This window comes from Coturnix japonica, unplaced genomic scaffold (genome assembly GCF_054131305.1).
Source record: "Coturnix japonica strain WE unplaced genomic scaffold, WE-NBRP24 Scf039, whole genome shotgun sequence".
NCBI classification, from domain to species: domain Eukaryota; kingdom Metazoa; phylum Chordata; class Aves; order Galliformes; family Phasianidae; genus Coturnix; species Coturnix japonica.
This window is the reverse complement of record NW_028188942.1, coordinates 1,522,801-1,592,024: the sequence shown is the minus strand read 5'-3', so window position 1 is coordinate 1,592,024 and position 69,224 is coordinate 1,522,801. Positions and strand designations below refer to the sequence as shown.

Here is a 69,224-nt window from a genome sequence, read left to right as displayed (position 1 = left end):
TGCCAACCTGTGCCAAATACAAGAATTTTGGATGCTTCCTTAGCATTGGGAGGAAAGGAATGAAGGTGGCCAAGTTCCACCTTAAGTGGGTGATTGCAGTCTGCTAAACCCACAACAAATAACCGAGTCTCAAACACAATCCAAACACAGGGCATGTTTTAAAATTGCTTGCAACGAGACACTAGTAGATATGAGCATGAGAGGTTTTGCTGCTTCTGAGCAGACTTTGGTGCAAAACGCATGTTTTTCCCTAAAAGAAGCAGAAGGTTTAAACAGTTTTAAATTGGGTAATACTACAAGAAGGCTCAGACTGTTTTGAAATGATGAGCTGGTAAGAAAACCCTTCTTTGAATCAGGATTATTACAATGATATTAGAGGATTAGCACAGGTCTGGGAGCAGGATTCAAGCAAACCTGCCAATTCTGGACATTGGACATTTTGACTGCCTTTGAACCCTTTAGCTATTCTGACAGTTAAAACTGTGCTGCCATGGCACAGCCCTGCTCCCAGCACTTACACCCACAGCTCTCCCTAAGCCACAGGTGAGATCTGTTTGTATTTCCTTTAGCACAGAAGGGCCAGGCTGGCACACACTCACCTTTATGGCTCGTTGCTACTCTGCCAGGAGCAGGACCCACAGGCCAAGCCTTCCAGGAGCCTTATAAGTCAAACACACTGTCCTGTTCCAAGTGGAGTTAAACAGGCCCAGTAAAAAGTAACAGCACTTCAGCTTTTAGCCAAAAGCCTCCATTCACGGCCCTTTAAAGTTAAATTTACTGCCTCCATTTAGCAACATCCCTGTGAAACTCCCTCCTGGTTCAGAACAAAACCTCTGTGCAGTTCAGCTGCGCTGTGGCAAACAAAACATTTCATCCTAGGGATCCAGCCATGCATCTGTCTGCCTTTATTCAGATCTCTGTGTCTCTTTATTCCCTTCGGTTTTCAACAGCTCCAAGCAACCAGATAGCACAGCTCGTCCTGCTCCCCACTGCTCACCTTTCTGCTATGGCTGAAGAGCTGATCACAAGGAGGAAAGCCACCAACATGTCTTTTTCCCCTGTGACAGAAGTGGATGCAGCTTTATTGAGCTTCTTGGGCTGCGTCTTCCACCACAGGCAGATCAAGAAAAACTACACAGGGCAGAGAATGAATAAAATGATCAATGCTCTGCCCTGGAGTATGATAACTCCCATTTTTCAGGAGTCAAGGTTAGCTCAGGGCTTTAGCTGCTCTGCAGGATCAGCCCTGCCCTTTGAAGAACCAATTCATTCCCTTGCACGAGGCTCACTGTGCCCTGACCCCCCACACCACTGCATGTGCCACATGCTTTCTGCACACACACAGCCTTCGTGCTGAAGCCAAAAAGCAAGAAAGCAAGAAAAAAGTTTAGAGCATTTCCTAACAAAAGAGAAAATAAGGGAAAACATTCTGTTGAAAAATACCAGGTCAAATGGAGAAGGGAGTCCTTTCATCTTCCATGCTCTGGGTTGGTTTTATTACACTGCGAAGCCATTTTACTGAATTAGTATCGTAATCATGGCAGGATAATGGGGGTATGGAGCACTGCAGCACAAGCCAGATCCCTCAGCTGGTACAAACCAGCATGGCTCCATTAACTTCAGTGGAGCCAATTTATATCAGCTGAGGATCTGCCCTTTAGTTTTTACTACAGGAAAGCCAGACTACAAATGGGAGAAACCTATATTAAAAACAAATATCTTCAATCACAGCAGCAAGAATGTAGAAAATATTGGCTGAGTCAACTTTTATAGCAATGTTTTCTTTCTCTCCCAAGTGCTCAATTTTGAACACTCCCCTATAAAATTTTCCAAGCCTGGAGCAACTTTCCTCTTTCCTTTGGTTAAAGCCCACCTCACCTGATGGAGGCAACAAGGCTCTGGAGATGCTCAAGTCCTTTCCAGAGCAAAGTAGGGCTTAGGGAACTGGTAGCATCCCTGCACTGAGCCATCTCAGAGCTCCAGCCTGCCAGCAGGGCAGTTGTGAAAATGGAGATTGGGCCACAAACATCTGCTCTTCTTGGGAAGCGTGACCCCTTCCCACAAGGAGAAGGTTACTCCAACAGCCCCCTTTAGGAATGCCACTGGGTCCCTCAAATGAAAGCGCACAGAAGAGCTCAGGGCCCCTCAGCAGCCTTGCAGCAAGCACCTTTTGTTCAAAGCCCAGAGCTGTTAATTAAAGGCTGGTGATTAATGATTAAACTCCACGTGGTTCCCATCTCAGGCTTAAAAAGTCCTCAGGATGCTGACTTTGCTGAAGGTTTCATTGTGAAGTTCTGGGATGTGAGGGGCTATTTATAGAGAAGTCCATCAGAGCTCTGAAAGGAGGTGCTCCTTCCACATAATTTAAGAAGAAAAAGAAAAAAAATACAATTTCCAAAAAGCATAAAGGTCAAATATTTAGATGAGGTAAATAAGCGATCTGCCTGTATGAGCAGCAGCCAGAAACAAGAGACTATTTCTGTGTGTGCTTTCCCCAGCTGGGCACGTTCAGTTCTTGGACTCGGGTTTCTACAGGCAAATATTCTCCTCTCCCAGGGAGTTCAGAATTCATTGTCCATAAAGATCATGGATCCTCATGCCATATTGCATTCATGAATAACGAATACAAAGGATTTCTACATGCAGGATCTGATGCGTGGATAAGGGCAGCATTTATCCATCCTGCTCACACCCTGGCCTCTCTGCACCCAGCTCAGCCTGAGTGGCACAGGCTGTGGAAATGAAAGCTGGAGATCTCTGAGTTCTACATTGTTGTGGATTAATGTTTTTGGAAGCTTTGAAAACTGACTGAAGTTTAAATTATTTTAAGACACTGGTAATATAAATAATCTGGGTTCCTAGCTTTTGGTCCTTGCTGACCCATGACAGGCCAGGTTTCTTTCCTGATTATAAACTTTCTCTGACCGCATTCAAGTAAAGAAGGTTGGTTTTTCCTATGAATGTTTGCAACAAACCTCTCTTCTTACAGAAATGTATATACTAGAACTCTTCCCAAAGCTAATAGCTCCTCATGGCACTGAATAGCTGAGTACCATACCAAGTCATACAAATGTTTTCACAGCTCCTCGTTTGCTTCAGCTCAGCAACCCACAAAATCTAGGAAATGATGGTTGGAAGGGCCCTCTGATCCCACCTGCTGCTCCATACTGTTGCCAACATTAGGCTATGGTTATATTTCCACAAATAAGATGGGCCGCTTTGTCCTGTGCTATACCCATACAGTTATTTCTTAACCAAAGGCAGCTGTGCTGCTCAAGCATGATTTGCCCTTCATAAACCCATGCTGATTTTTCAGATTCTCACCTTGTTCCTTCAAACCCACAGGTCTGAAATTCACCTTTGGGTGGATTCTCTCGGACCCATACATTCAAATACATCTGACTTCTCTGACAAGCCCCTGAACGCCCATTCCTCCACTTTTGGCTGCCCTTTTCCTTCCCATGATGGTTTTGACAAGAACTTCATGTACGTTTTCTTTGGTTTCACAACAAATGCATCAACAATAAACCTCTGCTGAAACACCGTATTTTCAAAACACAAGCTGAAACAAATCAATGTCTCCTCACATAAATACTGCCAAGTCTGAGCCCCACTGCCACCATTTTACATCTTCCAGTCTTCCCGTGGTGCAAAAATGTTTAATTGTGGTTTGGGGTTTTATCTCTCTCCAGCCTTCAATTGTACTTATGGGATGCATGTTAGACGTATTTACATTGAAAACTTAGATAGGAGATCTCAGAGCTTAGTTATGCCCTGTCACAGTGCTGTATATCCTAGATAGCTTGCATAGGTTTCAAGAGATTGCAGATTATTTTTATCCCCTTTTGTCCTCAGTAGTTAGCAAAAAATTTGGGTACTTGCAAGTTTTCCTCTTGTGTAAGGGGAAAAGGACAAACAGCGGAGTCAATGAGCAGATCCTGTCTGTTCACAAAGGACACTGAATGTCCCTTGTTCCCTTCCATGGCATTAAATATGAGAAGAGATTGCTGTGCAGAATTGCCCACACTGTGGCTCTTCTGATCAACACTCAGATCCAAATCCTCCCTCTAGTTTTTCTGACAAAACTATATTCGCAGTATATTTTGCAATGCTATCACTTTCCAATTTCATGGTCTTTCTACAAATATAGTTTATAAACCAGTCCGTAGCTTTTCCATGTATTCCACATGTGCCTGTTTCATATGCAGAAATATTTTGGGGTTTTGGCTGGTGGCTGCTATCATTTGAGCTATGTGGTTTCAAAAATGTCTTCTTACAACTATCCTAGTAAAGGAGTGGCACTTCTGCTTAGTCCATAATGTTACATGACTGGAATTCATTATATGGTTTTCTCCGCTTTGCTTTATCTTGTGAAAGAATGCATTTGCAACACAGTGCCCCAGGCAGTTCATCAGCACCAGGGCTCAATCCCAGCATGACAGACATTACAGAGTCATGGAATATTCAGAGATTATATTCAGGTTACCGACACTGTGTGTATATCCTTATCCATCCTAGTGATGGTTCTCCTGGCTCCATGATTAAGATAAAAACTGCTTCCAGGGAAAAGAAAGAAAGGAAAAGGAATGGAAGATGCCTTTCGTGGTTAATTAATGCAAGCCTTGAACACTAAAATGGGGTGAGTAACATGTCTTTTGAAGTTTGGCTACGTGGAGGGAGAAAAATCTCACATGTAGGTTTGACCTGGTTCAAAGCTTTAACTGACAAAAGGCCTAAAAAGACATGAAATAAAATTCCTGCTCTAGATAAAAGTAGTCATTTATGTTTAATGTAAGATGTCATAGGTACAAAACTAGGCACAGGAAGATTCCCTCTCTCTTTCCAGTCCTCCAGGACGTGCAGAAACCAAAGTCCTCACTGTATGGTAGAAAAGAGAAGAGTGAAAATGCAATTAAGCTGCTCATTTTTCAGAATAGATTTGACTTGAATTACTCCTGTTTCCAAAAAATAGCTCTGCACTGTCAACAGGGTGATCTATGACCATCCTTTCTGTGGACCCTACAAAAGGACAGCAGGTTTCCAAAGAGTGAGGAGGAAGGTATGGCTCTAAACCAATGTTTCACCCAGACTGGCTGTTTTTGAGTAAGGTCCAAAAAGGTCAAAAGGAAGGTAACCCACAAGAACACAGCATCTTAATGAGCAAGTCTGTAACATTTTGGCAGAGAAAACTATCATCTGCTACTAGTAGTGCAAAGATTCAAAGCTCTGCATGACCCGCGGAGCCAAAGAAAGCAAGCATAGGTTACATTAAAGACTTTAAACTGAATGTAAAAGAATAACACTTCAAATCAGACATATTCCAGTGGACTGCCTTCCTGAAGTAAATCCAGCAGCTCTTTGGACATCAGTGGGTTACTCCTTGTTGAACTGGAAGAAAAGTTTTGCCTGATGCTCTTAACAGTTGTAGCAGAACACAAACATCTGGGTCCAATTCCCCACTGATAGGAGCCCTTCGTTACCACAACTGTAAAATACCTATTGCACAAGAAAGTTAGAAAGCCAGCATGAAGTGCCTTTTTGTGCTGACAAATGTCATGAATGACATTAGGTGATTATTAGGTGATTATTAGGTGATACAATGAAGTATCACCTAAACTCAAGTCTCGCCAATTCCCTTTGTTTCCAATTTTCACACACACCAAAGACTTAAGCAAAACAAGTCAGTAATGTGACAATGGAAAATAAATGTATAATTCATGAACACCAGAGGAAGAGAGTTAGAAAGCAATTGCAAGTACAACGAATAGGTCCGTTCCAGAATGGGAATAATTAGCCCTTTAATTAAACTTATCTTGCTGCTAGACAAGAGCAATGCTCAGCAACACCTGGCCCGGAATGTTCCCGTCTCTGCAGGCAGCAGATGGAGCACACAGACATGATCCACCTCCCTCCTACCAGGGACACGGTTGCCTGTGCCAGCAATTAAGGTCTGGGACAATGTCTGAATTATTGTGAACTCTGCCAGATATTTCCTAGTCCGATTTGTTCTCGGTAGGTAAAGCAGGACTTTTCTTGCTGCTGACAGTCCCCTCTTCCTTACCTTCCTCTCTGCCATTCTGAGACATGCTCCCCTTTTCATCCTTGGCAATGCAGAAATGAACTCAGATTTTGCAGTGACTTGCATGCAAGTATTTCTCAAAGACCTCAGTGGGGCTTTGCTGGAACAAACTCATCCAGGTGGCAGCAAGTGCAGTCCTGAAGGTGTTAACCTCCAAGATAACTGCTTCTTGGACCCTTTGGTACACTGATGGGGAAATCAATGAGATGTCAGGCCTTGGGGGATCCTTTTCACATCCCTCCTGGAATCATTACAATTAATGACAGAAATGGGGCAGCTAAAAGCCCATCTGATTCTGTGACCTTCCTCCAACCAGCAGCCAGCCTGGGAAAAACAAAAAGTAGGAGCAAGTCAAGCAGCCTTAGCAAGATACGTAACAACATATCTATTGTTAACATATCTAGTGATAACATTATTCCCATGTATCAGGATACCGGAACCCAGGCAAACTTCCATCTCCCATTACTGCATGGCAAACAGCTCCTTAATGTAACCATATGTCATATGAAAAAGTATCATCTTTTGTTTATATTAAATTTGCAACCTGATAAATCATTATGATGTCTTTCATTTTCTCTTGTGAGAAACGCAATGATCAGGTTCTCCCTACGTGTTTCCTCCTGGCAGCTCAGGCTTTTATTCACTTCTATCACAGCAGAGATTCCTTTTCCAAGCTGAAGAATCCAAAGTTCGCATCTCCATAGAGTGTGACTAATTATTTTGTATTTTTACATCACCTTTGTTCCCCTTTGCTCTACCCTTCCGATTCCCAACATGTATTTGAGATAAGAGGACAAAAACATCAATCACTGTCTATTCAAACTGTATACACACCAAAGGGCAAAACCAATGCATGTTTCACTCCCTAAAACATTCAACTCGGAAAGGCTTCCTGGTTGGTTTGCAGCGAAAATGTGCATGAATTTTCCACCCAACAGATTCAGTTTTAATGAGTAATGTTCTTTATCTGAGCATTTAAGAACCAAATAAAAGATTCATCCAGCGCTCTTAGTGTAATTATTTTGCCTATCCTGCATATCTACATTAAGATTAAATGGCACAAGGAAAGCAGTTTCTGCCATAGCACCATCAGCACAAAGGGGACTGTTAAAAGTCCTGAAAAGCCAAAAGTTACTGCCTTTAAAATCTGGATTGCAAAACCAATGAGAAGAAAAAAAGTTCTGTAAGGATAAGGATAGAAACACTGGGAAATGTAAGGCTCACACTGAGGCATTAGAGTTGGTTGAATAATAATAAAACTAGACTCATTAATATGTTCACAAATAAGCATGCCAGATTTCTGGGGTGACATTAATCATGGCTCGCAATTATTCACTTGAAAAATCAGCATGAGAAAATGAAACATGATGTTTCATCCATTTTAGTACGCTTTCATTCTGTGAAAATTCACACCAGAATTTAGTGACTATTATTCTCTTGTTAGGAAAGGTTCTCTCATCCTATGCAGTAACATTGATTTGGAGTCTATTAGAACTAAATGAAAGAGAAAAACAGTGTTCTTAGGTGAGCTCATCCAATTCCAAGAAGGAAAAAAAAGGCATTTTATTAATAAATTAGAATATTTACCACTAGGCAGAACGAAGCGACTGAGTTTCTAACTGATTCTTCACAGGAAGCATTTTATTTGGAGCACTACTTATTTTTCAAGCGTAAGACAATCATTGACCATAAACAAGAGCATAATGGCTAATAAAGTGATCTTTAAGTCAGCTGTATCCATTTGTTGGAATATTCTGCTTTGTTTCATCCCCTGTTTAAAAGGAGGAGGAGACAGATAAAGTAAAAGTAGAGAAAGGCTCTACACACAAACCAGGCAGCTGGAGGGAGGTGGCTGATTGCTTTACTGAACTATATTCACCATTTTGTTATTGGGATGGAGATATTTGCAGTTCAGTTAACATCTGTGCATCAGCAGCTGCTAATATTGCACCCCAAAGCTCACAGTCCCCAATACTTTCAACTCTCCAACACAAACATCTGCAAACACAGTGTAGTTGAGGTCAGAAGATGTCAAAACCTACATCTTTCTTCCAAGTATTTCTGGCAACTTCCTTGAACCATGATCCCTGTCAATGTATGACCAGCGTTCCTTAGGGCACAAAAGGAGAGGCAGCTCCATACTCCAGAAGTATTACATCCAAAATGCCAGTTGTGCTTCTGGATAGCCAGGAGACGAAAGCTGATTCTGATCACCAAGCAATAAGGAGACCATGGGGTGGAGGTAAGCAGACAGTCCTATCTGAGAAAAGGACACAGCCTCACAAAAGCATCTGTTGGATCATGGATCCATTCGCAGCTCAGACCTTGCTTCTAACCCCTGTCCCCTTGCCACATCTCCCTTCCTTTGGCTGCAAAAGCCTGCAGCAGAACCCAGCAGCCCAAGGAGACACTCTGCTCATAGCATACTCAGTCTGAGCACAATTAGAAACACAAATTGACCATTATGTCCTTTATTAATCTACTCTAATTTTTATGGTGTGAAAACACCCAATTCCACTGCTTTGGCTACTGGTCCCGAACATAACAAGTTACATGGGGCTTGTCTCATCAAAATATCATCATGTCTAAATAGAGGATCTGTCTGAACCACAGTGAAAATGAGTAATGATCACAATTATGGGCCGTATAACAGTCCAAAAAAATCTAATTAAAATGATCCACATCCCATCTGCCAACAGCACATAAGCAACACCATCCATTGGGGGGGACAAAGGGGGAAGTAAATAACACTGTCTTCTTTTTTAAAATACCAAATATTTCAAGATGAAAAAGCTATGTGTATTTTATCACCAGCACCAAACTGTGCTGCCGAAGAGCTTCTGTGATGACTTAGAGCAATTCCTTGCCCTAAAATTATGAGATATTTTGGGGGTTGCTCCATGAGAGAGCATCCCACGAAGAAGTTCCCTCAAAACAAACTTCTCAGCAAGTCTGTGCAGTTTGAGTCCCTAGGCATATTTTCAATTGAATTTAAGCACTGAAAATCCAGGCTTTTAGTAGATCTTAACAACATAAGTACATCTGTACCAGAAATGACTTTGGGGCATCATTCCACTGGTTGTTCTATTCTCAGGACAGCAGGCAAATAAAAATAGCATCATGTCTTACTTTCCATCTCCAAATTTGGAACCTTCCTGGGCTTTCTACAGCCGGTAATAAAAACAGTTCAAGTGACTTTCCACCTCCCTTTCTCAGGCATCTGTTCTCTGCTTTGAGTCTGTGAAGCTAATACTATGCTTTCTGATTACACAAACTATGAGGTTACCAATAAGAAAAGTTGTCAGTGGGCAAAACTGTATCACCTTACTACCCAAGAGCAGAAAACATTTAGACTGACAACATGTTCCACTTATCTTCCTATATGTTTAAGGGAACCCAAGAACCAAAACAGAAAAAAACTGAAGTTTAGGGGGAAAAAAAGGGTGATGAAGTCAGATTTAGGATGGAAGCTAGAATACATTTTCTCACTCGGAGGTGCTATGAAGTGCAGTACAAGGCCATGACTGGAGAGAAGCCAGGATGAGAGTAAAGAGGGAGCAAGCTGGAGACCAGGAAGTGTAGGTGCTTCAATGCACTTGAGATGTCTTTAGGAATGGTGAAGATTAACCTCAAAGCAACACTCAGAGTTTGAATACTTTTCCATATATTAAAGAGAAGTGAAACTGGAGACAGCCCACCCCAAACTGCAGGCAGCAAAGCTCATACTAGGTTTCAATACGTTTGTCTGACTGTAGCTTGAGCTTTGTTACAAGGAACCAACCAGTTTTGGATCCAGATGCTGTCTAGAACCCACCTCGCGGCAAACCTACGTAATAACAGCAAATGTGCACTGCTTTAGCTGAGCTATTTACCAATGCCAAAAGTTAGGATCACTCTTTTAATACTTACTTTAATTGCATTTGTGTTCTGTAACCGATAGCTTGATGAAAGGATGAAAACTCCTCCTTTTCTCCATAGCGCAGCTGTTCTTTATGGTTGGCTTTGGCCTTGCAGAGTAGATGGTTGCTGGTGATTTGATCCGCATCCTTGACCAGCATTCATCCAAGCATGGATAACAGTCTGCAGCATTGGTTCCTTGATGTTAAACCATTCTGAGCAGTTCTTTCTGCATTTACAAAAACAGATGCAAAGAAATAGATGTAATTCAGTCTAGAAGCTGTGGGACCCATTCCTTAGTTCAGTGGGAACTCAGCTTTCACTTCAGCTCTGGTGTTTTCATTCAAAAGAAATGTTCCTTGTTTGCATGATATCATCCTAAATGTATCTTGCAACCTCATCCTGTTATCACTGACCTGAGAACCACAGCCTTGGCGAGCTCCTTGAGTGCTTGTCCCAGGAGCACACATGCTGCTGCCCATCCTCTGTTCTTCCTTCACATCAACTACAACTGCACTCTGTGTGCTAAGTCCAAAAATATTGCTTTTATACTTGAAGTTTAGAATGCTATCTCTTGAAATTTTATTCAACAATCAATTTGTATATAAAATCCTATGAATGTCTCTATGTCAAGATACCAAAGCCATCAGCGAAAATGAATTTTCTTCTACCTGAATACCCCGAAGATGGAGTCTGTTTTGGCATGATCTACTATTATTCACCATCCATCTGCAAAATGTTTCTGTCACAGCTGCTCTACTACTGCAGACTTTCAGCACCTTACTGCTTATTTACATAATTTTGGGCCAAGCTGAAGTAGTGCAATTCTCTTTTAAAGGATGCTGAAGCCTTCACAGCTTTGCTTTTACTGTGCTTGCTCAAACCTCTATAACCCCTAATTGACAAAGAAGTTCAGGAATGCAGAGACACAGCAGTGGTCTCCAGCATAAGTGTTTTGATAAAATGAAAGAGGAAAAGTACATATTATACACATCACCTCTGGGAAAGAGTAATCACAAAAGTTATTAAGCATTCTGCCAAAGGCTCTGCAGACTCCTTTTCTCTTTTGGTTTTGTTAGCAATAAAGGCAGCTTGCTAATATTTGTCACTTTCAAATTCATAATTTACTACTCAAAAGGCAGCAAAGATACATTATATTTTCATAAAAGACTATGAAGTTGTCCAATTTTCCAGAGCTGCAGGAGGACTGAAACACTGTGCGGTGGCACAGGTCCTTTCATGCATTATGAATAGGGTGATTTTACAATTCAAAACAACAGTTCTCACCTTTCCCACTGCCTGGCACAGCTGGGCAGTGCTTTAGGAGACACTGCATCTTTCAGGATCAAGAAATGCACACCCCTTCTGAAGGCAAAGGGATTGATAAGAGACTGAAGGAGGCACTCAAAATACAATTACTGTGTTTGGGGATGGGATTTGGTGCTTTTGTCCACAAATCTCCTCGAGTAGGAATAATAGTACTTCAATGGTCTGAAAAACTGTGCTGGAAATTACTGGGATCCAAGTTTTCATTGTTTCCTCTGAGTCGGTAACCTACAGCAGAGGCAGGTGAATTTTAGAACCTCTCTTGGTGTATATTGATGGCATTGATGTAGAGGATTTGGCTACCCTAATTCCCATGGCCACGGCATATTATCTTCAAGTTGCTCCATTAGTTACCATACTTTACAGATTAATATAATATCTTTGGATCTCCTCGTTACAACAGGCTTTAATTGGCTTCTGGTGAGGACATTCCTTTTGGCTTGATCTCATGGAGCCTCTGCTGTAAAACTGGGAGTTGCATTCACAATACAGCTCTTTCTGCAGCTAGAACCCAGAACTCACCAGGCAACCCATTGCCATAAAATTCTTATCAACTTAATATCCTTCAGACCTACACACATCATATGCTTAAAACAAACTGAAAAGGGTTGCTGGTTTGCCTACTGCCTGCAGTCAAGCCTCAGTCTTTTCCAGTTCTTGAAGCAAAATCTCACATCTGCACACTCACTGAAGCCAGCTTTGCCTGACACATCAGAGAAAAATTCCATTTTTTCCAAGCTCCATATAGACACAGAGCACATTTTCTTACTGTACTGTTAGCTCGGATTGGCTTGAGAAAGGTTTATTTAAATTCTTTTGGGGAAATTGGAGCCCATAGACACCGAGTTTGCTATCCGTATACATTCCAAGAGACACGCCAGCCCTCATCGCATCCTGCAAGAAAAGCTCCCATGTGAAAATTAAAGACAGGTTCTGAAAGCTCCCTCTTCCTGAAGCACTGATTTTGCTACACAGTTAATTCTGCAAGATTTGAAACTCTACTCTCTGCTTTAACGTCCTCCTTTTCCTACAGCCTTGAAAATGTCCACTGACAACCATTCGTGATGCACTTTTCCACTACAGATTAAATCCTTTCCCCCGTTTTCTTCCCTCCCATTTTGAGAGAGCTTATTTCCAAACCTGTATTTCGTACACTAAAAAAAGCCCTGAAATAATTCCAGATCTTAAGTCTGCTCAATAGAAATATTTATTGATGAAAAAGTTCACTGTAAATGGGTCCACCTATGGAGAACAACAGCAAGCAAATAGCAAACATATAAAATGGGCCATATGACATACGTGCATAATGGGGGGGAAGAAGGAGCTGTATTTGCAAAACAAACATCTGCATTTCCTATAGCACATGTAGGTCCCCATGTTGCCACAGAGAGGGCAGTGAATTATGCATCCTTCAATGGTCAGAACTATGGGGGGGCTACAACCATATGAAAAGGACTGGAAAGACCAAGCGGGTAAGGGAGAAGGAAGGTTTATTACATCAAATGAGATTCAATACTAACACAGCTCACTGCTATAGATCCTGAATCCAATATCCTACATGAGACGGATAATGATATAGTCAGTGGGAGGTCCTTCTAAGAAGGGGAAATCTGCAGTTATATTTTTATACAAATTTTTTTTTATCCCTTTCTATCTTGAGCCTTTGCAGAAGAAATGGGACGTTTGTCTCATCTCTGCTTTTATCACACACACAAGAGACCAAAGTAGTTTTTGTACTAGATAGCTACTACTATTTAAAGCACACTGTAACAGCATCATTGGGCTGAGATGTAGCTGGATGGAGGGCACCCTGCACATGGCATGGCAGCATTTTGTTGAGCTTCAGGACGGCAGCCTACCCACAGCATGGCAGTTTTGAGTTGAGCTGCAGCTGGAAAGCACCCTGAATATGGCATGGCAACATTGAGTTGAGCTGCAGAAGGGAGGGCACACTGCACATGGTATGGCGGCATTAGACTGACCTGCAGCTTGATGGAAGGCACCCTGCACATGGCATAAAAGCTTTGGTTTGAGCTGCATCTGGATGAAGTTCATGATGTCCATGGCATGGCAACAGTAGGTTGAGCAGCATCTGGAGGGCACCCTGCACATGGCATGGCAGCTTTGGGTTGAGCTGCATGTTGATGGACGGCAACCTGCACATGGCATGACAGCACTGGGTTGAGGTGCAGAAGGCAGGCACCCTGCACACGGCATGGCAGCATTATGACGAGCTGCAGCTGGATGGAGGGTACCCTGCACATGGCATGGCAGCATTGGGTTGAGCTGCGATGGGAGGGCACCCTGCCCATGGCATGGCAGTATTAGGCTGAGTTGCCACTCGAAGGATGGCACCCTACCAATGGCATGGCAGCATTGGATTGAGCTGCATGTGCATGACATCCTGCACTAGTTATGGCAGCATTGGGTTGACCTGCATCTGGAGGGCACCCTGAAAATGGCATGGCAGCATTGGGTTGAGCTGCATGTTGATGGAGGTTACCATGCACATGGCATGGCAGCATTGGGTTGAGCTGCAGCTGGAAGGCACAGTGCCCATCGCATGGCAGCATTGGGTTGAGCTGCATCTGGATGGAGGGCACCCTGCACATGGCATAGCAGCATTGGATTGAGCTGCACCTGGAGGGCACCCTGCCCATCACATGGCAGCATTGGGTTGAGCTTGAGCTGCATCGATGGCACCCTGAACATGGCACGGCAGCTTTAGGAAGAACTGCTGGATGGAGGGCAACTTGCACATGGCATAAAAGCCCTGGTTTGAGCTGCATCTGGGTGGAGTTCATAATGTCCATGGCATGGCAACAGTAGGTTGAGCAACATCCGGAGGGCACCCTGCACATGGCATAGCAGCATTGGATTGAGCTGCAGCTTGATGGCACCATACACATGGCACGGCAGCATTGGGTTGAGCTGCAAAGGGCGGGTACCCTGCACACAGCATGGTAGCATTACGCCGAGCTGCAGCTGGATGGAGGGCACCCTGCGCATGGCATGGCAGCATTGGATTGAGCTGCATGTGCATGGCACCCTGCACTATTTATGGCAGCATTGTGTTGACCTGAATCTGGAGGGCACCCTGAACATGGCATGGCAGCATTGGGTTGAGCTGCATCTGGATGACACCCTGAACAAGGCAAGACAGCATTGGGTCGATCTGCATCTGGAGAGCATCCTGCAAATGGCATGGCAGCATTGGACTGACCTGCAGTTTGATGGAAGGCACCTTGCACATGTCATGGCAGCCTTAGTTTGAGCTGCATCTGGATGGAGTTCACAATGTCCATGGCATGACAATATTGGGTTGAGCAGCATCTGGAGGGCACCCGGCATATGGCATGGCAGCATTGGGTTTTGCTGCATCTGGATGGAGATCACCCTGCACATGACATGGCACTATTGGGTTGATCTGCAGCTGAAAGGAGGGCACCATGCCAATGGCATGGCAGCATTGGTTTGAGCTGCAGCTGGAGTGCACCCTACACATGGCATGGCAGCATTGGGTTGACCTGTATCTGGAGGGTACCCTTCACATGACATGGCACATTTTTGTTGAGCTGCAGCTGCAATGCACCTTGTACATGGCATGGCAGCATTGAGTTGAGCTGCATCTGGAGTGTGCCCTACGCATGGTTTGACAGCATTGGACTGAGATGCAGATGGATGGAGGGCATCCTGCACAAGTCATGGCAGCATTGGGTTCAGCTGCATCTGGATGGTACATTGAATATGGTATGGCAGCATTTGTCTGAGCTGCAGACCGAAGTCACCTTGCACAAGTTATGGCTGCATTCGGTCTAGATGCAGCTGAATGGGGGGCATCCTGCACATGGCATGGCAGCATTGGCTGGGCTGTAGAGGGTGGGAACGTGACAAATGGCAAGGCAGCATTGGGTTGATCTGCAGAATGAGGGCACCCTGCACTAGTCATGGCAGCACTGGGCTGAGCTGCAGCTGGATGGAAGGCACCCTGCACATGGCATGGCAGCATTGTGCTGAGCTGCAGCTGGATGGGTCACGTCACTCCCATATATAAGAAGGGGAGCAGGGAGGACCCAAGGAACTACAGGCTGGTGAGTCTCACCTCTGTGCCTGGGAAGATCATGAAACAGATCCTGCTGGACAACATGCTCAATCACATAAAGAATGAGCATGTGATCCGAGACAGCCAGCACGGCTTCAGCAGGGGAAGGTCATACTTACCTAATATTGTGGCCTTCTATGAAAGAGTGACAATGTTGGTGGACAAAGGGAAGGTGACTGATGTCAGTTACCTGATCTGAGCAAGGCCTTTGACATGGTCTCCCACCACATCCTCATCTCCAAATTGGAGGGAAGTGGATTTGATGGGTGGACAACTCCATGGATAAGCAATTGGTTGAAAGGCCGCAGACAGAGGGTGGTGGTCAATGGCTCTATGTCCAGGTGGAGGCCGGTAACGAGCGGTGTCCCTCAAGGGTCTGTCTTGGGACTGGTGCTCCTTAACATCTTTATTAATGACATCGATGAGGGAATGGAGTGCACCCTCAGCAAGTTTGCTGACGACACCAAGCTGAGTGGTGTGGTCGATACGGTGGAGGGAACGGATGCCATTCAGAGGGACCTTGACAGGCTGGAAAGCTGGGCTCGGGTGAACCTAATGAGGTTCAACACGGCAAAGTGCAAGGTTTTGCACTTGGGCCGGAAGAACCCCAGGCACCTGTACAGGCTGGGAGGAGTTGTCCTTGAGAGCAGCTCGGCAGAGAAGGACCTGGGGGTCCTGATGGATGAGAAACTTAACATGAGCCAGCAGTGCGCTCTGGCAGCCCGGAAAGCAAATGGGATCCTGGGCTCCATCAGGAGAGGGGTGGTCAGCAGGGATAGGGAGGCGATTGTCCCTCTCTACTCAGCTCTTGTGAGGCCCCATCTGTTGTACTGTGTCCAGGTGTGGAGCCCTCAGTACAAGAAAGACATGGAGATTTTGGAAAGGATCCAGAGGAGGGACACGAAGATGATCATGGGGCTGGAGCACCTCCCCTATGAGGACAGGCTGAGGGAGTTGGGTTTGTTCAGCCTGGAGAAGAGAAGGTTGCGGGGTGACCTCATTGCAGCCTTTCAATACCTGAAGGGTAATTGTTTAGTTTGTGGAAGATTGTGGAATTTTAGTTTGTGGAAACTGAAAAATTGTACTGTTTGATATGTGGGTTTTGAAGGGAATGGGACAAACTGCTTTGATGGTATAAGAAAGTGTAATTGCTATTGGTATACAGAAAGTATAATTGAGGGTGTGTGGAAGTGTAACTGAAGGTACAAATAGAGAAATCGTGTACAAAGGAAAAAGAGTTAAAGAGAAAGTGAGTTTATGTGTGCTGGTATGAGAGCAACCCCCTGTATTGTTTCCCCCCCCTTGCAAGAACTCTTGGAGTGAGAGAGAGCCGGGTACAGAGACTGTTGCTGTAAGCAGCAAAGGGGGGAGGTGGGGAGGAGGGGGCAATGGAAGTGAGAATAGCCTTCATGTGCAGAGATGTAGGAAACCTGAAATCCCAGTGTTAGCACTGGACACCTGGAGAGAAGGAGGTGAAACTGAAATAGGATGTTAGTAGTTTATGTAATGATGAGAGTTTGGAAAGTGAGAGAGTTTGGGACAGACACAGGCTGGAGGAGTAAGGACTGGCAAGGTATAACAGGGATGTCAGGACTGAAAAGAGGTGAACGATATGAAAACAAAACAAAACTGATTGACAAACAGATAGTAAGGGAATTGGTGATAATAACAGCTGTGACTGTTGTGGTGCCAGAATAGGGCCGTAGGACCCAGAGATCCCCTCAGGGAGAGGTGGGGGGAGTGGGGGCTTGAAGTGCCCAGGGAGGGCTCCGCCCCACTGAAAGGAAAGCAGTGTGCAAACTGCAACGGGAAATTGCATCTAGGGAAGCAGGATAAAGAGATTTATTTTCTGGTGGATATGGGTGCTTCTTACTACTCATAGATGGGTTTGTAACAGTAATAGAAGCTACTGCCCAACAAGAAAAGGTTTACGTTTTTTTTGGATTAATTAAATATAAACTAAGTAGGAATACAGAAATTCTTGTACCTGCCAGGTTGCTCTGGCAAGAAATTTAATAAAACTGGAGCTAAGGGTCCAACAATATTGACTGTTTAAAAACTGTAAGTCTGACATTAGCACAAATGGGGAAAAACAATGTTGTACCCCAGGAGTCACAGCAATATCAAACATGATGCACTTAGGGGTGTGGGCATCAGGGCCAAACATGAAGCCCTGAATAGAAGTTAAAAGCAAGAGATTGCCCAGTCAGGGTAAAGTGGTACCCTATAAGGATACATAACTGTAAAAGGATAGAAGACTTTCTGGAGTTTGGACTCCAATTTTGCAAAAATTTTTGATAGCAAGTGCTGTAGTTTGGTACAACACTTGAAGGCAAGTAATAGAATTGTTGAATGCATACACTCAGTGGTGGCAAATCCATGCACTTTATTAACCCAGTTAAGGAATGAATAGGTGGAGTTTACCTTCTGGATTTGAAGGATGTTTCTTCTGCCTGCTTTCTGTATCACGGCTTTACAAGTCGGTGTGCAAGTTTGGAGGAGCTATCCCCCTTGCACCCGGCGCTGCGCAACGCTGGAATAAACATACCTGCTTTACAACCCATCTCTGGATTATAGAGTTTGATTCCGCAAGTCAGCTAAACATTTGTGGTTGGTTTTTCTTTTCCCTAAACAAAGCAACCTGTTTTCTGCACTTGCTGTGCCTTACAAAAATGCACAGAAATTAGGCAAGCCTGATACTCACCAAACACCACATGTGACATTTTGTAAAAGGTCAGTTTTGCAGCAGAGAACCACATATAATTATACCAAGTGTGCAACTACTTTTCCCATGCAGCAGCAGGCAGCAATGAGGCTGTTCTCATAATAAAAATACCATTTGAAAAGTAGTGTAATTAAGTGTATATCATGATGTACCCAGTAGCAACGAGAGCTCTATTAACAGCTTCTGGAACAAGTAGATCACTCCCATCCCCTGCAATGACTTTGCCTCCAATATCGCATGGCTGATAAATTGCAGTCTTCTGGATATGAAATATTTGCAAGTAATTTGCAAACTGCAGCTAATCAGAACCTTCTTCCATATTGTCACCAACCACTTCAGGCAGCATTGTTCCATTTTGACATCTGGCTATGAGGCATTCATGCACGGCATTCACATACATAGGTCAATAAATAGGAGGGAGGGTGATTTCAAGTACTTATGCTTCCATCAGTTTCTTCTGTGTACCTGTGCAGTAGCTGCCCATCTCACCTGGTAGGTACGAATGCTGTTTTCTACTCCAGGTCAATAAAAACCTCCATGTTGACATCCACATGCAGATTTGTCCAGCTAACACCATGGAGAAAAGCTTCTAAAAGTCAGTTCAAGTTTTTAATCAGATTGCTGAGCATAAAACCACATGATTCCCACGATTTTTCACAGATTGTTTTCTGCAAACCTGGATCTCACAAGCCTACAAGCAAGGAGAAAGCTTATCGGCACAGCAACAAATAGTACGATTGTGGGTTTTTTTAAATACAATCAGTATATTGTTCTATCACCAGCTGCTTTTAAGGCAATTCACTCACATCAAACTCTCAAATATTCACCCAAGTCGGCTTTCATCAATGTTTTTACCTCCTGAGCAATTGAATCTATAGGAACTATTGGACTTGGAGACAACACAAGGACATACTGCCAGCTGAGAACCTTTCAGCTAATTCATCCAACAGCATCTAAAGGTTCGAAGCTCACTGAGGGGGAGAACAGTATTTGGGATATTAGAATTCCCCCCAAATGTATTGGGTTTATTTTTCTAAGTTTATTAATTTAAAGCTGAATTTGCACAAGTGAGGGAAAGCACCTTTCTTCCACACTGAGGAATTGGCACCATCTTCTCTCCAAAGAAAATTCTTTAAAAAGGCCCAAAAATTAAGTATACATAAATATTAATGTGTATTCATGCTCTTCTCTCTTCCAGAGTTCTGCTAAGTACACCAGTCACGTGAAAAAAGCAAGCCAGGCCATCCTGAACAAGTACAGTTATTACTGCACAATGGGTAAATAGCAATCAGTCCTAGAGATACTGTTCCTATACAGGGGAGGCAAGACAAAAATAAATAAACCCTTAACCACAATAAAATCCAAACCCAGTTTAAGAAAGCTTGTATTTATTTCAGCCTCAATGGAGTCAGTTTGAAACTGTCAGAGAGACACTGTACACCTATATACAAATTTAAGAACACAACGGAGTAACTGTTACTGTTTATTAACAACCAGTTTTAATAAGACGATAAAAGTATGTCCTGAGAAAGGGGAACAAACATGCTTCTTCAAGGTTTTTTAGCTGTTCTGGATCTCAGCCGTCGCTTGATGATCAGATGATCACTTTCCTTCTTTTGTTCCTCAGATTCCTGAAGAAAACATTTCAAAAGTTACTCATCTTTTCGCACAAGACTGACAAGCTCTTCTTGACCCACACAAACATATTTCTTCCCCTAAATGGATTTCAGAATGGAATTTGCTTATTATATTTTATTCAGAAAACTATGGGATACCGAGATCATTTTAATGCAGCTTAATCACAAGGAACAAATATGGAGAATGTACAAAATCCTGTTTATCTTAAAAAAGCACACACATCTGAGGAAAGCCTGAAGGCAGCTTTCATCTTGAAATACTTGTTTTCAAAAGAGTATTATAATACTTGTTTTGTGAAACATGAAGCGTTCAGAAAACATTTTTAGCCTCAATCCCTGTAGCTATGACTTGCCCAGAATTTCAGTTCTCGGTTCAGTTCCATGTTCTCAGAACTACAGTGAGAGAAGAAATTGTCTCATCTTCTTCATCCTCTAACAAAAAAAAATAACATTTTGGTTTCTGCCCCTATCATTCGTCAAATCATCAAAAAATTCAGAGGGATATTGCAGTATGGGCAAATGATCACTTTGCTGAACAGAAAAAGGACTCTAATATAATTAAAAGATGCAGTTCCAACAGAGCAAGAATGTTCTTAGCACAATAGCTGCCGACAGAGTCATGAAACTGGCACATCAGATCCTTTGCAAGTTGGCTTAGACAGAAGATCATAGTTTAAGCATACCTAAAAAGCTGTCTAAGTTGTGCTCTAGAAAAGCGTGTAGTAGAATAATCCCACTCCGACACACTGAAATTATCTATGATTCCAAATTAGAAGACGTCTCCGTGATTGCTACATCACCTACTTAGTAAACTGTAAGCCAGCCAAACACAGAGATCTTTGAGGACAAAATAAAACAGAACAGCAGGAAGACCAACAAGAATGACTTGGTAGAATAAAGAAATACATCAGTACTTTCAACCTCCTCTTGCAAACAGATGAAACCTCCAGTCTGTTTGGACTCCTTAGTAGTTTATTTTAAGCCAAGACTACAGTATAATCGCTTACCGAAGAAGCAGGTATATCTAGAGGGCCAGAAACGACAGTGGAATACAGCTTCCTTTTGCATCGTTTTGGCTTGGTCTCTCCTTCTTCGAGACTTTCAGGTTCGTTTGATTTAGGAGAACTTACTGCTGACATCAGCTTCTTGGCTAGAAGAAATTTGTTTTGATACGTAAACCAATCAACTTACTGGTTTTGTGAGTCTTTAAATCACTGAATGCAAAAAAAGCTTCGTAACAAACTTGGTTTATAAATGACACGTAAAATTTAAGTGAAAATACTCAGAAATTGTATTTGTTCATCGAGGTTCTTTATTGCTTCTATAGCTGAAACTGTTTATAGGTTCAGGTACGGCAACTTAAAGCACACATTAAAATGGAGTATGAAAGACAATCATGGCTCAGAAGTCGCTGGAAGTCAGAAACTTCAGCAGGAGTTAAACAACAGGCCTAACTTTCGTGCTGACAGAAGCACAAGACAGAACCAACTTTCTCTGTATACTTGTAGGTTTTCTCAAATGTAATAATGAATCTCTGAAGAGACGAATAAATGCATTTACTTCATAAATCAAAGGACAACTTAACATGGCAGACAAGTTCTCTAAGAACACATACATTAATAGCCTACAGCAGAAACAAGCCATTCTACAATGTCTAGAAAACATGGAATAAAACTTATTGTACACCAACCTTTAGAGTGTATAATAGAAGGAGAGCTTTGAATAAAATCTCCAACTTTTTGCAGTGTTTCATCCTTCTTTTTAGTCAGTCTTGAAGCATGTACTCGCTTTCTCAGGAAGTAGTCTTTTCCGGATTTCTGTTCAACAGAGATGTGAACATGTGAAACAAGAGCATTGTTTAAACTTCATTTTAGTTCAACGTTATTTTAAGTTGACATTTTGAGCTTTACTACTGACACCTCTGTTCATTATGCTGATGATACCACAACGGCAAGTAATGTAGACAATTTTATACCCTTTAGGGAGTTGTCAAAATCTCAGCTATTTCAAGGCATACGTTTCTTAAAGTTTCTTAATAAGGCAGTAGTTTCTTTAAAAGTAGCTCCCAAGCTGCGGAGTTGTTTCTTACATAAGCTGTTCTAATTACATAAAATAAACAAACATACAAAACAGAAGACAACAGATGGGAAAAATCTACTACTCATACTCTGACCATGCCAAGGATACTGCTATCACATGTGAACATCTGTTTTTAATAACTGCCATGCATATTAATGATATAACCTTAGTTTAATACAAGGGCTTCACTTACAAAAGCACACGATAATACACTAAAGCTTCTCTTCCCAACTATTCAGTGTGCAATATCCTTCCCTCCAAATCATTACACAGTACAGCCATTACACGCTCTGGGGACAGACTGACTTGCCCTTTGGTTAGCTTATGGAATTTAATAGGAAGAGCTCATAAGCATGTAAGATTCCCATTCAGGTATACACATAAGGATAAGACACTGCTTCTTTCGTGTGACCACACAATTACAGGAAGTCCCAAGCTAGCTTCAAAACTAGAACAAAAACCAACCATTTTCTCGTCACTTGCAGAGGGTGAATTAAAAGCCATGACACATTTTGTATTTTTCGTGTTCTCACTTTTCACAGAATAAAATAAGACAAGTTTCAGCCATGATTCTTTTGGAAAGAACAACTGATGTCACAAAAGTGAACACTTTAAACACTTTTGCTAATAGTAGGGAAGTATTTGCTAGTGGTAACTATTCCACTGTAAATCAAATAATAAATAAGCATTCAATTATATAAACAGGACATTAAGATATCAGTATTAGACATCTCATGATGTCTAAAAAGCTGATTTATGTCTACAGGTTTCAAAGAAAATACACAATGGAGTTAAGAGAAATTCCCTTCTCTTAAACCATTATCACTGAGCTTGGCTATTAGTTTTGTTCATTAAAGCAGTTCATTGATTAAATTCTTCAACTACTTTACTGAGGTAGAAATAGCATTTTTTTAATGCTTAAATGAGAATGGTAAAAAGGCATCAGATATTTTGTTTTCTGTTGGTTCTAGGTCATACCTCATCCATGTCATCACTTCTTTTCTTTTTTGCCTTAGGCATTTTCACTCCTAAAGGTATCATGCTGCCGTGCTGCTTTATCTCCGTCTTATCAGGTTGCAGAGGTGTCAGTGGGATTTCCAGCTCCGGCTTTGGGAACCGACTAGTTTTGCCATTTTCTGCGGACACTCCAGAAGAGTCGAGGACAGTTTCCAAATGCTCCTGATAGCACAGAAGAATTTTAAGTGCAAGTGTTAAGGTAGCCATGAGATTAAAAAGCTATAAAGCATCTGGAAAAGGATATGTAAGCATTCGATTTTCCTGCTGTAAGAACACTTGTAACAGAAGGAGTCTATTTCAGTGACAGCAGAGTTTTACCCTTCTTTCCTAGAACTTGTTACATTTAAAATTATTTCCAATATATGATCACAAAAAAAGTTCAAAAAGAGAAAAAGAACCAACAAGTACTCATCACTGAATATGTAGTTAAAGGACTATATGCTAAGAAAAATGATTCTAGCTCCAGTATCTCCTAGGAAAACAGAAGAACAAAAAGGGGTTAACAAGATGTTAAGTACTGACTTTCTATAAATATAATCGTACCTTTTCATTTACAGAGTCATTCCTTCTACTTTGTCTTTCTTCAAGTAAAGGTATTTCTGGCAAACACTGAGGGCTACTGTGGTTAATGCGTTGTTTTAATTCCTTTATAAAGTCATCTTTGTCAGCCAGTTCTTTTCTTAACTCTTCTATCACAGTTGCATTATCCTAATAAACAGTAAAAACTGCTGAGTTGTGGGATTGGCAAAAGGAATTAACACACACAAGCAGTATTGCAATTACTTAGTAGCATCAGTTTTAGAATTGCAGGCTAGAACACTTAACTATTCAAGAACAGTAACATTTCACGGATTTGTACGGTCACTGTTACAAGTGCAGTAGTCACCGAATTGCCTGGGAAGTTGTAATACAATATATTTTGATTCTTCTATTTTACTTATGTGCTTCAGCCTTCATCTCCCTTAAGATATAATAACCCGAGCTTTTATTTGTTCCCAAATCCTCGGTACTGTGAGAAAGTCGGCAGTTGTAGGGGAAGTTTTGCTATGAGAACATCTTTCTTCTCAGAGAAAGTGAATCCAAACATTCTCAAAAGAGCACAACTCATTTAGTCGTCTGTTTAGCTTCTGAAATTCTATGCTACGGCTTAGATTGGCTATCCTGATTAAAAGCTGGATGTTGAAATAAGAAATGCAACTTCCAGAGATCATCCCCCCTCTGCTTTTTGATGCTTCCCTTAATCTCTCTCCACGTCCCCTTCTGTCTTTTCATGCCATTGTAGATACTACCTCAGAGAAAGCAAAGAAAGTAAGAAACCTGAGACAGAACTACTGTCTGAGTATTGAGCCTAGCTTGGGATCCAGAAATGCTGTGAATTATCAGAAAAAGCTACAGATGTCCAGTCTGACTGTAGGATCATAAGCATCAAACTGACATCTGCTTATCTGAACTACTGAAAAAATTGAAATTTTAGTAATTAACAGAAATTCTGTTTCTGAAGAACAAAAATAAAAGCTGGTGCTTTTTTTGGTTAGTTGCACATGATGTCAATACGACAGTGTTCAAGAACAGAACCACACCCAGAATACAAAGAGCAGGTACAGGAGTTTTACAGAATTTATGGGTAGCTAATCAGGTAGGAGGAAAGGAGAGCTGACCTTGCTTGAATCCTTTAAGGCAGATTGTCTCAGTTCTGCTATTTCTGCCTCTTTTTGTATGGCATTAGAAGCCAAAGTTTTGAGCTGTTCTTCCAAAGCTTCAACTAACTGATCTCTCTCCTCACGCCACTTTTGAATATTATGGTCCTTTTCCTCCAGCTCCTATATTTCATGTTGAAAGAAAAGAATAGACAGTAGAAACAAGCAGAATCTTTAAGACAGCCTAGAATTAATAAGTTTTTCATATAGCATAAATAAGGACTCAAGCTGATAAAAAGAGTTTATGGTAAGACATTTCAATTAACATATCGTGATGTCACTCAACAAGATCAGGTTACATGCATGTATTACATATGTATTTACTATGCAGATTATTGTATTTAAAGCAATCTGCCAGTGCTCTGTAGTGACTAATTATTTGAATATCTTTCATGGTCTACCACTAATTTCAGTTGGCCACTTTCATTTTGCTCCAATTTTTTTTTTTTTTTTGACCTTTTTCCTGTTGCTTGGAAAACCTGCATCATTCATTTAATAAAAATTAAGAGGAAGAAAAATATCTGTTTAAGTTGTTGGATAGTATAGTCTTTATAATCCAGCTCATCCTTAAACTGGTTATTAATCCTTTCAAGTTCATCCATCCTGTTCCTGAGGGATTCCTCCACAGAACGCATCGTGGACACCTGTAATGTAAGCACAGCTCACGGTTCATTAAAAGACTTCTGTAATCCAACCTGGCCAAATACTTCTTTGTTAAATAAAGAGGAATTCACAAACAAGTGATGAGTAGGAAAACGACAGCAAGTGCAAGGTTACCAAGGAAGACATGAATTCATTTTTAAGCTTCAATTTTCCACCCCAAGCACACCCAATAAACTTTCAGACTAAGATCCTGCAAAATGGGTTTTAAGATATCTTCTTGTTTAATAATTAAATTTTAACTATTAACATCACTGAAGCTGAAATTGAAGAAAAAAAATATACATGCTTATATTAAAGAGCCTCTGGAAATTAGTCTATTTCTCTTCAAGGAAATAGCATTCTTCTTCCCAGTTATCAGCGTTTTTTCACAAGACTTAGGTTTTAGGCTTTGGAGTTACCACGGATACCAATGGCAAGTCACCAGTAACTTAGAGATAATAACAAGTCCCCTCCAGAGCCAGATTAGCTATTCTCTTCACAAACCTTTTTCCAGACTACCAACCAACTTTACTTTCCTCTATTCATTATCTATGCGAAACCATGTTTTAACTTCTGGTCCCCTCTAGAGCTTCAATGGCAACTTTACCTAAGATTTGCTGCTAGCCACACTAGTGTGAAATTTCCAGCTTCATAGTTAAAGTTTGAGAAGTTTTAACAGCAGAAAGCCAAGCATAATCTTACAGAAAAAAATACCTCAGTTGACTACAAACCTCGCTTTGTACTTGCTGAATTTGTTTCTCGGCATCAGAATGTTTGTCTTTTAGATCTGCATACTCTTCTTCTTTCCTCTGCAAATCTTTTTTCAAATTCAGTACAAGGGCAGAACTCTCAGAAAGAATATTTTCTAGCCTTATGTTAAAAATAAAGACACAAAGAACATTACTGTTACACATCTCATGGAAACAGCAATTACAGCTTAATCCATGCCCTGCCTGTTGGTTTCTATTTGTAAATAGACTCTTAAATCTATCTAGACCAGTGACAAGATTTAAACAATTACTTTTGAATTTCAGCTTGCTTCTCATAATCAGATGCTGAAGCAATAAATTATTCAGATGCTATTCTGAGGGATGTACAACAAAACCACCAGAAATCCCCATATTATTCTTTATTTCCTTGCACACTCCTGTTTTCCCTTGGAACTCAAGTAGCATACCAAAGCATCCTAAAGTAGTAGTTTGGCCATTGATAAGCATGCAGATGCATTAAGTCGAAGGGATGTTCCCATTAACTATTTTTAACTCTAGTTCATTCTCAAAGGGCTCTAAGTTAACTCCGTGGTTACTTATGATTCTATACATTGCACTTTCTCCATTTCACTCTTTTCCTTTTCCCAAAGAGAGTGTTTCATCTGCTCCAAGCTGTTTTTCAGCTGCAGAACTTCTTGAATCAGATTTGCTTCATTGCTAATTAACTCTTCAACTTTTTTGTCTGCATTTGCAGACTTCTCCTGCAGAGTTGCTGTAACTGTCTCTAGATTAACAATAATAGATTCTTTTTCTTTAAGTAATTCATTGAGTTTTGACACTTTGTCTTCCACTGTCTTGGAAGCCTCCAGGCGATATTCAAGCTCTCTTATTTTTACCTCACAGTTGGCAACTTCCTCCTGAAATTGTGCAATCACTCTCTGTTCTTCTGCAGTCTTTTCTTCAAACTCCTGAGTTTTCTTTTCTATTTGCTCATGTAACTGATTCACAAGATCATCTTCCTGACTAGTGTGAGTTGTAATCTCACATAGCTTCATTACAAGTTGACGATTATGATTTTCAGCATTATTCAGTCCCGCCTTTAGGTTTTCATTGTCTTGAAGCAGTGCTTTGATGTGCTGACTTTTTTGTGAGGAAACATCAACAATACTTCTGCATACTTCCCAAATCCTTTCAAGACTATAGTTAAAGGAGAGGTCCTGCACAAGATCTGAGATGGAAGAAGTCTGTGACTGAGTGCATGCAGAACTAATTTGAGATGTCCCTGTCTCATCTTTTTCAGAGTCTGAGGAATCCTTTACACTGACAAAGTCAGTACCGATGGCGTGAAACTCTAAGTGACATTTGTATAATTCATCTAATTTGGTCCGCATTTCTTTTACTTGTGACACTTTATCAATTATATATTCTTTGGCAACTTCTATGTTGTTAGTTAGTTGGGCATTTTTGTCTTCTAGTGTCATATTTATAGATTTCTGTTCATCCAGTTCAGAAGCAATTTCCCGATAGTCAGCTTGACCCTGCAGAATTTGTTCATGGAGGGCATCAGCTGTTTCTTCAGAAAAAGAAAGCTCAATACGCAGGCTTGTTACCTGCTTACTGAAATCTTCTTTTTTATTTTTTTCTCTTCTGCATTGTTCTTCAAGCACAGTTAAATGATGTTCCAAGATTTCAGTTCTTTCCCTCAGTGCTAGTACTTCCTTTCGGTACGCGGAGCACTTTTGTTTCATGTGTTCAATTGTCTTTTGCTCTACAGTGCTCTTTTTCTTTCTCTCATTTACAACTACTGAAAAACAAACAAACAAACAAAAAAAAAAAGGGAAAAGGAATGTAGCTCAGATTGATTAAAATCATTATTACATAGCAGTTCACAACACCAAGTAGCAACTTCTAAGTGAAAAACTGTCGTAATATGCAAGCCATACCCTCACATCACATAGTATTTGATACTAGTGAAGGAATTCAAGTCCTCTGAACATGTAATCAGGTGCCTCAGATTTCTATACAGAATTAACAGCAAAAGGTTTTCAGTCTGGAAGAACACTTTTACCATGGCACTACTCAAACCTTCCACTCCACACCAGTAGAAAATCTAATTAGATTTAAGAAACATGGGAACGAGATAGATAATTCACAGCTATATTCTTTCTATCTTCCGTGCTTCAGCAATCCCTATAAGGCAGCCAGGAATCACTCCATCTACATCTAAATGGTAGATAAAAAGTTCTCTAAGAAATTTCATTCCAACTCACAGTCCTCTTACTTTCAAAAGAAAGATAAAACTCTGGAGAAGTTGATCACTTAAGTGTTGATATCTGTCTCTCTTATTCAGTTGATCTCTAAACAAAATATGAGGATTCCTACTTCTGTCCACACTTACTCTTTTGCATATAAAGTTCACTCATAAAGTTGTACAAATTTGCAGATTCAAGTTTCCATAAATATTCCATTAGCTTGGGACTGTTTTTTTCTTTAACTGGTGAGCAATTAGCTAAAATCACATGCATTTTCTTTCTATCAAAAGCGACTTCTGCTGTATTTCATCATTGCTTTAGAATCCAGTTATGTCCATTCCATAATATGCATACTTTAAGTATTAGAAAAATAAATATAAGTCAAGACTTACTAGGGATTGGGTCACCACAACAATATATTCAATGGTGATTCTTGTACAGTCCTTTTATTACTACAACTACAGAAATGCAGAATTTTATAGCACCCACGTGCAGCCTGCATTACATACAGATTCACATGTACTGCATGGAAACAGCCTCTTAACTCATCTAAGAAGTTTTATATACAGCCCTCAACTGATTTAAAAGTCATACTGAAGAAACAGCAGTGGCGTATTCCACCCCAAACCAGGTTTTGTGTTTTGACTGCTGCTCCCAGCAACACTAGTGAGGGGAATATGATTTATAAGTAATCTAAACACTTTATGCTGAAAACAACAAGCAAGCACTAAAGCAAGATAAATAAGACTAGGGAGAAGATGTGTAATGTTCAGTCTAGAAGCTCCTTACACAGGAAGTAGGGAAAAAGCATTATTACAGAGCATAGGAAACAAGACCTAAAAGCTCAGAGAATGGTGTAAATACCCTGAACTTGAAGCTGAGATAACCTAGCATCTCCTAAAACACTTTTGCTCGTGCTACTTATATAACTAATTCTACAAAAGAACCAGCACAACATACCTGTGCTCATTGTTCTACTGTGTATATTTAACATAGCTAAAGAATATATATTAAGCGGTTTTTGAAATTGGACGCTATTAATACTCACAAATAGAAGAAAATTTTAACATGATTGAATACTCAGTACTTCTTAACAGAAAACTTCATGCTGACACTGTGACTATCAGCTACCCATTTTAATTCCTATGTGGAGCATTGCTGTCATTAATTTTTAAATGAGAGCTTTGGTCATATGATTATAACAAACCCACTACTATTCGGAGTATGGAGGAGTCCACATCCCTCCCTCGGTCTCTGGTAAGATGCTTATATGTGATGCCATTCAGTGGTCACATTAGGATTCAATATTTATGCCAAATAAAGGCAGCAGGGACAAATCATCCAAGAACAGCATCTCATCCAAAGAAGGCCTTGACTTTCTCCCTTGCACATATTTTGCAAGAGGAATACAAGAAAGGAAGGGAATACAGCTAAGTTTTAGATTTTTCCCTTCTACATTGTATATGCCTTCCGTAATTCTAGGAACACTGATGCTCAGCTGTGCCCAGAAGTGAAGTTAAATGCATCAGAGCTTATCCAAACCATTTTGCTCAAATATTGCCCATGAGCGAGCAATTAGCAGGTCGTCAACAATTTTGATAGTTGCTTCAGGAAAAACAAAACAAACAAACAAAAAAAAGCACTTGAGCAGCTGATGCTACTCAGAAGATCAGCAACAGCAGTTGAAACAATCCTAAAGAAACTGCTTTAAAACTATTACCAAATCTGCAAGTGCATCAACAGATAAGGAAAAAGCAGCAAAAAGGAAAAAAATAGTGCAAAAAACTTTTATTCTTAAGCATTCAAAAATGAACAGCATAGGACCTTCTGAAAAAGGGATATTTACATAACAGTTACTTCTATTTACAGTTTAACACAGTGGCTTTTCTCCTTATACCATAAGGTACGCGCTTCACAGCCTTTTGCTTCCGATTCGGAATAGGAAGCAATTTATTGTTTTGGAAGACACCCTGTTCAAGGATGGAAGAAACTGTACCTTTCTTTGAAGGTGGCTCTTCCACAGTAGGCTTATCTTCATCAGTACTGTGCTTTCTTCCCACTTCCAACTCAGTTTTCTCTTGTTTCAGTGCTTTAACTGAAAGCACTGAAAATTGGCTGCTTTCAGTTCCTTTATTAGTGTTCTCTTCTGCCGGTTCTGCTTTAATGGTAGTTAAATGGTAGGCAGTCTTTTCCTGTATTGATATAAGATCAGTTACATTGAAGCTTAACAAAAGGAGCACTTAAGTCTCAGTAATCTTCTGTAGGCAAATATTTACACAAAAACATACAGCTAAAATATTTACCTGGTGACTCTATAGACATCAGTTACAAATCTCAATAGCAGACAGAACAAGTACACCTTCAGATAATGACAAGTGCAATACTCGGTAGAGTATACAAGGGAAAGCAAGAGCCTAGCAGGTTACAAAGTAAAAGACTTGCACACAATCGAGAGTTTACCAGTTTATCAAAGAATTTCCTGTTTCCAAGAAGTCAACAAAATTACAAACATGTTCAAAGAGCAAATGGTCAGCTCTCATACAAGTTCATCACATCACACTTCTGCTAAGCTGCTAAAATCACTTTCATCGTGACAGATATAATCCAACCTTAAAGCTTAGTCAGCTCTGTCACGCATATTTTAGATTGTGTCCTTGACCACAAGTGAAGCTTCCTTACTTACAAGATGACGATTGTTAAGCCATGCTGGCACTGCCAAGGACTGATTATTCATCTTTAGTAACTTATGAAAAGAAAAGCCTCAGAAGTGTTCAGGCCACACAATCTCACAGATAGAGTTGGAGCCTTGTTCTTGGAAGAAGTAATAGGTGAGGACATGACTACTCATCACAGTCAGCTTTAATACCATGGAAATACTAAGTTGCAGTGATGCAGACAGTCAAAGACTAAGGAGGGTCAAGTTGCTAAGCTTACAAGGTTAGAGATCCGAGTGACAGAATTAACTATAAATGTTTTCAGAGCTACTTCAGGCTACCAAACATCAAAAAATGAACAAAAACCACCAGAAGTGGTATGCACACATACTTAATCAAGCTAGTCTTCACATATTCAGTACCTCGCAGTACATTAGTCAGGATAAAGTTTTATGGACTGCATAGAACGTGGAGATATCCTGACCATTCATACTCGTACTTCCAACTCTACTCAACATACTTTTACTGTTGCTCTTCCTCTGATGTAGGAGTGTGAGGCAGGAGTTAGTGGAACACACTGATATTTTTGTTGTTTGTGTTAGCAACAACTACCTTCAGATAAATTTGCATTGTTTACAATTTCAAGCGAGTACCAGCTACATACAGAAAATCAGTTTTCCAAAAATGTGTTGATTACAAGCATAGAATTAGTGTTTTTCTTTTTTTGTATAAGGATACGGAGATGTGTAAAACTCACATAATCTTTTACTTTTTCTTCTAAATGAGATTTTAAGTCTTGTAGCTCTGTAATAATGTCATCTTTCTGCACCACGATGTCCATTAGCTCTCGAATCCTTTCATTTTGTGCATTCATTTTCTTGGAAATAAAAAATAAAAAAAATTCAGTCATCAGTTTCTAATGTAGTGTTAAGTAGCTGAATTACACAATGCATTAAAGGCAAATTCAGTTAAGCTAAGCTCGGTAAGAAATCTATTAATGGAGCCTACTGGAATAGCATTTTAAGCTACCACAAGTTGGTATTAAAACAATTTTACACAACATCTTCTTGATAAAGTTACCTCAGTTGCTTCTTTAAGTTGCTCAACAGACTCATCCAATTTAATCACCTGCATTTCAAAGTCTGTAACACACAGAAAAGGTTGTATTACATAAGTAGCCAATAGATAGTTTATTAAGTAATCAATTTTTCCAGATATTCTAACGTTTAGGTAGCTTTTGAACAGATTAATTAATTTGCATGTGGTCTTCACTTATTGGGAGTGATTCAAAAGTTTTCTATATTTCTTGGAACGAAAACATTGCATCAACAAGACATAAAGAAGAGTAGAGATTACAATATAAAAGTAAAAATCAAGATATAGACATTTAACCCCATACTTACGAAAGCGTAAAGCTGCTAGTTGCAGTTTAAAGGAGAGGGGGAAAAAAAGAAAAGAAATAACCAAAAACCGTGGAATTGCTGAACCTGAATATACACAAGGAACAAACTATCACTTATCTACAGGCTATGGTTCCAAGGGTAGAACATCTCCTCTAATTCCTACTCAAACTGGTTATTTCTCTTTTAGATTAATGAACTATTTCTTCTACCTTTCACATCGCATAACTCACCTTTGTTCTTCTGCATCAGCTCTTCTTCAGTTTTAAGTAGTTTGGTGTTTTTCTCTGTTAGCTCTTCTTTGGTCTCCATCAGTTCAAAGTTAGTTTTCTCCAGCTGCTTTTCAAACCAGCCAGTATCTTCCTTCGGGTCCCCCAGGGATACAATGGAACTATGTGCTGCCTCAGCTTGCTCTTTAATATCCATGACATCATAATGCACAGAATCAAGAATGCCCTCAGGATCAACACAGGTGTCAGGCACTATGCTATGTTCTCCACCCTGAAACGTAATTTATAATCAGTTAAAACTGGTGAATAGCTGACTACATAATAGCTGTTATTTCTACAGATAGTCTGGATAGCCACTATGAAGACAGCCATACAAGAAGTTTTTAATTTCAGCTTCAAAACCCACCTCACAAATTCACATACAACATGACAGTGATTCGTATGGGGGGAAGATAAGTGGCATTCTAGTAACAGCTAATATATTTTATAGTATTTGATGTTTGGTCACTACTTAAACCAGTTTTCTAGAAATTATAAAAGAGTTATTGCAGACTCCAATCCTGCTTTTAACCTCAAGAGTTTCACTAGGCAAACAATGTACAAGAACTGCCACTTCATGCAGCCATAGATTTCTGCTTTTTTTATGTTTTGAGTTTCCAGTTGCATTCAATGCAACTGATCATCATCTTTTCAGTTCTTTGTCTTGCAGCGCCACATCACCCTCATAGGCTGCTCCCTCTACTTTCACACTTAACCTCTTTTAGATAAGGCCACAATCCAAGGGCACACATCCATCAATTGTGCTTCAAACACAAACTCTCAGCACTTCAAAGTTTTCCATCAAGACTGTAGCACTGATCTGACAGCTTAACTTCTTCAGTATTATATCATAGCACTCACTCCTACCCATTCCGCTTAACCCCCACTTTCCCACTGAAGCATCTGATGGCCATAACACAGCTTTTCAAACTCTTTACTGCTCCACTTCTTTTGTCAACACTTGAACTGGACAATATTCAAAATTACAACAGCAGCAACATATGGGGTAGCTGGATTTGCTTTCCTACATGGGATCATATTTTGAGAAGAGAGAAAAATTAAGTAAATAGCATAAAATCTCCTCCAGATGTAACAAGTTGCTTCTTGTTAGGTTGAATACTTTTTAGGAATGAGATTCTCAGAAGATGCTTCTGCCCTCACACCCCAAAGAAACACAAAGACCCCAGTAGAGATTTTTAGAAAACTCTGTAGGAAAATTAAGCTCAACTAAAACACTAAATTAAAAAACCTGACTGCTGTATGGAGACAAACACCCAGATTCACTACAGATACTACACAAATAGATTCATATTCTTAGAAGAACAGAATTTTTTCTTTAAATGCAAATCATAAGTACTGATCAACAAAACAGACTACAACATACTCACTTTTTGTGCAATAGCTGAGAATCTTAGCACATTGAGTGTTTCTTCATAGGTTGAAGCACACTGGCTGATGTTTGCTAACATGTGTATCTTCCCTTTTCCACTGAAGAATCCCTGAAGAAAGTGTGTTAACTTACTTTCACAAAACGGTATGTGCTGCTGCACCCTTTGAAGACAAAAACCACAACAAATCCCATTAGCAGAAGTTAACAGCTTCATTTTAATGTGAGAGCTATCCAAGTGGAAGACAACACATTAATAACTGCACTAGTCTTTAAATAATTTTGAGTTGTGGGTTGTTTTGAATTTAATCTTTTTGCTAGTTTGCAGACAGGTTGTATGATTGTTCCAGCTACTATGCAGCCATTATCTTCTTAGACAACCCACGAGAACATTTAAAACAAAAAGTACATTCAACATCCAGCCTAAGATAGGTCATACAGCCTCACGTTAGCTTAAATTCTCTCTCACCTTTCTCTTTCCCTTACCACATCTGGCAAACTGACCTATCTACTTCTAAGAAAACAGTACCCAACAAAATCAGAGATAACCACTCTCTCAGTATATTGTCTCTAGGAAAGGACAATAGTAAATACTTTGGAAATAAAGAAGCATATACTTATCACAACATCTCTGGTGTTTCCTAAACCAAGGTTACGTCACTGAATCAAACAGCTGGTGATGTACAGAACATTAGGAGAGAACTCTTAAAGCGTGACTAAACACACTGTTCTCTAGTGAGGTTACCTGCTGGACTCTTTACAGCTACTGAATTCTGCCAACAGAGCTAAAAGCTTCACATAGCTACGCTCCTGTCACAACACACGTGACCCATAAGTAGCTTTAGTGCAGGAGTGGTAAATGAGTTCTTATTTTAAAGAAAATTACTATCAAAGTCATCACTACATTTCCCCCATATTGTTAAAATTTCAAGTGATCAGGACCAACAAATAAAACAGTTCTGAATAAATCAAAGCACTTTAAGCAGCAGCTAATTTTAAGGAATCCTTCTTCCCTAGAAAGGACAGACAGATAAGAGACTAATCCAGTAGCAAGGCCTATTTTCATCTACTTTTAAGCATAACAGAATTTGAATAGGCTACCAGGCACAGTGTGGCATTTCATGAACACAGAGCTCACCTAATCTTTGGGACAGAAAGACACCTTCAAATGAGAATCAGCAGAGAATTCTGCAATTATATCCAGCTGTGACTGTAAATAAATACTACATTGATTAAAATACAGAAAGCTCTGTCTGCACTCATTTAGAGCACAATCTCAGACAGAAGTAGCAAGCAGGCTTTCTTCTCTCTGAATTTGGTTAGCTAGATCAGCCTAATATCAATACATCAATACTGAAAGTAACTGACAATTTCATCCTAAAAGAAGAAGGGAACTCTGCTCTGAACTTACTCATTGACTCGTGTCACTCGTGGCATTTCAAGGTCTCCGATTCTTAGTACCTTAATTGTAAATATACTGTGGCTAAAAGGAGAAATGAAGCAAGGTCAATAGCCAGAAATACACACATTTTCTAAAATCTATAACATCTGTTCAAAACACTGCTGGATTTATTCCAGATTCAATTAACAATAATTCTACTAGATGCATTAAGCCTTTTAAAGACACATTCTTTCTTACTTTATTTTGCTTTTCTTCCCCCTCATGAACCACCATTACTTACATGGAAGAAGGCTTAGTTGTTTTGTTGAGAGTTTTTGATAAAACACTTAGCTTTTGTATGCACTTATCTGCTTGAAGGACTAATCCTTCTAGTTTAAAGCACTAGAATCACAAACTGTCACAAAATATCACATGGAACACTAGATATCAAGCCTTTTTAAAGCCTCTTCCCCAAAAAAAAGCCATAAACAATATTTTCATTCATCCCTCTTCCCCACACTATGTTACACCCAATGTTAGTGAAAGTTCCCACCTTCAGCTGGAGCAAGTATTTAGCTTTGTGCTTGCAAAACTCTGGTGTTTCTGTCCCAGTTTAAAAAGCCTGAAAGCTTCTTTAGAATCAGAAATCTGAACCCACTGCAAACCTTTCAAAAGAAGGAAAAGTGATTTTTGCAAGCTTCGTTAGCAAAAGAGAAGGTGAACAAGAAATAAGGTATACAAACTAAGAACATTTAGTTAAGACAATAAAATACTTCATTAACTCTGCCTCAAACATACGACAAGCTGATGGCAGATAAGACTAAGATTCTTCCTCCCACAGAAAAGGGCAAGTTATAGTATAGCACAACAGTTTAACCTACCAGTATACTAAAGTATGCTCCATCCAAATTAAGCAAGCAGCCTTAGTACTGAAAGTACAAAAGCTAAGTTCTTAAACTACAGAAGCCCAGAGTTTGTACTCATTGGTGCAGAAGTCAATCTGAGAAGTTTTTTGTTTTAGCTTGTAGTTTTTATTGGGGATGGGTTATCTGGATTTTGTCTGCATTATAACGACTGTATGGCTCTCATTTTCAAGGATGATGAAGGCAGTGGAGTTCACACAGGCTTTATGGGCAAAGTACAGGAATAAGGAGAATACTGTTGAAGATGCAGATACGTACATGTAGCTTGTTGCCTTCGCATTCAAGCAGACACTTCTAGAGCTACACTGAACACATTTAAGAGTTTTCTATCTCAGAAGAAACATGTTACACTATTCCATGACAAGCTTGGCAGTTTGCAAAGTATTCTAGTTACCTTTTACGTAAGAATATCCCTTGATGACTTGAGCAAGGCAAAGTGTCCTTTTTTTTCTGTCATTTGATAAAGGAGCCAGTAAATCATAAAAACATTCATTGTAAATCTCAAAAAATGAAACCCAGAGAACTTCACAAAATCATCTATAGATAATCTGCTAAGTTGGTCTGATCCTTCTGAGAGATTTTCTGCACCTGCAAAGTAGAAAATATTACAAGTCAATGTAGAGACAGTAAAACTAGCTGCATTTAAAAATAAGTAATAGTTAAGCTTACAGCTTAAAACTTTTCCCAGAACATAAACACAGAGAATCCCCACCTCTCATACAAACACCAAGTATCTGGAAGTCAAGACGCTTGCCCTACACATTTGCAAAGACACGCCTGCTATAAAGCTTGCTTTTTCACTTCCAAAACCCAATCTAACATCTATAGTTGGGCTAGAAATATTCAGAACTCTTCAGTCTTTACAATATAGAGAACTGAACTAGTAAGGACACTTCGTTCTGACTTTTTAGGGAAAAAAAAGTATTTAGTGAGTTCTTAAGTGCCCTAAAGGCCTGTCAGAAAACCACTAGGGATCTTATCACAAATCATACTCTTTTTCTTTCTTTTACTTTCACCTCATAAAACCAGGTTATGATAGATGTCCCAGTAGTCTCCAGCCATTTTCTGCCCAGATGTCCTGCCCATTATTCCGTTCTGTTACAAATAAAAGCTAAATAATCCCTTTATTATCAGCATTAGCCAAAAAAGCCAGTCGTTGACCTTACAGAAGCTTTTCTAATTGCTACTGTTTAATATAAAACATACCCTTAGAATCAGCTGGGGATTTGTCATTAGTGCTGTTGTGATGGTCTACCTACGAAAGAAAACAGAGACTTTAGGATTTATTATTGATGTACAGCACCAATACACCACTGGTTGCTTTTATTTATTTATTTATTTATTTATTTATTTAAAAGCAGCTGTATTGCTCTACCACAAAACAATACAGTATAGTTCCAAGGTGCCAACACAAAAATCCTGGCTACACATTTTGACTGGTTTCACCTTACTACTCATTTCTGACAATTCCTTTACTATAAGATCTGATGCACTTCAGCTTCCTGATTCAGAAAGAAAAAGAACAAATAGGGAGAGAATCCCCAACAGGAAAAGGAGTTATTTAATAAGATGATTTTCAATAGCTCATTTATAATCTGCATTTTACCTTTCATGAATCTTGGACTCCTGAAATATTTTTCTTATTGGGATTTTCTTAATTCAGGACTTCCATATCCTATGGCTTATTAGGTCAACTCTCAGAAAAGGAAGTTAAGGTAGAATACTCGATCACTTAATGTAGATAAGCAGCTTATTATTTCTTAACTCAGGCTATCAAAGTGTTACACAAATGAAGTTATGACTAAATTTTGTAAATATAATATTTTTAAGTAGTTTGGTCATAGAAAATACAGAATAGCTCCCAACATGTAGATCTCATGATGTTCATAGATGTATACTCAGTTCCCAGGCTTCAGGTTGTGTTGCTTTTTTATAGAGCACAAAAGTAGAAAGAAATTCTCATCTACTGAAGAGGAGGAATCTCACCTACCAGATACAGTATGCTTAGAAGTAAAACTTCTAACATAGAAGTTTTCATCTACATGACACTCACCCAGATCTGGCTTTGTATAGTCAGCAAAGCTTGTACCTACTTAGCTTATAAGGTCAAGTATTTTACCTAGGAGCACGGTTCTTGAAACTAGAGGAGGCACCTATATAGCACGATCGCATCTTAACTCTCTAATGGAGTAGGATGAGATCAGCATATAGCTGTCCACTGCATTTTCTTTCCACATACTCACTAAACCTAGAACAGTTTTACACATCTTTGGTTCATGTAGAAGACAGGTGTTGTTTTTCCCCGAAATACTTAAAGATCATTGGAGCCGGACTTCATACTCAGCTGTGCTCTTGAAATAATTCAGAAGGAATTTTACTGCCACCTGCCTTTCACACTGTGAAGTCCACACTTAACCAACTCATCAGTAAGATCAAGTTAACATACTCCACAACTAAAATACCCCAGTGCGGTGTAGCACATCACTAATAAGATGTTTCATTCTTTTTCAGCAGGAACAGAAAGACAAATAGAAAACTGTGTGTAAATACAGAACCCTCTTTCATTACAGAATGGAAAGGATAACACTGAACTATCACAAGATGCATGTACTCATCATTTCTTTATAAAGTAGTTTCCTACCTCTTTTGTCAGACGAAGCAACGAATTTTTAAGAGCAATTTCTTCTCTCACTTTGTCATTAGTCAGTTTTACGTAATCTCTCCACCTAATAGGTTTCAGATCCATTTTTGTGTATAGCCTTCTTCCAACAGTTTTAAACCACATATCCATTGTCCTTGGCAAAATACCAACATCATCTTCTGTCCCTGTAAGCAATACACAAAAGAAGGGCCAGGTTACTATTGTAAGCAACATATAAACATAAATGAAGACAAAGATAACTGATTCTAATCTCAAAGTATACACAAAGAATTTAGAGGCCAGTTACAGTCTGAAGCAATGTTTGCAGTGTTACTAGACTGTTCCCTGAAAAATACTGGCTTTAAGCAACAGTTCACATCCCATTCCTTAGACATTACAGGGCATCACTTTAAAACAGCCAGAATATTCTGCATAAGCTTAGCCTTAAGAAGAAAAAATAACCCACAGCAAACTCCCACATTTAACAGACGTGCAGATTTTCAACTGTTTACCAGGCTCCCTTCCCGCTCTGAAACAACCCTGAAATAACAACCAGAGTGATGTCTCTGCTACAACATTCCGTTCATCCCACAAACCCTATTTATAAATATCTACAAGTCTCATAAAACTGTTAAAGTAACTCAGCTCCTTTCCCATTGCCTTTTCTTGGAGCACACAACTACCTCCACATCTTGCCTACTTCACGCCTTAGTTTTTCCACTGTCACTAAATACCAAGCAAGCTTCAGTGTTTTAAAGTCAGTCATGAACACAAGAGAGGACAATACGCAGAAGAATTTCTATAGTGCTGTATGGAAGGTGCATAGAAAGATAATTTTTGAACATACTACCCTGTTGATTCTTAATATTTAAGTCCTAAAAAAGTATTACTGTGGGAAAGTCTTCAGCTCCACGCATATAAAACTATTGGAAATACATAGTAACAGAATGCTAAATAACAGAAATAAGGGGAATTTGTTTCCTGTGAACCCAATCGTTTCATTTGTTATGACGATATTAAACATAAAAAACAACTGCTCCCAGCCAGAAAGGACATTGATGTATTATTTCTGTACTACTAAAGCTCAGGGAACACAATCTTCTATGCTGCTGTTATTACTAAAATCAGAAATTTGAAAAAAGACTGAAATACCTTGATCAAATGTTTCAGAATGTTTAATTTCTGCCTACAATAAATCAAACAAACTCAGACATACTTTGCCTTCAAATAAAGAACAGCATTTAAGATGCATGCATTTATAATAGGAACAAAAACCAAAGTTATTGTAGTGTAGACTGTCTTACACACTTGTAAATTTAGTAATATTTGTTATGGAAGAAGACGACTTTTCAAGGCTACTAATATTCAATAGAAGGCAACGTACAAGGCCTGTTGAGTAACTAGGTAAGAAGTCATAACATCTCTCTCTTCTAGAAGTAGTTCTCACTTTAAGAAATTAATTCAAGGAAAAAGCATTTCTGCTCATACCTTGGAATGTGTAAGTTTTCCCAGCATTTGTAACGCCATACGTAAAAACAAGGCGATTACATCCTTCTAAGAACTCTTTCACTGGTTGCTTCACAGTACCTTCAAAGAATTCTTCTTGAGTTGCTTCAGGTCCAAACACATGAATGTTACCAAGAAGCTGGTTAATCTCTTTATTTTGTTTAAGCAATATTTAGGTACTTGTAAGGAGTCAGATACACGTTGATAATTCTAAAGACAGTTAAGAAAAACTTGTTTGCTTTATATGAAGTAACAGAAGACAAGCAACTTTTTCCACAAATAACTTAATATCATTTAAAGACAATTAATTTACCCGTGAAAAGGTGAACTTCTGTGTTGTCTGTCCTAAAGTTTTATTGCTCATTCTTCCCAATGAGCTCTTAGGGGACTTCAGTATGATGCTTGTTGAGTCCTCAAGTGAAACACATCCCTATTACAAGGAAGCACAAGTAATGCAGGCATGAAAAAAGTTTTAAAAGGTCATCTTACAGGAAAGAAAACATATATACTTTAAGGGTTGTTTTTTTGTTTATGATTAAATAAATGCCTTACCTGCGATCCATTTGCTCTCTCCCGTGCCGTAAAGGGTTTAATACGCAGGCAAACTTGTATGCGTCCCCTAGGCTCCAAACTAGACCTCTAAAATTAAAGAGCTGGAAGTTAGAAATCTGACTAGATCCTCTGTTTGATGATTAGCACATTAAAGCAGTATTATTTTCATCATCCTATTGTAACAGACTCATTTGTTAACACAGGAAGTAATAATATTTTACTGTTTTCACAAGTGCTTTGGACCCCGCTAAACTTCTTTGTCAGAGCCTAGAATTTCAGAACAAGTACTACTGCAACACACTCCTGTACTGCATTCAGGCCAACTATAAACAAAAGTACTCCATTATTGTGCTTCTGAGACAATGTTCGCTTCATCCACTGATACCGGTGCTCCTCATAAGGTATCAAAGCAACACCACACATCTTGGTCTAGTCTATGTACAGTCTAAAAGCATAGTGAAGATGATTTTCATCTCCTCTGTAAGATTCTAATGCTTCTTATAAAGAAAAGAATTAAGTTTATTTATTTTTGGAGAAACAAGCTGCCTTTGTGGTCCTGAGGGCCCCTTTTTGTCACCTGTTGGGCATAGCAAGAGAGCTTTTCTTGTACAAATCTATGCCCTGTGTACCTTTCTCCATCCCAAAACCTAGAGTTGTGGTGCAGACACTGGATGCTGACCAGAGCAGTAAAAGAACAGAAGAGGGGAAAAGCAGATACAGGTAAGACACCTAAAAGAAAGGAAAAGAGCAGAAGAGAAGGAAGGATACGGTTAAGAACAAAGGACAGAAGATGGAAAGTGCTATAGAGGATTGGACTGGACATGAGCAGATCAGAGCTACACCAAGGTGTGGCTTCTCCCTGTGTCCCTGTCCACCACTGGCAACATCCCCCAATGACAGGGATGATGCTGCCCCAGCAGCTGATGGGGTTGTGGTCTGGGGTTACGTTCTATGCAGAGCCTCCAGAACCTGCTACAGACCTCCAGTTCCCTGACACTTCTTTTTTTCAGGTGTCTGCACACAAGGAACAGGTGTTCCCTATGCCCTGCATGCTGGTAATTAGTGTGGGCAATTACTGTGTGGGAATTGGGGGAAGAAAATTCAGGGGTGGGATAGTGAGGAGGAATTGGAGGGGGCTGGGAAATTGTTTGGGTGGGATTGTAGAGATCAGATATGACTGCTAGGATGGGGGATATTTGGTTGGAAATATTGTCATTTCTATTACTCATTGCTTTGTATAAGTTATTAAATGCTTTATGTTCCCTCTGCTACATCTCTGCTTGCAGTCATTTGTGCAGTGACAAAGGTCCTCAGCTCTACATGCCCACCTCCAAGGTAGGATGGAGCACCACAGATGGCAGTGTTCCACAGCTGCCACCAGCAGCCCCAGCTCGTCCCTCCACACCTGAGGTGTGAGTGGCTGTGAGAGGAATGAATGTCTCTGTGGAAGTGCAGCTCATTCCTCCCCTCTGATGGGGGCAGAAGGCATCTGCATTTCCCTCATGGCTCTTATTTCCTGTGTTACTGTGGGAAATGAGCTGAGCCACTGTGCCTCCCTACTATGGCAAGCTCTGCAGCTCTGCCACTGTCTTTATACTCAGCTGTTCCTGTGTGTAATGCTCCACACTTGGACCCTGCAGAGCCCAAAGGCCTCCTTGGCTGCTGTTACTCACCTGGACATTGAGGGTGCTGTGTCTCCAGTTTGTACCTGCTTCCAGGTGGCACTTGCAAGACACTGCGAGTCCACCTGGTTGGAACTGCAGTCAACAAACACAAATGTGAAAGAAATAAGAAAGGATTCTTTCATTTCACAGGCTTTCATCTCCATTGAAAGATGTTCTGCTGTGCAGCACAGCTGGGAGCATTTCATATGTGCAAAAAAGGGGGATAGGCCCTGGCTGTGCCGGGCCCCCTTCCGGCCCAGGCCCCAAAGCAGCCCCGACTGTGCTGGGTTCCCCTCTCACCTGGGCCCTGCAGTGGCCTCAGCTGTGCCTGGTCCCCCTCTGCTCTGGGCCCTGAGCTGGCCCCAGCTGTGCCTGGTCCTCCTCCATCCTGGGCCCCAAGGCCCTGCCTCTGCCTGCTCCCCCTCTGCTCTGGGCCCTGAGCTGGCCCTAACTGTGCCAGGCCCCCCTCTGGCACAGGCCCTGCCTCAAGCCCCGCCCCCTGTGGGCAGCAGTGCTAGTGCCTGTTGGTTTTGCTCTCTTCCCTCTTCTTTCCCTGTTCTCTTCACAAATGCTTTCAGATCCCCCAGGATGACGTGCACTGATGCTGCTGCCTTCTTCCTGCACAAACTTTCTGGGCAGCTCAGCTTTTTCTACAGAGCAGCGTGCCTTTGGAAGTGCTTGGAGGATGTAAACTAACAGCAAGAGAACACTGAGCTCTTCTGGGTCTTTCTAGACATGGCAAAGAGACAGGAGAGTGTGCTCAGCCTCAAGTGGTTGCTTGTATGCAGAAATCACAGTTGTCAACATCTGTGCTGTTTTGCTGTAGGCAGTAGTGTGTGACAAGAAGCCTACAATTATCAATTTAGTGAACGTAATTAATTGTAACAGTTCCCCTTCCTTCTTCCCTTGACACTTGGGTTATGGAGTTCTCCTATGCTATGTGCCGGTGTAATACCTCTGAGCCACAGCACTGTTGCGTTTAGCAAAGCTCATGGCAACAGGCTTTGGCCAACCTCAGAGCTACGTAGATGATGAGAAGATATCCGATGATAGGAGAGAAAATGAACAAGCTCCAAGGTAAGTGTTGTTTTTTCCTTCTAGTCAGCACGCCATCGCTAAATCTTCCATGCTATCACTTTTATCGTGACAGTGATGATCCCTTAACCTCACACCTTTAGCACAGCACTTTCTGTGGAGATTCCCACCAGTGACAAAGTATTAGTGCCGCTTTTCTGCCTGTTTCTTTTTTGTCTGTATTTTCCAGAATGTGGGTATTTCTTTCATTGCCCACAAACACTGCCCAGTGCAGGAGGAGGCAGGGACAAGAGTCAGGAGCAAGGGCAGAATAGTTTCTCTGTTAGTGAATGGAATGCCAATGTTTTCTGCATATGGACTTGCCATAGTGCTTCTTACAAGGCCTAACAGTGGGATGAAATGTGCCCTGAAGCAGGTGTGCTTGCAGGAAGGCAAAAGAGAATTGCAAATAATGCTAAGGGGGGCCAGTAAGATGATCAGAGGGCTGGAGCACCTTTCCTATGAGAACAGGTTGAGGGAACTGGGCTTGTTGTGCTTGGAGATGAGAAGGTTCCAGGGAAACCTCACTGTGGCCTTCTAGTATTTGAAAGGAGTGTATAAACAGGCAGGGGAATGGCTGTTTACAAGGGTGGATAGTGATAGAACAAGGGGGAATGGTTTTAAAGTTATACGGGGATGTTTAGGTTGGATATTAGGTTGATGTTTTTCACACAGAGGGTGGTGACACACTGGAACAGGTTGCCCAGGGAGGTTGTGGATGCTCCATCCCTGGAGGCATTCCAGGCCAGGCTGGATGTGGCTCTGGGCAGCCTGGTCTGCTGGTTGGAGACCCTGCACACTGTGGTCCTTTTCAACCCAGGCTATTCTATGAGTCTATGGCTGTACAATTGTATCAGACCTCAGGGAAGTCACGTGGAAGAGACAAGCCTTTGAAATTAAGCTTGATTCGCTTTGCCCCTCATACACCTGATCACTGCATCCCTTACTTGGCAAATGGTCTTTCTGTGGGGTGTAGATGAGGAAAGGGGAGGAGGAAAATAAAGCAGCTGCTTTGTCTTAGAGCACTTGTTTCGTTGGGGTCTGGCCCTATTTTCTGAAACTAAAAGACGATGTGTGAAAGAAGGACAGGGAAAGGCACAAGGAGGTTTTGGTTTTGGTGCTGACTCCAGCTCACTGCTTGCTGCTGGGAAAGGCACACTTAGCTCCAAGGAAGGATGCATGCGTGGAAATCCAGTGGCCAGGGGCAAGGGGTACCCAGCAATAGAGGGCAACGAGAGCTGGGGTGATTTGCTTTAAACTGCAGCCAGTGAAGTCCTGTCCCATTGGATCTGACATATGTCTCCCCATTCCCTTCCAGTTTGTGCAGAGATGGCAAGAGACAGAGGGCATTGCTTTCTGCCAGACTGCAGGAGCAGAAGCATTTCAGGTGCCTAAATGGTTTGGTTTCCTCACAAAATCACACAGAATCACAGAATTACCCGGGTTGGAAGGGACCTCAAGGATCATGTAGTTCCAACCCCCCTGCCTAGCAGGGCCACCAAACATACACATTTACTAGATCAGGTTGCCCAGGGTCCCGTCCAACCTGGTCTTGAACACCTCCAAGGACGGGGCATTCACAACCTCACTGGGCAGCCTGTTCCAGGACCTAACCACTCTTCTAGTAAAGAACTTCCCCCTAACATCCAACCTAAATCTTCCCTCTTTCAACTTAAAACCATTTCCCCTAGTCCTGCTATTGTCAGCCCTTTCTAAGAGTTTACTCCCCTCCTGGGTGTAAGTTCCCTTCAGGTATTGAAAGGCTGCAATGAGGTCACCCCGCAACCTTCTCTTCTCCAGGCTGAACAAACCCAACTCCCTCAGCCTGTCCTCATAGGGGAGGTGCTCCAGCCCCCTGATCATCTTTGTGGCCCTCCTCTGGACCCTTTCCAAAATCTCCATGTCTTTTTTGTACTGAGGGCTCCACACCTGGACACAGTACTCCAGATGGGGCCTCACAAGAGCAGAGTAGAGAGGGACGATCACCTCCCTATCCCTGCTGACCACCCATCTCCTGATGGAGCCCAGGATCCCATTTGCTTTCTGAGCTGCAAGAGCGCACTGCTGGCTCATGTTAAGTTTCTCATCCATCAGGACCCCCAGGTCCTTCTCTGCTGAGCTGCTCTCAAGGATCACTCCTCCCAGCCTGTACAGGTGCCTGGGGTTCTTCCGGCCCAAGTGCAAAACCTTGCACTTTGCCGTGTTGAACCTCATTAGGTTCACTCAGGCCCACATTTCAAGCCTGTCAAGGTCCCTCTGAATGGCATTCCTTCAACTGCACCACTCAGCTTAGTGTCATCATGCACACACACCCATGTGGACAAATTCTGTATAATCATCTCCTCACTCTGGTGATAAAATCTCCCCAAAGAAGGATCCTGCAGCTCCACCATGGAACCTTCTAACTGAGGAAGAGGACCTTTGGTGAAGAAAAGAGCACTTGGGCAGTATGAGTCTCCAAGCACATGTGCTTCGTGTCTCTAGGCTGCTGCTGAGACCCAAAGGTGCTGTAAATCCATATAACTACCTTCACTTTTGCAGTATGACTGAATTAGACACAGAAATATGGATAAAAGAGGCATTAAAATCAGAGCAGTTGGCCTTCAAGGCACACAGCTTTCAAAATGCCTTGGAGAGCAGAGCAAACTCTTTGCAAGTAACTATTACCACACAGTTCCATTTGGCTAAGTCAAAACATGTGCATTCTATTTGAGTATGATGATCTTTACATGCAGTTTATAACTGTAAAAAGGTATGTTTCAACTTGGGGAGAGGGGAGCTGTGGTGAGAGCCATGGTTTGGAATCCTTCAGGGCCAGCATGCTTATCTGTGAGTCTGAGGGAGACGCCTCCAGGCCAAAGCAGGTGCTACAGAGAGAAAGGTTTGACACAAATGGTTTTATTTGACTGCTAGAGACAAATGAGTAGGAAGAAGCTATGATTTCTTTGCTGACTGCTGGTAAATCAGAACTGCAGACTGTAGGACAGCTTAAAGGAGCAGTAGTAGGAGTGTGAATGAATGCTCTCTGTTCTGCACTAGGATGGATGTGTGACCAGCATGACATACCAATCTTCCACTCCCAAATCATGCTTTCCTGGAGGGCCTTCAAAACACTCTCACTGAGCCAAAAAAGACACTTTCTGGGCAGGGAAGGTCCCCAGAATGCCCATAGCCCCACCTGAGCACCTGACACTGGCACTCTGTGCCTGCCTCACTGAGCCTCTTTGTATTTTCACCTCTGCCCAGCATCATGTAGAAGGGCTGCCAAGGGCTGTGTGCCTGCGTGCTCCCCTTGTGACAGCATTGTGTTGTAGGTGCCAACAAAGGGAAAGCACGGACAGTGCAAAGTAGCTGATAATTGCATTAAATGGGACTGTTTTGGCAGCACTTTGATTGTGTGCTGGACATACTTACACGGATCTTCATTAATTTAGGGGCTGAAGAGAGGCTGCAGCTCATTGCACAACATTCAGAGGTTCCCTCCCACATGCAAACGCATCTTTTGAAAAGCCAAGCCTTGATCTCGTTTGAGGTACCTTAGAAAATTTAACTGCAGTGGATCTGCTGAAGCTGAATTACTTGTGGAGAGAACATATTACATGTCTTCCCTTAGATCTAGTCACTAGTTATCTCACATGTGCTGTTGTATTAGACAGAAAAAGCACAAAATGGTGTACTTCCTCTTGTTCCAAAGGAAGTGACAGTCATTATTCTTTCCAGCAAATGTAATTGCATCAATTGTTTCTCACACAATACTCACAATTAAGGTTTCCAAAAGAACAGCTAAACTATAAAGCAGAGGGGAGCTGTTATTCACAGGTGTTGGATTAGATCTAATTTATGAGTGTAGCAGAAGCTACTTAGATGCGGGTGCTTAAAGCACATTCCTTCCTCCTATATTCTGAAAGAATTCTTAGACCACTCAAGGATATTTCAATACCCTGAGCTTTTCCTGGAAATGCTTGAATATGGCGTAGGCAAACGAGAGATAAAGGAGAATCTTATAGCACAGGCAGATGACTAATGATGGTGCAAGCCATAAAAAAACACAGGACTACTAACAAGGGAATGGAGATCAGCTGAGTAACCAAAAGAACCGGGTTTCAAATATTCATTTTTACACAAATGCAATTGTGATAGAGTAGGTGCATTATTCCGAGGGAAGGCAGAAAGTGAGATAGAGTAAAAGCTCTGCACTGTGCTGGTCACAGCACATTCAGCATTTTGCAAGCAGCTCCCAGCTGCATAGAATTGAGCAACACACCCATGAGCAGCCCACAGCACTGGAGGTGCTGCTGCCCTGCTGTCACCTACAGGTTGTGCTTAACAGTACTACTATATGTGAATACTTATGCTGCAGCTCTCTCCAGCTCCTCCAGATCTGAGCAAGACTGGATCAAAGAAGGGTAAGGTGCCCTGTTTTTTGAGGCAGCAAGGTTTTTTATTCATAGGGGAAAAGAGGTGTAGTCCAACATGAACATGTGCCTCTAAAATCTTTGTCAGTCTTCAAGGGAGGGAGCTGGAATTTCATCTGATTAATTTTTCCCCACTCTCAGTTCTCAGGAGGGTCACCGGCTGAGGAACTGGCAAAACTCTTTTCCCGTTTTGTTTTCAACCTTTACCTTTTGTCAGCTCACTCTGCATCTTCTAGATCCCAGCCACCCCCAGTTTCCAAACACACCACCTTCTCACCCATCCTCTGCTCATACATGAGGTACCACCAGCTGATGTTTATTCAGCTCAGAGAACAGCAGCGTATCTAACGGTCTTTAGTTATTAACACAAAAATCTTACCATGTGCTCACACCAAGACAATCTGGTACCATCACCCTTTCAGGTCATGCAGCAAAGCACTTGTTTGACTGCTTTTGAAAGATTCTTTTTCTTGCACTATCCCCTCAATACTCTTCATGTTATCTAGATGAGAACAAGCCACATCTGCTTACATCTCCTTCCAGATGTAACAGCCCTGGCAATCCTAAGGCATACTTCCTGACTGCACTGCTGCAACCAGCATTACACATACAGTATTGCATAATGTAGCCAAGTGTGGGAACAACCACACAGCCACAGGCAAGCTGTCACCTCAAAAGGAAAGTTCCTTCATGTTTTTCATGGCGCTGGGACTGCAGAGTGCATAAGTGAATTCAACATTCTCTGTATTATTACCAGAATTCAACAGGGATGGAACCTTTACAGCACAAATAATTTTGTTTGAGCCCAGGCTTTGAAGACTATAAACTATTTGACCATTGCACGAGTTAGAAAATAAATTCTAAGTCTTGAAATATTCTCTACATACTTAGGAGTAAAATGCCCTACATTTTGAGCAGTTCTGTTGGCAACACTGTGAGGTTGCTACCTCTGGCTTTGCACGTGCTCTTGAACCAGGAGGAGGATCTGTGCTCTTGTCCACTTAGAGAGCATTTGTGCTTTTTCTCATGAGTTTCCATTCTTTCCATGCTAAAGAGGGAAGGTGATGTGCCTGTAAACATGTTGTAGTTTAAACCTTCTGGTGCTGCACGCAGGTGCTGTGGGAGGGATTACCTTGTTTGTGGCAGTCTGGGCTGGGGGTGTGTTTGTGTGAAGATCTGCAAGGTGATATTTGCTCCTCCCAGACTTCTTATGGGACATGCACGCATGCAAGCAAATATGTAAAAGAAAACCCACTTCAGGTGTGTTGCATTGCTCCAAAGGAGTGTAAGAAAGGAAAACACCAGTTACATAATAGAAGTATTCTCAAGAAGGAATTGTTTAATCACAAACACCTTTCAGTCTTAATAAAACTAAATTAGATCTTCTCTAACAGATCAGCATTTTATCCACAGTTGTTATACACACAAATAAAGAGAAAAAAGTAGATTATCGTTTTAAAATGTAGCATTGCTATTATAAAAGAAAGGCTGGATGTTCTGCTGGTACAGCTTCTCCCTCACAGTTTAGCATTAAACTGTGTCAGCATCTTCTCTAGCTTCAATGCTAGTGCCATGTTACCTTTAATCCTTAATTTTCCTGACATGAAGGCCATGGTTGGCTTTAGTTTACCTAAAAAGAAGACACAGAATCATCAGGAAAAGGAAAGGAACTGGAGATTGCGATATCATATAGTAGTTACTTTGCTACCAAGTTCTACTGTAAAAGCATCAGAAAAGAGGTTCAACAGATTTCTGAAGCTACGCTCTGAAAAGTTCAATAGCTACTGAACAAAGCAGTAGATATTTTTATTATAAAATCATGGACTCACAGAGTGACTTACGTTGGAAGGGAATTTAAAGGCCATGCACTTCCAGCTACAGCTCATCCAATTCCAAGACCACAAAGAGAGGTGAGCCTGTCAGCTCATCCATCAACAAGATGTTTCCTGCCACCAGTAGCTGCCTCAGTTCTGCCAAACACGTTTGTTACTCACCAGTGAACATCTTCACAAAGTCGCCACTCGACATGCTCATCACAACATCAGCTGCTGCAGGAGGCTTCCCAAACCCAGCACTCCCACTGCTGGTTTTCAGGTCAAGGTACCAAGTGCCTCCTTCGTCACCTAAGTGGAACAGGGAGAACCTGTGGCAGCACCACAAGGACTGATGTGCCCTGCCCTTTGCTACCCCCGCCTGCTTTTCTCTCCCATCTTCGTGCTAGACGTGCTGGAGGTGCTGTGCCAGAAGCTGCCCCGCGCTCTCTGTGCAGACAAGGTCAGCCCCAGCAGATGCCCCACAGTGCCACAGTGTCAGGGGACAAGGCAGTGGCTGCTGGTGGAGCTGGAGGCAGCAGGGGTTTGGAACAGAACTACCATGCTGACCCTGTGCAGCACGGCCAGCAGGGTGACACAGCAGAAATGAAACACCAGGAAAACACACCACAGTCCCCAAAAGAGCAGCACATGCTGCTGATGCAGAAAGCATCTCCCTGTGACAACAGCAGCAGGGTAAATCCCACATGTGCTGAAGTTGGCTCTGAAAGGCAGCATCTTATAGAGCACACCCAAAGATGTCCCTGTTCCTAGACCAGTTATAAAAGACAAGTATTTACATGTGAAAATACAGACTGACTCTTGCTAGAAAAGTGAGGATTTGAGAATTTTACAAGTGATGGTCTTACCTGACAATTCAAACTGAAAGACGCCCTGCGTGGATTTCACTATTTCTTTATTGAGTTCTCCCTGAATAACTCTGAATGTTTCTGCAACAGGCCCCGCTGAAGCTGATTCTTTATTAAGCTTGGCTCCACCTGATGCCTGTGAAGCACCTAAAAGAAACAGATGGATTCTCTGTAAAATGCTGGAACGCTCTATCTCACTTATCTTTCTAAGAATATATATGTTTTCAGCAGTTCTTCTGCAAAAGCTTCTAAGGTGTGAATCAATTCACTACTTTAATCAGCAACTTTGTACACTGCAGTGAATGTGCTCATTTAACATTAAGAAAGAGCATTTGCAATTTATAAGGCATGTAATGCTTAGCAGCCCCTAAAAGCCATGCAGAAGGTCAGTGTATCAGGAAATAATTATTCTACTCAGTGAATTGCTACTGTGTTGGAGATCTGGGCAGTTGGCAGTATCAGTTCCTGGCAGAAAAGTCTAAGTGCGCACTCACAAATAGTATTTTCAAGGGAACTGGGCTCTTTTCAAACTTAGCCTCTTTCTTTCCTATATTTGTTTTGGCACTCCTATAAAACATATCCAGTATTCCTATTTGCCCTCCAATAGAAACATCACTATTCTGAAAAAGTGAACCTGATGCTTTTGTAAAAAAACAACTTCTCTATTTCATCTTGTAGACATTCACATCATGTACGACTGTGAGAACTTCATGTAGGAATAGAAGCTTCTCAAGTTCTCACACTGCAAGAAAGATGTAACACTCCTGCAAAATATGCTGATTGCTTGTGATTTTTTTACAGCAATATTTACTCATAATCTTCATACCACTTAACTCTGGTGGTAAAAAGCAAAAAGGTTGTTCAAAACAAGGTGCTGATTATGAACTGTGAAAGTTGCAGACACTAAAGTCACTTCCATAAATCAAACAGCCCAAATACAAGAGATTTTGCCACATAGCTTGAATGTAGTCCAAAACTAACTTGAAATAGAGGAGGCATTCATTATCATCACAAATAATCGACATGTACATGCAGAGGTTGCCCTTCCACGGCCTTCTGATTATGTGGCTGTCATGTCAGTTTCAGCATCCAAGAAGAAGTCAGGCATCAGGGGGTGACCTAAAGGGGAGTTGAACAATAACAGTAAGCCCAAGTAAGGGTGAACAGCACAAACAGGAATCCATTCTGAAGGCAACAGCACCTCAATTTACCAGTAAATGAACTACAGGTTGAAAGAAGACGAGGTGACATGTTTAGGTTCTGGTACATTTAAAATCAGACCCAGAAGCCTCTTACAAATTCAGTCAGAAACATCTGAAGATGAAGAAACACTATCTCACTATTTGGAAAATAGTAATACATGCGCTTGTGGTGCAGGTCTATTTTCTTTTTGCTAATGGGTTTAAAAAAAATATATATATATATATTTATATAGGCATTGATTATTAGAGCCTCAGTGGACTATTATGTGCTTTCCCAGAATCCACATTCTCAAACGTGAGGCAAAGCATCTTTTGACTGAGTCAAAGGAATATATCCATATTCCCCATATGGCCTTCCTTCCTTCGCAAACTTCTCATTTTAAAGATCTCTTTTACCTGGTGCAATTGCATAGACATCAAAATCCTTAACGCCTTCTTCTCTCAGTAGAACTTCATCAATAATGAAGTTTCCAGTGAAAGTTTTCGGCTTTGTTAAAATGCAATATGCAGCATCTGCAATTATGTCAGTTTTTCTGCACTGCTTCTCTATTCCGGATCCTCCCAGCATATCCATAGCAGCTGTATGTATGGCTGGAAAATTCAGAGGACAGGAAATTACAAGTTTGACACTAATGACATCACATACTCATCTCTTTGGCAAATGCATAAACTTTATTCTCCTCTCACATGAAAGTAAATCATGAGAAGACTAAACTGTGAAATACCATCAACCAGCGAAGAATGGTCAACCAGCAAACAATCCTCAAAGTGTAAAGATTCCCTTACTTGAAAAGTATTAAAGGAACCAAAAGAGGAATAAAGGGAAGAACTCCTTGTAATATTCATATTATTCAATGCTTCTATCAATACTTTCCACACAAAGACTTCCTCTGGCTTTATTCAGGACATGAAAAACTAACAGGACAACTATCTTTCTCAAAGTGAATGTGCATCTGCAATTAACATTTTCTGCAGCCATTACCATACTGAAAATCTCAATTTTAGCCCCACAATAACTTGTGAGATAACAAAGTGACTCTAAGTTAAAGATGAGAAACCCAATAGCACAAACTCAAACTTTTCCTGGCTTATGCTCCTCTACTTTCACATTACAGCCAATTATTATTGTTCTAAATATAGCAAAACTATGGGCAAAGACTGATATGAAAAACCATCTACTGTCCTGCAATCTGCACATCCTTCCATCTATTTCATACAAAGTGCTGCTGGTTTTCCATTAATTCATACATACAGCATCTTCCACTTTGACCCTGCAGTACCTCTACTACTCATTCACACTCTTACATCCTTTTGGCAGGCTACCTCTTTCACTTTTAGTTAAATCGAGAGCTCATAACATCTCACTATCAGCATATTTTCTTGTTTCAAGGAGCTGGATGAACCAATAGAACCATACTAGCACAGTGTTAATCTCCAGCATTGAAGCTGATCACATATATATGATGTTCTTTAAATTAAAAACTTTGTAATTGTAATGTAGATTCTACAGAAGTCACCTCTCTCACTCTCTAAAGTAGTTAACTTTTGTTTTGGCAGATAAACCTTTCAAAACAACATTTTTCTTCCTAGACTGAACATTACAAACTTTTATACTTCAGAACATGAACAGTTTTCATCAAGGAAACACCGATACATACAAATTTTGAAAGCTCACTTGCTGCTTCTAATGCTTTCAAGACACTGGTCTCTTTGTTCAGCAGCTACCAAACCTTCAACAGCAGCCCTGGTCCTCACTGACCCATGGACAATAAACTGGAGCTAGTATAAGATGGGCACACCAAGTTATTTTTCTGCTATGCGGCCCTTCAGTGTGCTGTGACTTGCAAGAAGTGTTGGATGGTTGTGTGAAAAAGCAATTGATTTCCCACTCAGCCAAAACTTTTTTTTTTTTTTACATCTACAGAGGTACATATCTTCTCAGCTTCATCTATTTCCTGGCAATCTAACTAGCTGGGGATTCTAAATATTGACATAAATGTCCAATACTACTCAGGGATGGTGTGCAAACCAAAGTTTGAGTCATGTTGAAATGACAAAGACAAGACAGGAGAAAAAGCAGAATGTGCTCAGGCTGAAGGCAAGTTTAAGTGAAAACAGGAAGGCAACAGTGAGAACTAGGAAAGAAAGCCAATACCCACACAACATCTTTGATCACAAAAAAATACACAGAAGTGCTCGGTGTCCTGAATCAGTCCTAAATAAGACCACCTGTATAGGACAAAACACAACAATTCAAAATAATCACCTGTTTTAGGCCATAAAGCATTGACAGCAACTTCTCCTTTAAATTCTTCTGCCATTCCCAAGACACACATGGACATGCCATATTTACAAATTGTGTAGGCTACAAAAAGCACACAAAAATCCCATAATTAGTAGGATACATATTTAGTCTACACATAGAATTTTACTTTTGAAGGATGTAAGTCACGGAAAAATCAACTTTCTGGGGTCAAAGCATCATCTTCCTAGAGTACAGAAACTCTCCCAGCTCCTACCACCCCCTTCAGATACAAATTGACCCTTTTACATGAGTATTGAATTGGGGAGGGAAAAAAAAAAGGAAAAAAGCACGTTGTAAATCCTTTTTGTGTACTCTGAGAAGGGGATGTTGCAGAGAAGGAACATGGACCTGCAAGAGGAGTTTAACCATGTTCCAAGTGTTGAAGTTTAAAAGATAATCCACAGGTTTAAGATGAGCAACATATGTTCTAGCCCAAAGACGCAATTGGGGCCTCCTTCACTCCTCAAAGATAATTTCTATTTAAAAAGACAGCAATGAGCTTTATCGCTATCAAATCAAATGTGGAAGCATAGAGAAAAAAAGATTTTGCCTTCCTATCTCTATTGGGAATAGAAAACATGGTGTAGTATTAAGAAATCCTATGAAAAACTCTTAACTCTTACCTGCAGAACCTTCTTGGAAATATAAGCCTTTCACCACCACTGAAGACTTTTTGTACAATAATCCAAGGCTGCCCACAACAGAACTGCTGCATTCTCCAAAAGCAGAAAAGGAGTGACTTCTAAAAACAACAAAACCAACCAATTCTAACGTTTTGATACTCAGTGCAGCTCTCTGTAATTTAGTTCTTTTGGCCCTCTGAACACAGAGGACCAGTAGCTCAACACGCTGTAAAGGCAAAGTCCAGGATCACAATCCCAATGCAGGGTGCCAAAGACAAGAGCCAAAAATCAGATTTTCAAAAATGACCATGATTTTCCTTAAGGCTTTCACAGTAAAACTCAGTTTGCAAGTAACTGCATTTAACCCAATAAATCCCCACAAGTCTGTCCAACCAACCAGCAGGCTGACACAGCTGTGCAAACGACTTGTGACTGAGCCCCTATGTACAAAGGTGTCACACAGAGTGGAAGCACCAGTGAGATAAAAAGGAACTGGGAATATTGCATGAGCATTTCAGCACAGTGTGAGGAGAACCAAAGTTCACCTGCAGCTGAGACTTGCAAGGGAAGCCAGTGGCAACTTGTTTATCTGCTATAATGTGGGTAGGAAGAGCATGAACAAGGGAAAGGCGTTGCTGAGTGGCATGGGTGATTCAGTGAGAGCAGACACTGGTAGTGCCTTGCTTAGGAACATGGTTTACCAGGACATGAGAAACTAGCCATAGATGAGAGGTAATCTTAGAACTTGGAAGGTTGGAAAAGACAATATAGTCCAACCTTCAACCCATCCCCACTATGGCCACTAAACCATGTCCTTCAGTGCCACATCTAAACCCTTCCTGAACATTACCAGGGATGGTGACTTCACCACTTCCCTGGGCAGCATGTTCCAATGCATCATCAATCTCAGTAGGTAAAATCAAGCCTGGTGAACCTGATTGACTTCTGTGATAGAATGAAAGGATTTGAGGCCAAAGTGATAACAGCTGACACCATTCACATTAGCAAGGCTTTCATTACCATCTCTCAAAATACTTTTGTATCCAAGTAAATACATAATAGTCTGGATGGTTGAACAGCCTAAGAGGTAAGAGAAATGTTAACTGGACAGGTTCAGGGAGTTAGAATCATGCAGGTGGGCTCCTTTTGCAGCAGGCACGGCCGCAACCAGGGCAGCCCACAGGCTGCACCGTGGGCGCTTTCTGCACTCGTACAGGATCTCATGACTACTGCTTGCAACACACGGGAACGAATAAGGTCAACGTATGTCCCCGTTCATTAGCAGCGCAGAAATAACGCCGCAGCAGTCACTCAATTCAGATTCCACAGCACACCCACAGCCGCACTTTGCCCTCCGGACGTGCACACAGCTCGGCCCGTGAGCAAACAGCACCGAGCGGGACTCCGGGTCCGACCCAGCCGCTCCAGGGCCACCGTGCCCGGCCGCGGCCTCCACCCCACGTCCCATCGCCCTCAAGGGGCTGCGGAGCACGCGTCTGTCCCTCCGCCCGGCCCCGGCCCCGGCCCCGGCCCCGGCCCCAGCTCTGCCCCGGCAGCTCCTGTGGCTCGGAGCTCGCGGCCCCGCCGAAGGAAGGAGGAAAGCCCAGGTTGCCTTACCCAGTGTTGGGCAGCATGGCGGCACGGCCATGGGGCGGCTGTCGGCTCGGCACGGGACGCGCTCCCCGCTCACACCGCCCTCCGTGCAGCCGCGGCCCGGGGAGCCGGGCGGAGCCAGGGCCGAGCGGGGCGGGATGAGGGGCGGGTGATGGAAGTATCGGGATGAGTTCCCTGCGGGAGTACACCTCGTTCAACCAAGCCAAAGCCTTGCACGTTTTCACTGACAAAATTAAAATCGCATCTGAGATCTCGCCCTCAAGGAAAGGACTGAATGACCAAACTGAAGTGACAACTGAAACGATTTATTATTGAAACAACCTGTCCTTATAACTATCGGTCTATCCACTACCACCTCGGGCCACTATGTGGGCGCCGACATGACCCCACTGCAGGGCGCTCACTCGTCATCTTCATCACTGTCATCTTCATCGGTGCGCAGCCAGCAGCCTTCCTCTACCCAGACAGAGCTGGTGAAAGGTGGGCGCTGCGGGTCCTCCCAAGGCTCCCACTCCTCTGGCATCACCGTGACTTCATGCTGTATGTTCACCATGAGCGATAAGGAGTGGAAAAGCAGGCCGGCCTCAGGAGCATGCTGCTCTTGCTCTCTTGGGCGCCAGGGAAGTTCCTGCAGTGCTGGGTTGCGTGGCAAGCTGTCTCCCATGTAAGATGAAGCGGTGAACGACAAGGAAGTAGAAATGTCTCCAGGGCTCCAGCCGCTGTTTGGTGGCAGCAGGGATGGGTCCAGAGGCTGGTTCATTCCCCAAGCTGCTGCAGCACGCATTGGCCGGCTGTGAGAGGCTCGAGCTCGGCGTCGGCTGCGGTTTCTCCTTCGGCGCTTGGGAGGCCGGGGTCCCCTGGCTGCAGCCGCCTGGGTGCCGGCTGCTGGACCCGCTGCCTGCAGGCTGCCCCTGCGGGAGCAGGAGCAGCAGCAGCAGCAGGAGCAGCAGCAGGGGCCCATCTCGGCTCTCCTTCTCCGGGCAGATCTCGGCCTGCGCTGCTCGAGGAGCCGAGAGCTCTCTCCTCCGAAGTCTGGGTTCCAGTTGACGAGAGGCTGCAAAAGGCAAAGGAGAAGAGTCAGTTGTTATCACCTTGCGCTTGAAAGACAGCAAGGTACAGGAGATTTTCAATTGCTAAAGACGGACATGGGAGTGAGCAGCATCACGAGCCGATCCTTGACCACCTCTTGCAGGGTGGGAGCGTCTTTGCTCAGTCCAATTGAAGTTTGTCCTCGCAGACATTTCTGCGACAAAGCGGTTTTCGCTGTGCCACTCGGCAAGTGAAATCCTTCTGAACACCCTGGGGGTTCTGATGGGGTGTCATTGTGATGGCACGTGTTTGTGATGGGGGCTTCGGCCACTCCCAACATGGAGTCACAATGATCACCCCAAGGTGATGCCCAGCCCTTTTCACCAGAGCTGTGCTCTGTCCTTTCATCCCCATCTTGTCTCAATGCAGTGCTGCTTATAAATCAGATTATAAATCAGATATAATTCCATGGGCTTTTCTGAACTCTCATGATCTGCAAACAAGAAGAGAGCAAGAGTTTCTACTGCTTTGTCCAGTATTTAATGAAATGTTAATCTCTGATCTGTGGTTTCATCTCAGTTTAAAGCTGGTTCTTTTTTTGCCTGTTTAAATGTACAAAGTATTTGTTGAGCGAGGGTCAAATCGCAGCTTTTACAATGTTGAGTTCTGGCCATGTTTTGGATCTGTGATATCCACATTTACTGCCATTCAAACCATTCCTCAGTTCCCTTCAGCAAAACTTTGGAACAGAGCAATTAAACATGAGGCAAAGTGACAAAAAGCAAAACATAATACACATACATAAAAATGTTATTCAACAAGTAAAGTAACTGTTATGGGTTAGCCCTCAGCTGTACCTTCAGAAATGGCCTGGAAAAGCACATTCTTTTTCAGTCAGTCAGCCTCCTTGATGATGATTCTCTTTCTTCTTATTTAGAGACTTAAAGCCATCCCTGTCTTTCCTCACATGGCTTCCTAACATTGCATCTGTGTTAGGAAAGCTGGGATTTAAATGTGATGCAGTATTTGAAATGAGGCTGGAAAAGGTGCTGCCTTCAAACCTTGGGAGGAAAGCATTACTAACAGAATATTGGCCTCTCATACCACGCATCTACAAAATGCCCGTCCTCATTTTGACTTGACATGGTGTAAGCATGAATAAGATGTAGATCTCTAAGAGAAGACGTAACTAAATCCTGCTGCAATGCCCAGCAAGGAGAACATTTTTTCTGTAATGACTGTGTATAATGACTCAAAGAGAAGACATATAACAGTATTTCTTTATGTTTTGTGAATAATACTTCTTTTGGTTTTCACCTTTTCTGCAGATAGCAAACTGCCCTCTGTTACTGTGAGATGTATGCCACCTAACTGAACGTGATTTTGCTGGAGATGCATCCAGAGCAGAACAAAGCTGTCTCTGGCTGCCCCCTGTGTTTTCCCCTCTCCATTAAAGCAGTAGTTCATCCTGTGAGATGAAAGCTTACTGTGCTGCCCTGGGGGATAGTGATTGTGAATGGCAACTGTGTCAGGGCTGTGTCTGGCTGCTTGTGTGGTTGTACACATGTTTAGAGGGGAGAGAGGACAGGACTGTCATATCCATATATAAACCATTATGGATTCGAGCCCAATGGAACAAGAAATTCAGTAGCAATAGACAAAGAAAAACAGAAAGATGGAATCTTTGTTTTCTGATGATGTGTTTTTGCTATACTGCTTATCCAGGGATGAGCATGTGTCCTAGAGGCAGCATCATGGGAACATAGACAGGTATCCCACCACCTTCCACTCAGGTCCTCAGTGCTGTGCTGTGGGATATTGTGGGAGCTGATGGTGCTGACTATGAGGTGTACTTGATCCTTGCATTACAAACTTTCATGTGGTGCCATTCTTGGACTTTATGCTCTAAACAGACAAGGCTGAACAATGTGCCAGTCTGCTCTGCACTGGAAGGACAAACCCCACAGTGGGTGCTAAAATTCTTCTGGACATTTGCATTCCACAGGATTTTTACATGAGTGTAGAAATGCTCTGCTTATAAATCCGTTCCTCAGGTCACAGCTTTTGTAAAAAAGAAGTGACTAAACAAACTTGTTGCCCTGTTATCAGAAACTGAAGAAAAACTTCAGATTCTTTTACTGGCCGTTCCAGTTAATAAGAAAACCAGCTCTAAGGCCTGTGTAAAATACAGGCGCTATCTGCATGGTGCTGAAGGTAATGAACGACGCTGATCGCTAACTGTACCAAGAAGAAAAGGTAAGCTCAGCCTTCAAGTCCCCACGGGCTCTGTTTCGATGACCTCTTTCATTTCATCAGCTCCACTGGCACGTTTTTTTCCCAGCCTGAGTAGGGAAAAATCCAGCTATGTGTGTGTGCCAGCAGAGGGAGCGCTCAGCACACGAGATTGAATCACGGAATATCCCGATTTGGAAGGGGCTCTCAAGGATCATAGAACCACAGAATAGTTGGGTTGGAAGGGACCTCAGGGCCCACCCAACCCCTGCCATGGGAGCGCTGCTACCCAGCAGGTCAGGTTAGAACAGGGCCATCCAACCTGGCTGACCCCTTTACTTTAACCCTTTGAGGCTGATCTGTCAGCCCATGGTTCACCCATATTTTGCCTGGATTTTATTTATTGTGGTGGTGGCCCAAATGTGGTTTGACTCCCCACCCCCAGTTTCTTTTAAGGCTAGGGCCCCTACTTGTTCTTAGGCTTGTGGCTGGATTCTCTGACACACACTGAGTGAGCTTGACATGCATTTACTACATATTTCCTACATTTAAAGTCAATGATTGACGGGATTAACAGACTACAAGCTGCGAAAGCTGAAAGGAATGAGGGTTTATTTAAAGCAATCAGTAGATAAAGCTTATCTTTGTTATAGGTAACATTCCTTTTTCATCAGTAACTCAGTGGTGCAAATGTAAGCTGAAAAGTAGAGAAACAAAATCTGTCCCTCTCAAAGAACTAGCATAGATTTCTCACAACTTATAAGCCAATATGATAAACTGAAAAGGCTAGATTTTTTATTTCTCTACTCATTGGTGTTTCTGCACATCTCATTATTTAAAGGGACTCTTCCTTGCTCAAGTATGATGGTCTTCTGAGTTCCCAACCTGAAGTCATGGCTGTGTGGTACCCTCCTGCACCAGCTCTGCTTTGGGGTCTGGCAGTTCCTTCTGTAACTGCCTCCTGCCATTCCCACCTGGAGATTATGCTAAAGAATGGAGAGGGAACTTTGCAAATGAGTGAGGACAGTAGCACAGCACCTCCTGAGAAAGGCTTACTTCCACAGACTTTTATTGGTGGGCTGCACACATCAGCTTGATGTTACCTTAAGGAAATGAGAAAGTGAAGAGAAGGGACAACTGCACAGTAGACAGCCAAGAAACAAAGCCATGTAGTCCCCAGAGGATTTTCTTCTCCAGTGTCAGCAAGTAGTAAGGATGAGGAAGGTGACAATAACTCTTCTTGTCAGACTTTTCCCTCTGTTAGCAAGGGAAAATGAGGAAGAAAAGTGTATGCATTTCCTCCATAGCAGAATAAAGCTTAAGCAAGGCAACCTCTGTGCAGGAAAACAAAAAAAATCTTCTCTTGTATTTCCTTAATGTGAACAGCACCTTCTAGCTTTCCCCCTTACTTTCTCCCACTGATAGGAACCACATGGCATGAGCACTAGGTTGTGGAACACACCTTTTTCATCAATGGATGAAGTTTTATCAGGGTGGAGGATAACTGCCACATCATTATTTCCAGTTGTAATCTTTGTCCTAAGGGTGTGTTAGCATGTGTGGGATATGGTACTGGGAGACTACAGAGCACAAAGTTCTGGATCTTTTTTCCCTGTAAATATGAACTGTACTCCATAAAAGCGCTTTGTCCAGAAGGTTGTTGTCAGCTATTTCTTCATAAGCTGAGAGCTTGCTTTTTTATTATTATTAATTTTTGTTTTTATTTATTTATTTATTTATTGGGAGGGGGGAGGGGGAAAGAAAGCATTAATGTGATATGGGGGAATGCAGAGATTCAGACTTTGGAGTAAAAGGAGAATACTGAAGGCCACATCTATTCACCAAAAACCACATCTCTCAGAACTCCAAGTTTACCAGGCCCAAAATGGAGGGAATAAAAGATTAATGCTGTTGCCTCATTCAAAACTGGGAAGAGACAAGCCCAGATGGCTCGTTTTCTTATTTTCTTTGCCTGAGGAATAAGTGTTACACTGCTGTTGACTGTTAAACACATCCTAACTAAGCAATGTCCTATGTTTGTGTTTATCATTTTGATTGCTGTCATTTTCCTTTCTTTGTAGAAAGGGAGAGACCCAAACAGAGTGAGGTTTTCTCCATAGGAAATGAACCCTGCTCCAAGAATTCTGCAGCCTGAACAGATGTGACGCACAAGACAAGTTTGTCAGCCTATTACAAATGGGCAGTTGCCTGAAGGACTGCAAATGGCTCTGGGATTTCTGTGACAGAACTGAAAATCAGCCCCTCAGCAGCCCAGCTTTGTCACCACAGACTTTCAGCCCTTCCCTCTGCCTTTCTGTGGGTGCAGCAACTGGCTAAGCCTGAGCTCTCTAAAGCATCTTATAGAACAGTACATCTGCGCTCACAGGTCAGCAGTAGGAGGGCAGAAGTGGAAGGACTGTGGGTCTGCCATAGCATCTGTGCATCACTCATTGATAGCTAATCCAATTCTGAACAGAGGATCTCACACTTAGCAACGCAAGAGGGCTAAGAGAATGATCCAGTTCCACATTCTTAGTGTTGTGAAGCACACTAGGGAATAACTTGGGGAGACAGCCTGGAGACCCAAGTGTCAGGGTTTCTTAAACATAGAAAACAGCCTATTGTACTTATCTGACACATAAAAATTACACATTGCACATTCTTACTAACGTCAGCCAAATATCCATTCTATAATTAGCATATATTCACACTGCCAGATCCCCTGCTTTCTTTCAAGTGGTTTTCTTGTTGAGCTGTTATTACACAGTTTTTAATCATATTCATTGTACAGGCTCTCGTTTAATTTACCCTGCATTACCTGTGTATGTCTGCCTTGTGACAGCTGACACATACCTGCTGTGACCACAGATATTTCATGTCCCACCAAAACCTAGGGGTCTCTCCCATCATTATTTACCTTCCCAGCACAAAGAGGGAGCTGCCATCAAACTAAGAAGGGAATGATGAACCATACTCCTGCCCTTGTTACCCATTCCTGTAGGGTAATAAAGAAGATGGTTACCCTAAGGAAACTCTGCCATACTCTTCATGTGCAGCTCATCAGGAACTTTTCTGACTCCTATTTCATATTTTCCAGATTAGTATTTTTTGCCTGTAAGACATTCATGTTATTCATCTAAAGCAGAAGTCATTTTCAGTCCTGAAAGGGGCTCGTTCTTCACACTTTAGAACATTTTTCTATGAGCTTTGTCTTCCAGACAAATACTGAAGAAATCAGAAATATTTTCTGCATAGCAGCAGTTTATATTCTGACTTATGGTGCACTGTCAATCTCCTTTGTCCTTCCACAAGAGAAAGCAACTGGAACAGGTTACTTTGTGTGGTAAAAGCGTAAGGAGAGCTGAAAATGAGACTTCTTGGACTTTAAGGAGCCACAAGAAGAGCCTAGAAAGTGAATGACATTCATGACTCTGAACATTTAGGTGGACACCAGGGGAGCAAAATCCTTCCTACTGTAAGAGACGAGCAAGTCCAAGACCTCCTCATAAGACTGGATATGTCCAAGTCCATGGGGCAGGATGACGTGCTTCCCAGAGTCATGAGGGAGCTGGTTGATACGCTCACCCAGCCATTCTCCACCGTATTTGAAAAGTCATGGCTGTCAGAAGAAGGCAGGAGAAGTCCCTGGGGTCTGGAAAAGGGAAACATCACTCCCAGTTTTTAGAAAGGCAGGAAGGAAATCACATGGGAAACTACAGGCCAGTGAGCCTTACCTCTGTGCCTGGGAAGATCATGGAGCTGTTCCTCATGGAAGAAATGTGGAGAACGATTTGGAGGTTCTGGTGGACAAAAAGATGGACATGAACCAGCAGTGTGTGCTTGCAGTCTGGAAGACCAACTGTATCCACAGAGAAGTGGCAGCATGGAGAAGTAGGCTCTTGCTCCCCTCCACTCTGCCTTCATGAGTCCCCATCTGCAGTACTGTGTCCAGATCTGGAGCCCACAGCACAAGAAAAGTGCAGAGCTTCTGGATTAGCTCCAGAGGAAGGTCAGAATGATAATTAGAGGTCTAGAGCACATCTCCTGTGAATAAAGAGAGGAGAATTAGGCTACATGTTAGGTTAGATACTAGGGGGAAACTTTTTCAGACAGAGGGTGGTGAGGCAATGGCACAGGCTGCCCAGAGAGGCTGTAGATGTGAGTTACCAACAGTGGAGTCTGGGAAGGACAAGAATCTTCCATTAATCGGTGACTGCTGGAAGGCGACAAAAATAGTGCTCTGCATTACAGTAGTTGAATTCCTGTTCCTCAAATTGTCCTACACTGCCTTCTATTTAGGAAACAAGCTCAGGGCACTCCTTGCCTCATTGCTCCTTTTAATTCAGACCTGCTGCTTCCTACAGGACCAGAAAGACGTCTGCTTAAACACTTGCGTAAGCCTGCCCTGCCCCAGTCAGGCAGAGTAGTATTTGCAACGCCAAACCATAGCAACCTTAATGCAGATGGCTGCACCCTCAAGCTTCTCTGCCTGAATCTGGCTTCTTGTGGTCTTGTGTCCTCCATTGCTGTTCCAGCAGGGAAGATGCCTCAGACCCTTGGGGATCCCTTATACTTTCTGTGCCTTGGTTTCTGGCCTGTGTAGGAGGGATGTAGGACAGAGTGTTGAGCAGGAGACAACCAGATGCTGCAGCGATCGACTGGCAGAGAAGGACCAAAGTACTTCAAAGGTGGGTAGATGTGGATCAGATCTATGGGGCAGGAGCTGCTGTGGGGCTGAGGGGGGTCAGATCTATGGGGCAGGAGCTGCTGTGGGGCAGAGGTGTGTCTGATCTATGGGATAGGAGCTGCTCTGGGGCACATGTGGGTCAGATCTATGGGGCAGGAGCTGCTGTGGGATAGATGTGGGTCAGATCTATGGTGCTGGAGCTGCTGTGGGTCTGATGGGGGATAGATCAATTGGGCAGGATCTGCTGTGGGGCAGATGTCGGTCTGATCTATGGGGCAGGATCTGTTGCGGGGCAGATCTATGGGGCAGGAGATGCAGTGGGGCAGATGTGGATCAGATCTTTGGGGCAGGAGCTGCTCTGGTGCACATGTGAGTCAGATCTATGGGGCAGGTGCTGCTCTGGGGCATATGTGGGTCAGATCTATGGGGCAGGAGCTTCTGTGGGGCAGATGTGGGTCTGATCTATGGGGCAGGAGCTGCTGTGGGGCTGATGTGGCTGTCATGGTTTTGTAATGTTGTAATTTTGCTCTCAGTATTCCACATCATAACATCATGTAAAGTATGGATACTTGTATTGAATGTGCAGTCCACAGAAGAAGACTACATATCCCAGAGAACAACAGGGTTAATGATAAGTCACGGGACCAGGACGCTGTATAATCTCGTTCCCAGGCTGGAGTGCCCTCCTTCTTCTCTCGAACTTCTCGGAGAGTGGGAAGCATTCCAGCCGTGTCGCCTAGAGTTCACAGTCGGCCTCTCGGTTTTCGGGGACTCTCTCATTCCCTGTTTGTTTGATTTGTTAGCCTCAATTATATTATATTGTGTTATCTTGTATTTCGTTATCATATTTAGAACTTCTTTACAGTGAGGGTGACGGAGCACTGGAACAGGCTGCTCAGAGAGGTGGTGGAGTCTCCTTCTCTGGAGATATTCAAGACCCGCCTGGATGCCGAGCTGTGTGATGTGGTGTAGGGAGCCTGCTTTGGCAGGGGGGTTGGATGATCTCGATGATCTCTAGAGGTCCCTTCCAACCCCTACAACTCTGTGATTCTGTGTGATTTTGTAATCAAGCTGCAATCTGCCCGGGCAACAGCCAAACAGGCAGAGGTGTGTGCTCCAGACTGTGCCAGCCTTTGGCATCAGCAGGAAGCTCTGCCCATGCAATACTCCCCTTCTGGCTTCTTTTGACCTCCCTGTAAAGTCTGGTGGCACAGCTTGATCCCAGGTCCCTGCTGGGCTGTTACTCTGCCCCGGGAGCAGCTGCCAGGAAAACCAGTGCCACTGGAAAGGTGATGTGTGCAGTGATGGTCTCTGTCACTCACTTGCCTGCTGTCTTGAGCATCGGTCCATCAGCCTCCCAGGCTGACTCCTCTCAGTCCTCTGGGTACAAATCTGGTGCAGTGGTGCACTTAAGAGAGAGACTTACAGGGTCTGCAGATTGTTAAGGGCTATTTGCTGTTTAAAGCCTAGAAGCTGTTTCTGATTCCTTTAAACCAAACCCAAAGCATCGTGTGTGTGTGTGTGTGGATAGGTGTTTGTGGGTACCAGCGTGGGGAAATCACAGAACAATGTCCTACACTGTTGGTGTGACACTGTTTAATTGTGGTGGTCTCAGACCGCGGAGGTGGCCCAGGGTCTCTTGCAATGCATTCTCCATTAGCAGAAGTTGTCACTGGTCCCAAGAGGGAAGCCGGGGAGAAAAAGGTTTTTCTGCACCTCTAAATGTAGCAAGTCCTCTGCCTCTGTAGAGCATTGCATGGAAGCCCCTTTCAGGGAGCATCAGGACCAGGGCAGAAGGACCAGAGTTTCTTTTCCTTATCACCAGACCATGTGAGTTGTCCCACCACACACTTTGGCAACTTCTGGGGTGACTGGTCCACTGGTGACACTGTGTACATGGGCACAGTTGGAGCCTCTTGAGAAGGTGATTCTCCTTTGTGGAAACGGTCAGCATTGTGATGGGGTGAGGCTGAAATCTCTGTTTGTTTGAGAGCATCCAACCTGAAGCTGCTTCGTAGTGAGGAGGGTGACTGTGTCTGCCCTATGGGAGAACAAGTTCTCTGGGAAGGTTTACGGCTGCAGAGGCAGATCTGGGGACTTGTGTGCAATGAAAGAAGCTGGAGGAGAAGAGGGGGGCAGGAGCTGCTCTGCCAAGAGGGAAATGAAGGCACAGAGCGCTGCTGTGGGTACGTGTAGGTACCAATCTGGAGCCAGATCTTCTGCCAGTAAACACTTCTGAGCACCCTCTTCTGGAGGTGAACAGCTCTGGAGGAAGGTGCTTTCAAATGTCCACAAAGTGATGTTGATTGTCACACAGTAGCACCCATCACTTGCCTCCTCCATAAATCAGTTACAGTCTTGTTGGTGAACCTGAAGACAAAAGGTCAGCACGCTGGGACAAGCAGCCACACACCAGTATCACAGAATCACAGAATGACCCAGGTTGGAAGGGACCTCATGGATCATGAAGAACAAACCCCCCTGCCTGGCAGGGCCACCAAACATACACCTTTACTAGATCAGGTTGCCCAGGGCCCTGTCCAACCTGGCCCTGAACACCTCCAAGGACGGGGCATCCACAACCTCCCTGGGCAGCCCGTTCCAGGGCCTAACCACTCTCCTAGTAAACAACTTTCCCCCTAACATCCAACCTAAATCTTCTCTCTTTCAACTTAAATCAGTTTCCCCTTGTCCCTTAAATCAGTTTCCCCTTGTCCTGCTATTACCAGCCCCCTCCTCATCCTATGTGGAACACCAGTGCCAGCAGTGCGGCCGCCATTTTAGAACCCTCTCCATGTCACCTTGGTCACCACTGCCGCGCGCAACACACTCGCCTCTGACAGTTGTGGCAGTTAGCAGCCATGTCAGCAGCTAAGAGGGCTAGGGTAGAAGTTTTCCCTGTTTCAGGCGGGAGGATGGAGCTGGGGGCCCTAGGAGTGAGAAGGAGGAGGGGGCCCGCCATGACCACCAGGCAGAGGAGGGGTAAGAGAGCCATATTCCATCATGCCTGGACCAGCCCCGTGACCACCACCCATGTGGAGCCTATGGAGGTGGATCCCCCTCCAGAGGAACCGATGGAGGTGGATCCCCCTCCAGAGGAACCGATGGAGGTGGATCCCCCTCCAGAGGAACCGATGGAGGTGGATCCCCCTCCTGAGGAACCGATGGAGGTTGATCCCCCTCCAGAGGAGCCCATGGATGTGGATCCGCCTGCGGCATAGCTGGCCTGGCACCACACCACCGTGCCAGGCCCCGCGTTAGCATGGTCACAGCTTCACCATCACTGGTCCAGGCACTCGGCTCCTTTCCTGCTGCGCGGCCCCTGCCCCCAGCGTTAGCTGGGTGGCATTATTTAACATCTTCTTCTCCTCCTCCTTGTTGCTCCACCAGTTCTGTGGGCCCCCAGTTCCTTCTTCCCCCTGTTGGAGTTAGGTGCTTGTTCTGTTCTTTGTTGTTGATGGTAGTGTTAGGTTAGTGTTAGCGTTCAGTTTAGTTTTAGCGTTAGGGATAGGTTCCTGTTTGTTCTTTAGAGTTAGGCATAGGTTCCTGTTTGTTCTTTAGGGTTAGGCATAGGTTTCTGTTGTTATTTTAGAGTTAGGCATAGGTTAGTGTTCGTACTTACAGTCAGGCATTGGCTGCTACACTCAAGTCAAAGTAACCGCTGCTCCTTGGGTAAGCACGCAGCTGGTTGCTCACCCCGAGCAATGAGTGCGACTGCCCTGAGAGCAGAGGTTTGATGACATCTGCGATGAACTGAATTTCCCTCTTGGGACTTTTCCTTTGCAGAACATGGTGGAGCAGAGCGTGAGTGGCTGAGAAATGGAGCTGGGACTCAGGAGAGCAACACGTGGCTGTGTCCCAGAGCTCCCAAAGTGTGGCCATGGCAAGGTAGGCATGCCTTACCGTAAGCGTTGTTCAAGCACAGCTCCTGGCACTGTCTGCAACAGATCTGCTCTCTGCATGCTTTCTTTCAGTCACTGGTGTTGTGCAGCACAGCCACGGCACGGCCCTCAGTGCGTACCCGAGGAGCGTGAAAAGGTAGGTGGTGAATTTTCATCTTGCTAATGCTAGGATTAGGAATGGTGAGCATCCCTAAAAGAGTGGCCACGAAGGTGTGATCTGCCTCGGGGAGAAGTTGATTCTTGCCTCTTCAGCTTTTCCCTTCTTTTCTGTCCACCTGTCCTTTCCAGCTCCTCCTCCCCTCAGCTGCAAGTGGGGCAGTGCTCGAGTGTGAGGACTCTTCCTTGGCATGCGGTAACAGACAATGCAGATGTGAGTTTTGTGTCCTTCCTTGTTCTTGGGTCCGTAGCCCAGGGATATCTTGCGAGCAGCTCTCTAAGTCAGCCTGTGCTGGCAGCGTGCGTGAGTGAAATAGTGCCTCTTTTTTCCCTCTTGCAGCAAGCTTGCCGAGGCAAGGCAAGTGCTACTCAGCTGAGGAAGAAAGCCGAGAAGGAAAGCAGAAAGCAACGATGAGGGCTTGAGCAAGAAGCTACAAAGGACAGCAGAACCACCTGCAACGCTTCCTCGGAGGTGGCACCAAAAGCTGCTGACTCAACAGTCCAGTTTACCGGCACAGCCGTGCTTTCCCTGTCATGGACGGTGGAGATGATGGAAGTGAACTGGACAGGAAGGACTTGTGCTGCATTAGAAGCAAAGAGGGCTTCACCTAGGCAGGACTTGGCAAGAGCTGGAGACGCTGCGTTCCTTCAGGGTGTGTCTCTTGAGGTCCAGGCCTGGTGTAGGGTTAGGCTGAAATAGGGCTGTCTGGGACTGGAGAGGGAGGAGGTGACGTAGCCCCATGGTCAGGCTTCTCCTTGGGTCTG

At 42.7% G+C, this 69,224-nt stretch overlaps 4 protein-coding genes, 4 long non-coding RNA genes and 1 pseudogene across 13 annotated transcripts in view; 1 reads left to right on the top strand and 8 right to left on the bottom strand.

Moving 5' to 3' along the window:
• Positions 1-2,309, bottom strand: part of LOC146753171 (uncharacterized) — a 13,571-nt gene extending 11,262 nt beyond the window's left edge. Inside the window, exons 1-3 of the long non-coding RNA XR_014940155.1 lie at positions 1,444-2,309; positions 998-1,131; positions 1-7 (exon numbers count right to left, since the gene is read on the bottom strand). The exon at positions 1-7 is cut by the window's left edge and continues 153 nt beyond it. This is a non-coding gene — a long non-coding RNA (uncharacterized LOC146753171). The remainder of the gene's footprint in view (positions 8-997; positions 1,132-1,443) is intronic.
• A 17,191-nt stretch (positions 2,310-19,500) lies between these two features.
• LOC146753170 (kinesin-like protein KIF20B) lies at positions 19,501-22,522 on the bottom strand. The gene is made up of 4 exons (XM_085530930.1): positions 22,311-22,522; positions 21,457-21,583; positions 20,774-20,916; positions 19,501-19,760 (listed from the first exon to the last, which is right to left on the bottom strand). The coding sequence occupies exons 1-4, from the start codon at positions 22,347-22,349 to the stop codon at positions 19,680-19,682; spliced, it is 390 nt and encodes a 129-aa protein (XP_085387056.1). The 5' UTR covers positions 22,350-22,522; the 3' UTR covers positions 19,501-19,679.
• Positions 22,523-22,828: 306 nt separating this feature from the next.
• On the bottom strand, positions 22,829-24,800 carry LOC146753169 (uncharacterized). The gene is made up of 3 exons (XR_014940238.1): positions 24,521-24,800; positions 23,406-23,570; positions 22,829-23,024 (listed from the first exon to the last, which is right to left on the bottom strand). It is a non-coding gene; the product is annotated as an uncharacterized LOC146753169 (long non-coding RNA).
• Positions 24,801-25,548: 748 nt separating this feature from the next.
• On the bottom strand, positions 25,549-32,712 carry LOC146753168 (kinesin-like protein KIF20B). 3 transcript variants are annotated; one of them, XM_085530849.1, is made up of 6 exons: positions 32,451-32,712; positions 31,898-31,959; positions 31,575-31,694; positions 30,160-30,355; positions 26,808-27,715; positions 25,549-26,071 (listed from the first exon to the last, which is right to left on the bottom strand). In XM_085530849.1, the coding sequence occupies exons 1-6, from the start codon at positions 32,641-32,643 to the stop codon at positions 26,051-26,053; spliced, it is 1,500 nt and encodes a 499-aa protein (XP_085386975.1). In that variant the 5' UTR covers positions 32,644-32,712; the 3' UTR covers positions 25,549-26,050. The 3 variants fall into 3 exon arrangements, with proteins under 3 accessions (XP_085386975.1, XP_085386973.1, XP_085386974.1); XM_085530847.1 differs by lacking the exon at positions 25,549-26,071 and having other exon boundaries at positions 26,430-27,715; XM_085530848.1 differs by lacking the exons at positions 25,549-26,071; positions 31,575-31,694 and having other exon boundaries at positions 26,430-27,715.
• Positions 32,713-33,884: 1,172 nt separating this feature from the next.
• LOC146753167 (uncharacterized) lies at positions 33,885-36,767 on the bottom strand. Its single transcript, XR_014940245.1, has 4 exons — positions 36,572-36,767; positions 35,808-35,919; positions 35,285-35,356; positions 33,885-34,037 (listed from the first exon to the last, which is right to left on the bottom strand). It is a non-coding gene; the product is annotated as an uncharacterized LOC146753167 (long non-coding RNA).
• Positions 36,768-38,727: 1,960 nt separating this feature from the next.
• On the bottom strand, positions 38,728-42,653 carry LOC146753166 (uncharacterized). 2 transcript variants are annotated; one of them, XR_014940206.1, is made up of 5 exons: positions 42,550-42,653; positions 40,877-40,963; positions 40,638-40,754; positions 40,307-40,534; positions 38,728-39,003 (listed from the first exon to the last, which is right to left on the bottom strand). It is a non-coding gene; the product is annotated as an uncharacterized LOC146753166 (long non-coding RNA). The 2 variants fall into 2 exon arrangements; XR_014940207.1 differs by lacking the exon at positions 40,307-40,534 and having other exon boundaries at positions 38,733-39,003.
• Positions 42,654-49,350: 6,697 nt separating this feature from the next.
• On the bottom strand, positions 49,351-50,857 carry LOC146753165 (hydroxysteroid dehydrogenase-like protein 2 pseudogene; annotated as a pseudogene). Its single transcript, XR_014940152.1, has 3 exons — positions 50,710-50,857; positions 50,024-50,152; positions 49,351-49,659 (listed from the first exon to the last, which is right to left on the bottom strand). The product of XR_014940152.1 is annotated as a hydroxysteroid dehydrogenase-like protein 2 pseudogene (transcript).
• Positions 50,740-57,006, bottom strand: LOC146753164 (uncharacterized). The gene is made up of 6 exons (XM_085530809.1): positions 56,920-57,006; positions 56,457-56,710; positions 54,840-54,958; positions 54,178-54,276; positions 51,739-51,828; positions 50,740-50,856 (listed from the first exon to the last, which is right to left on the bottom strand). The coding sequence occupies exons 1-5, from the start codon at positions 57,004-57,006 to the stop codon at positions 51,770-51,772; spliced, it is 618 nt and encodes a 205-aa protein (XP_085386935.1). The 3' UTR covers positions 50,740-50,856; positions 51,739-51,769.
• A 10,259-nt stretch (positions 57,007-67,265) lies between these two features.
• The window catches only part of LOC146753163 (uncharacterized), a 2,071-nt gene continuing 112 nt past the window's right edge, over positions 67,266-69,224 (top strand). Inside the window, exons 1-4 of one of the 2 annotated variants that reach the window (XM_085530926.1) lie at positions 67,267-68,289; positions 68,376-68,439; positions 68,592-68,702; positions 68,800-69,224. The exon at positions 68,800-69,224 is cut by the window's right edge and continues 112 nt beyond it. In XM_085530926.1, coding sequence (XP_085387052.1) covers positions 68,282-68,289; positions 68,376-68,439; positions 68,592-68,702; positions 68,800-68,874 — 258 coding nt within the window. In that variant the 5' untranslated portion in view covers positions 67,267-68,281 and the 3' untranslated portion in view covers positions 68,875-69,224. Of the gene's footprint in view, positions 68,440-68,591; positions 68,703-68,799 lie in introns of both variants that reach the window. The other variant, XM_085530925.1, reaches the window with a different exon arrangement.

Bases quoted from the DNA above. Each gene is read 5' to 3' on its own strand.
- LOC146753170 (XM_085530930.1), bottom strand. From the start codon at position 22,349: ATGGCTTTTAATTCACCCTCTGCAAGTGACGAGAAAATG. The intron at 20,917-21,456 runs GTTGGTGTACAA...AATTTCTTCTAG, and splicing joins TTCTATTATACACTCTAAAG to CCAAGAAGCTGATGTCAGCA. The intron at 19,761-20,773 runs GTAAGCGATTAT...TGTTTTCTTCAG, and splicing joins TAGATATACCTGCTTCTTCG to GAATCTGAGGAACAAAAGAA.
- LOC146753168 (XM_085530847.1), bottom strand. From the start codon at position 32,643: ATGGATATTAAAGAGCAAGCTGAGGCAGCACATAGTTCCATTGTATCC. The intron at 31,695-31,897 runs GTAACTTTATCA...TTTATTTCCAAG, and splicing joins AACTTAAAGAAGCAACTGAG to AAAATGAATGCACAAAATGA. The intron at 27,716-30,159 runs GTACAGTTTCTT...TTTGTTTTTCAG, and splicing joins AGAGCCACCTTCAAAGAAAG to TAGTTGTAAATGAGAGAAAG.
- LOC146753164 (XM_085530809.1), bottom strand. From the start codon at position 57,006: ATGGTGAACATACAGCATGAAGTCACGGTGATGCCAGAGGAGTGGGAG. The intron at 56,711-56,919 runs GTCTGGGTAGAG...CCTTTCCTTGAG, and splicing joins GCCCACCTTTCACCAGCTCT to GGCGAGATCTCAGATGCGAT. The intron at 54,959-56,456 runs GTAAGGCAACCT...TGTTGTTTTTAG, and splicing joins GCCATGCTGCCCAACACTGG to AAGTCACTCCTTTTCTGCTT.